The sequence below is a fragment of the Callospermophilus lateralis genome, chromosome Y (assembly GCF_048772815.1).
Source record: "Callospermophilus lateralis isolate mCalLat2 chromosome Y, mCalLat2.hap1, whole genome shotgun sequence".
Taxonomy (NCBI): Eukaryota; Metazoa; Chordata; class Mammalia; order Rodentia; family Sciuridae; genus Callospermophilus; species Callospermophilus lateralis.
In genome coordinates, this window is record NC_135326.1 from 10,853,646 (window position 1) to 10,925,504 (window position 71,859).

The window sequence follows — 71,859 nt, forward strand, 5'->3', positions numbered from 1 at the left end:
ACATTTGCCTCCCTATGGGCTACGCAGCACTCCCAACCCCGCATCCATTCCCTCCTGGATGCTCCCCTTCCTTCGCAGGACAGAAATATTAACAATTCAGGTTGCAGGACTGAGAAAGGCATGAGATAATTATAGACCACCCATCACTCAAATGGCCTTCCAGTCTATTACTTCTCAATCAGACTTTTATCATGGACCACTCCATAGACCCGATTTTTAAAGTTAGGTAGTCAGTGTAGTTAGGTAAATCGGGTCTAATATCGAGTGAAATCTAAAATGGAGGCCATGCTGAGAATGACTCAGGGAAAACACTGAACAACTCATGGAATGCTAATGAAGTCCTGAAAAGGCCCTAGGCCAAAGTCCATCCCAAAGAAGTGTTAATGAAGTCCTTCCTGCTCAGACTACTTCTTTGGCCCACCTGTGTCCCACCCCTTGGGCCTTCCCACCTACATTCCATCACTGAAAGAACTATAAAAAGGGGAGACAACTGCACTTCCACGGATTCCACCTCTTGGGTCCCCTTCTTCCTCCGGGAGAAGTCTTTTCTGCTGTCCTTTAATAAACTTATAATTTCTAAAAAAAAAAAAAAAAAAAAAAAAAAAATGGTCATCTTTTCTCTTGAGTCACCTCTTTGTCCTGTGTCTGTTTAGAGTCTTGTGTTTCATGTCTTCTTCCCTGGAGGCTTTTCAGCTGCTTCTGATCTGATTTCTGCTTTAGCTCTCATATTCTTTGAGCATACATGGGATTTCACTGGTGGTGCACTTGTAGGGGTGTGGTTTATGTCCTGTGCAGGTTGCTGTGACCCTGAGACCTCAGTGTGCTTCCCCTTCAGTTAAAGGCCCATGAAGCCCTCCTGCCTGCATCATTGTCCTGACAGAGTTGGGCTGATGTCTCTGACTGTAATTGTGGATTCTTCATTGTTCTGCATGTTTCTGTATGTTTTCAGTCCTTGAGTATGGTTCTGTGTCACTGGCAGGGACATTTTCTTTTTGCCTGTTTCATCACTGTGCAGACATCATAGCATGCTTACAGATGTGCATGTGGGATAGTTCAGAAATCTGGGCTACAAACTTTTGGCTTTACCACACTCTGGAAGAGCTTCTGCCTTAGGTTTGTTTGCAACAACTTTGCTACAGGCATGATGAATCTCTCTCACAACAGACAACCATTGCACATGTACTCCAACATTGATCAAAATGTTCTTGAGCAGAACATTGGTATGTGTCTCATGACTGTACCTTATGGTAGTGAACCAGCTGCTGTTAAGAAGAGTTTGACAATCATTGGACATTCATTGTTTCTATGAGACTTATACAAGTAGTGCCTGCTGTTTATTAAGAAGATTGTTTTGAGAGTAATAAAACTTGTAAGGCTGCTGTTTGGACAAGTTGACATTTTTGGGTCATTGAGTTATTTCTAAGACATGTGACATCTTTCACTTACTTTATTCTGGTTTTACAGTTACCACAGGAAATCATAAAATTGTTGTGTTTATTAATAACTAAATTAATCATATAGAGAACTCATGTTTGTTTTGGTCATTTAATACTAAGGTAGTTGACTGAATTTGTTCTGGAGTAAAGCACCTGCGAACTTCTAGTTGTTCTCAGTGTAAGCACACAGGATGAGCTCAATCTCCAGTTAACCTATAGTGACAACCTATGTGAAAGATTGACTAAATGTTATCTATGAAGAAATCTCCTAAGTGACCCCATGCCCAGACATTGTGGGTGGGGGCTGATTCTAGGCATTTTTTAAGTATGGAACAATAGACTTTCAGAGGAAACAAGACATTAGTAAATACAATTTTGTCTATATTAACGTTGTAGGTACAGGGAGCCATTGCAGTTGTCAGAATCTCTCTCAAATGCTTAATTTCATGATTCCTGCAATTTCCTACTCATCACCTTTCTTTTCTAAATATAAGCACTATCAGAATTGCTTATTTTAGCTCTGTACCACACAGGATGTTTCTAGGACATGTAATAGAATTGCAACCAAAAAAGAAGTTAGGAGTGGTATGGGAGCCTGTCTTACTTCCTCTGAACTGTCCAAAGAAAGGGTATAAATCACTATAATATTTGTCTTCTGAGGATCCAATTTCTAGTATTGGAATGGGTGTAAGAAATTGAGTGCATTAAAGGTTTGATGGACCAAATCATGGAATTAATCGAGAGGCCAGGGAATCATGTGAACATCATGTATGTTGAGTATAGATTTCTCATGCTGTCAATCTCTCCTGGCCTCCACTATTCATTTGGTGGGATATTTTAGATCTCAGTGACCTTTGAGGATGTGGCTGTGAACTTCACCCAGGAGGAGTGGGCTTTGCTGGATCCTTCCCAGAAGAACCTTTACAGAGATGTGATGCTGGAAGTCCTCAGAAACCTGGCTTCTATAGGTAATAATGATGTTTCTAAAATTAATCAAATAGAGAACTCATGTTTATTTTGTTCATTTATGTAGAAGGTGAAAAGGGAATCAGTTGGTGAATTGTTGCAGCATAAATGGCAACTACGATTTGACAAAGCATTTCTAGCTCCTAAATATTCATACAGATTGTTCTGTTCTTCTATTTAAGGAAACAAGTGGGAAGACAAGATCACTGAAGATCAGATTGAAAACTCTGGGAGCAATATAAGGTAACTGTACTCACAAGAGGAATTTGTGAAGGAATCTGAGAACTGTCATATAATATTTAAAGGAAATTGGGCTGGGGATGTGGCTCAAGCGGTAGCGTGCTCGCCTGGCATGCGTGCGGCCCAGGTTCGATCCTCAGCACCACATACAAAGATGTTGTGTCCGCCAATAACTAAAAAATAAACATTAAACTTCTCTCTCTCTCTCTCTCTCTCTCTCTCTCTCCCCCCCTCCCTCTCTCACTCTCCCTCCCTCTCTCACTCTCTCTAAAAATAAAAAATAAAAAAAAAAATAAAGGAAATCAACCAAAGAAGTATGCATAATTTGAGAAGTATGTATTTATTATAGTGTTTTTTTACCAGAAATATATTTAACTGTAACAGATATTCAGTCTTTTCAAAGTATTTGACAAGCAAAACGTACTATAAAATTGCATATGTGAATATCATTATTTGGATAATAGCCAAAGAGAAGGTGTGTTACAAAGGATTGTTTCCTTTCAATCTCTTTATTTTTAGGCATGTTGAGCAAGTCAGAAAACCTAGCCTTACCTGATGTTGGTTGTAATGTAAAGATCTATAAATATATAGCAAATTGTGAATGAATCAAGCATTGATTATGTGCTGGTCACTTCTTCTTCAAAAAAGTTATATGGTAAACTTCAAAGCACAAAATAGTGTGGGGAAACCTTCAAATCGATTCCAATTCTTAATTCAACAAAGAAAAATTTTAATAGAGTAAATCCATGTGACTTCATTATATTTGCAAAAGAGTTCGTATGTCCTTCATTCCTTAATAGGCACATCACATCTCACTCTGGACACGAATACTACAAGCACGAGGAATGTGAAGAGAAGCCATGTGAATTTAAAAAATATTGGAAATCTCTAGTTTCTCCCAAAAGTGTTCACACACAAATGTTAACACAAACTGGAGATGGACCATATGAAATTATAGTACATGGGAAATTCATCAATTGTTCCAGTGACATTCAAAGACATGAAGAAACTCATACTAGGTGGCAACCTGTTGAATGTCAGCAATGTGGTGAAGCCTCTTCTTTTCTCCCAGGTGTTCCAAGACACAGGAGGACACACAGTGAAGGTAAAGTTTTTCAATGTGAGGTATGTGGGAAAGCCTTTTATTTCTCCTCTTTATTTAGAAGGCATGAAAGAACTTATTCTGGAGAGAAACTCTGTGAATGTAAACACGGTAGTCGAGCCTTTATTTCACACACAAGTCTTCTAAGACACAAGATCACAAACATGGGGAATGCACCTTTCAAATGTAAGGTATGTGGGAAAGACTTTGCTTATCCCAGTTTACTAAGAATACATCAGAGAACACATACTGGAGAGAAACCCTATGAATGTACACAGTGTGGAAAAGCCTTTCCTAGATCCAGGTACCTTCACTCACATGAAAAAACTCATCCTGGAGAGAAGCCTTATAAATGTATGCAGGGTAGCAAAGCCTTTTCTATATCCTGTTACTTTTCGATTCAAGGAAAAATGAATACTGGAGAGAAGCCCTATGAATGTAAGCAGTGTGGCAAAACCTTTGCTACATCCCATCTGCTTTATAAACATGGAAGAATACATACCAGAGAAAAGCCCTATAAATGTCAACAATGTGGAAAAGCCTTCATTTCTGCCTCTTACCTTAAGATACACGAACGAACTCATACTGGAGAGAAGCCCAATAAATGTAAGCAGTGTGGGAAAGCCTTCACTCAGTCCTCTCACCTTCACTCACATGAACAAACTCATTCTGGAGAGAAGCCCTATGAATGTAAGCAGTGTGGCAAAGCCTTTGCTATGTCCAGTAACCTTCAGATTCATGGAAGAGTATATACTGGAGAGAAGCCCTATAAATGTAAGCAGTGTGGCAAAGCCTTCACTGAGTCCTCTAACCTTCACTCACATGAACAAATTCATACTGGACAGAAGCCCTATGCATGTAAACAGTGTGGCAAAGGCTTTGCTAGATCCAGTGACCTTCAAATACATGGAAGAACACATACTGGAGAGAAGCCCTATGAATGTAAGCAGTGTGGCAAAGCCTTTGCCACATCCCCTCAGCTTCACAGACATGAAAGAATACATACCAGAGAAAAGCCCTATGAATGTCAACAATGTGGAAAAGCCTTTGCCACACCCTGTCTGTTTCACACACGTGAAAGAACACATACTACAGAGAAATTGTATGCATGAAAACAATTGGTAAACTCTTCTGTTATTACTGTTTCACTAATATACATGTAGGAAGTTTACTGGAGAAAAACCCTTTGAATATGAAATTGAAAATCAATATTTCATGTGTCCTCAAACACAAGAAATGGCTCACACTTCTGAAAATGTGTGTGTGTGTGTGTGTGTGTGTGTGTGTGAGAGAGAGAGAGAGAGAGAGAGACACTAGGGATTTTCTGGTGGTGTTCTACCACTGAGCTATATTCCAGTTCTTTATTACTTTTTATTTTGAGTCAGGGACTTGCTGCATTTTTTAGGGTCTTCCTAAGGTGCTGAGGCTAGCCTCCAACATTGATCCTTCAGAATCAGCCTCTCAAGTCTCAGGAATTAAAGGCATACACCACCACATCGTACTGAATAACTCTTTAAATGTGAAAAATATCACAAATCATTCCATTTTTCCTATTGCCTTCAAAGCCATTTCACTCACATTGAAAAACAAACCCACTGAATGTGGGGATTTGCTACATCCTGTCAGCTTCCCATCCCAGCCCTGTTTTACTTCTCATATGTGAAAACATTCATGGAGAGAAGCCCTGTGAATGTGAGAAATGTGGTAAATCTTCTTGTTTTCTCAGATTTTTTCTAAGGGCTGGGAAGATTCTTTTGGAACAAAATGAATAAATCCTATGCAAGTAAGAAATATAAAGGGTTCAGATATTCTAGTTTTGTTCTGTTGTATGAAAAGATTGGTACTGTAGAAAATGCTGAGGATAAGCCATGTGGGACAATATTCAGCTTTCAGAGTTTTCTTGAAAGACATAAAGAATTCACATCTGGGAAGATCCTTTTTCTCTATTTAAAAATTGTAATAAGAATTTCAACTTTCCAGGTCTCTTTGAAAAGCATTTACAAAGTCACACTGGAGAAATACATTTTGTGTGGAAATGTGAAAGGATGTTTGCTTGTTTCAGATCCATTTGAACTTGTTCAGACTTGAAGAAATTTTCATTTTATTTCATTTTATTTATTTATTTTGAAAAATCCACTGTAGGCATGTGAAAAGGGTATGTGCCTTCATTTCTTTTTTCTTTTTCTTCTTCTTCTTTTTTTTTTTTTTTTTTTTTGTCTATTTAGGGGTAACAAAGAAAATACCCTGGGTTGGAGAGGGGCATTGCATCATCATGAAGATTTGAAAGCAACATGTTTTTCTGGGTTAAATCTCTCTTGTTGTTAGATCCCATTTTTCTGTATTTTAAGTCTTTTGTGTCTGATGTTTCATTACATATTGTGTATGTTAGCTTAGGCCTCTCCACTCCAGGAGTAAGTACAGATTGGTGAAATGTCTTCTGAACTCCTTTGTTCTTATTCTTTGTTCAGATTTCACCCAGGAGTGCTCCACCACTGAGTTTCTCCACAGACCTTTTAATTGTTATTTTTTGAGATGGGGTGAGGTTGGCAGCTGGGACCATAGGGATGTGTCTGTGTACCCTGAAGCTGGCCTCTTTCTTTTCCTTGATTGCTTTTTGAGCTGTTGATGACTCTGTGACCACCACTCTTGTGACTTGTGCTTGTTCTAAGTCTCATGTGTTGTGTTGTATATAGGCACAATAAAGAGCATTATAAAATAATGTCATTTGTGTATATTATTTGGACTGGCACTTTCTCAAAATATATTTTGCTTTATATTTGAGTTGCTTTCTCTTTTCTTTTTCTAGTTTTGGGGACCCAATCCTGCCTTGTGCATGCTAGGCAGGCATTCTAGCTCCGAGCACTCTTGTAGCTTAGGTGGTGAGTTTGCTGCTGCTGTGTGTGAAATCCACTGATGACCACAACAGCAGATTCAGCCCTGCAGGTGTCTCCTCCACATTTGCAGTGGTCTCTTCCTTCTTAAAGGTCTTTTATACCAGTGATTTTTTTTTTAAAAAAAACTACATCCAACTTAGCTTTTGTCCCCATGAATAATACTTAGGTGGAATATGCCAGAAAATGCAGGCTTGATTTCTTTCTGTGTTAGAGTTCCTCAGTAGCCCTGGGAAAATTGTGTGATGGGTTTCTTAATAAACACCACATGACCAAAGGCTTGGTAAGGAGGATCCCAATCTGATGTCCTAATATAGTGGCACTACCTTCTCCACCAAAGAATCTTAAATAAGCTTCTCAAGAGACCTTCACCATAATTTTCTTTCAACAGTATGTCAGGAAGAGATTTTGCAAAGATCTCAATGTGGGTTATGACACAGACTTCTACTTTTGTGGTAAAGCTTGGCAGACCTCTGACTAATCTTACAATTGGTACACAAAGCATTTTCTGTGAACTAATCAAAACAAAGGAAAACAAAAAACACCTTTATATGTACCCGTAAAAAAAATATAAACCTCCATCCCTGTCCCACTGGGTGTAAATAAAGATCAATGAAACTCCAAGCAGTGATTTAAAAAGAATTTAGATAATATACCTCAGAACCCTGCAGCTAATAAATCTGCTCCTGGAACATTACTTGGGTGTCTAGCCTCATGTGTGTTACATCACTAATGAAGCTGTAGCCTCCAATCAGGTGATATTGTGCAGTACATGCTGTGGAGAGAGCTGTTTCTGCTCAGGCTAAAGTATTCAATGACCTATCCTAAGGAATCAAAGCATTCTGAGCAACACCTCACCCAGAACCTATTCAGGAATCATGAATCTTGTGTGATCATTGATAAGAGTTCCTTACATAATTGTGTCCAAATATTTAAGATAGCCAACATGCCAAAGATGGGGTGATTGTTATTGCTATCTCTGTTGCCAGCCTTTTGCTGTATCTCGGTGTTCATTTGGAAAGGAAGGCCAAAAGAGTGTGCTGTGGCACTTCTGTTTTTTATAAATACAGCTTAAGTCATCCAGTAGCACTTCATGTTTAAAAGATAGTTTTGATCGCTCCCCAGAATTACTAAAAACTTTCCACCTAATGAGACAGTGTGGCAATTTCCTAGTTTTACATCTTTGATTCAGTAGAAATATTGCATAGTGTTGTGTGAGCACTTGATGCAGTCTGGACTAATTTGTAATAAATCCATTTGCCAAAGGCAGTAGTTGCAGGTTTGCTTCTGGGCAGTGTGAAGAACTTGAGTGAATGCAACTGTCCTGGGGTGTGGGTATTCTTTGTAGGAGTTCAGTCTTGGTGAGCACATCAGTGCTGGAATCAGACTCTTAGGAGGGCTACAGAATCTCCTGACAGGACTGCCTATCTCTTCTGGGCAATAGTGTTGGCATGTGAGCTGTCAGGTGGATGTCCACCTTCTGGTGGATCTGGGTGTGTAGCTGAGCAAGTAGGGAGAATGTACAATGATTAAGTGAGAAATTAAATATTCTTTGTCATACTGAAGACATGATTTGGGGGCAAACATGATAACAAGTAATTGATTGAACCTTGAATCACATTTCTTTCTTCATGTATGCATTTTCTCACAAACTTTTGTAGTGTGATGCTTATGTGGAACAAACTGAGATGAATATAGACAGATTTATTTTATCGTACACTGTACAAGAAGTTTCAAAGATTTGCAGCAGTCTTAAATTCCACTCTTGTTAAAATTTTATAAAAGACTGAATTCGCAAAATTCTTATGAATCCCCAGGTTCTGTGGTATACACCTGAAATTTCAGTTGCTCAAGATTCTTAGGCAGGAGGATTATGATTGCTTTCCCTTTTTTTTGAAAAAGTACTTTTTAGTTGTTGGTGGATATTTATTTATTTATTTATTTATTTATTTATTTATTCATTGTGCTGAGAATCAAACCCTGCCCCATACATGCTAGGCTCATGCTCAACCACTGAGCCACAACCTTAGCCCAAGGGTTGTGATTTGTAAGCTGGCCTTCCTGGAAGACAAGGAGGAAAGAACTCAGTGAGACCCGGTCTCTAAAAAACTAACTCAATTAATAAATAAAAAAGAATGCTGGGAGGTTGCTCAGTGATTGAGTGCCCCTGAGTTCAATTCCCAGTACCCCCAAGAAAAATACATTAGGAACCAAGTTTTAATAAACTGTATGATGGGTGGATGTTCTTGTCCATTATACTGTTTTCTTCTTTGGATCCTTGGGCATGATTTACCCATTCAGGAACTCTGTCAATTTAACCAATTTAATAAAGATCAAGTGTATGGTTTTAAAAAATAATAATATAGCAAGGTCTATGAGGGGCAGTAGGACCAAGAGTGTACAGCCAGCCCCAGCAAAGTCGAGCTGCTAAGCAACTCAGAGAGACCCTGGCTCTAATTAAAATACAAAATGAGGCTGGGGATGTGGCTCACTGATTGAGTGCACCTGGTTCAATCCCTGGCACCCCCATCTCCCCCCCACCCCCCACAAAAAAAGCCAACTGTTTCTTCTGATTGGCAGAATCCCAGTCTCTGGATAGTAGTCATTGTGTTGCTCCTTTGCTAGCAAACCATTTTTTTTTCCTGTAATCTCACAGCTGTGTCCTCATTATTTGGATTGGCACTGGGAAAAAAAAATGGAGCATTCATTAACACCTTAATGTCATGTGTCCATGTCTCACAGCTGTTCTGTCTCAATAAATTGTGCTTTTGAAACATTTTGCCTGATTTTGGAGAGGTAGTACAGGAGAGCTGACTCGTGGTGTCTGTTTTCATGGTGTAGGACTCACATCCTCTTATTTTCAGACTCTTTATCCATTTGTATCCCAGCAGTGACCCCTGCACATAGCACAGAATTGGAACTTGTTTTCATTCTGTCTGCTGATCTCTACCTTAGGATAGGATTGTTCAGTCAATTGCCATATAATGTCACTGTTGATATAGTTCGATTTATGTCTGTCCTTTTACACTCTCTATTTTCTTATGTCTTTTGCCCCTCTATTCTTCTTCAGGGTGTTGTTTTTAAACTGGCCATTAAGGCCAGGGGTGCTATAACACTGAGCTACATGCCCTGCCCCTTTGAAGGTTTATTTTGAGAGAAGATGAGGCTATGTTTCAGAGGCTGGCCTAGAATTTTTTTTTTAAAGAAGAGAGAGAGAGAGAGAGAGAGAGAGAGAGAGAATTTTTTTAACATTTATTTTTCAGTTCTCAGCAGACACAACATCTTTGTTTGTACGTGGTGCTGAGGATCGAACCCGGGCCGCACGCATGGCAGGCGAGCCCGCTACCGCTTGAGCCACATCCCCAGCCCCTGGCCTAGAATTTTTGACCCTCCTGGCATGGTTTGCACCACCATCCAAGGATACTGCTCTAGTTTTGTTGTTGTTGTTTTCTAAGAAAGAATTTATTCAATGATGGTTTTTTTTTTGTTTTTTTTTTTTTTTTATATATATATATTGGCTTAAAGATGTGTCATCATGGGGAAAAAATATGCTCTCTTGGCCAAACCCGAAGATGGCCTTTTTAGAGACCTGGCACTGTTAAACCACAACACAAGGAAAAGACCACAGACTACAAATTTGAATCAAACAAATTCAAAGTTATATTTATGTACCCAGGAGCTGCCCATGTCGTCTCTCCCGAAACCCCAGGCTAAAGATAGCCCAGCTCTCTCAGAACACATTTTTTTTTAAATCAAACAACCATTCTTTTTTTTTAGAGAGAGGGAGAGTGAGAGAGAGAGAGAGAGAGAGACAGAATTTTTTAATATTTATTTTTTACATTTCGGCAGACACAACATTTTTGTTTGTATGTGGTGCTGAGGATCATACCCGGGCCTCATGCATGCCAGGCGAGCGCGCTACTGCTTGAGCCACATCCCCAGCCCTCGGAACACATTTTTATAGCACAAAAGGTTGCAAAGAGGGGAGTCTTGAGAACTTACAGATACCAGGATTTGGACAAGCATAATACAAAGGCAGATAGTAGATTAATGAACTACATGGCTTAACATTTCAAGGTAGCAAATAAATTCAGATCCCAAAATCAGAATTTACGAGGTACCACTGAGGTTTCAGAGAGGGTTGTTATCTGGTCAGGGGGAGTCAGGTATGGGAGACTTCAAGGCATGGGCAGGCATTCCAAGCAAGTTTAAAGATTGCAGTAATTTCTACTAAAACAAAAATTAGTTTTCGTGAGTTTTGGATGAGATGGCTCCCAATCTTAAGGAAAAATTAGGCTGGGTTTCAGAGTTGTATTCTCAAACCCACTATATTTATGCTCCACCCACTTCTTTGTACCACAATAGAAAAATGACTGTGGATGGAGCTCAGGAGTTCTAAACCCCTGCCATGGATTCAATGCCCAGCATGGGGGTGGGGGAAGCACCTAGAGTTGAGTTTTCAGCCCTAGATGTGTATGTGGCCACTATTCCACACTTGAGGGAATATTACTGTTTATATATAAGCACCCCTCCCCATTGTCATTGGTAATGTTGGTAGGTAGACTGAATTTGGGCCAGTGCACAATATGTGAAAGACTTCACCAATTCCAGTTAAGAGTAAAAATAAAATTGTATTTACTTTGTGGGAAGGGGTAGATACTGAATCCAGAAATAGACATGCAGTCAGTACAGACAGGTAAATGGAGTCAGGTCTAATCAAGGAGGCCAATGTTGAGTGAGTCTGGCAAGTTGCAGACTGTCCCCTGAGGGATAGAAATGTTAATTCCTCCAGAGCCCTTGCTCCACCCTCATCAAGGACCTGTCCTTGCCCTTCCTGTTGCTAAGGTAGCCTGTTTCAGGAATTGCCCCTTGCTACAGGGGGCTATAAGGTTGTTATTGTGCCCTGGGCTGCTGCATCCTGCCCTCCCCCTTCAACCCTCTGTTTGTCACCTTTGTGCCATCTCACCAAGCATTCCTGGGCCTAGTCACCAAGACAGGAAGGAGAAAGATAAGGGGAAAAGGAATGGAGAACACAGGAAGCCTAGAACTCATAAAAAGGCTGACCACCTTGCTTCTGTGATGTCAGGATACCAGCTATGGCCCCCCTCTCCCTCCTGGGGAGAAGTCTATGTCACTCCTTTATAAATAAACCCTGCTTTGTGTGCTTGCCTGGGCTTGCTTCTCTAATGTTCAAACTTCAACATGTGAGGGGGCAGAACTCCTCCCAGTAACCAGCGGTATCAACACCACAGGCCATATGTGTCCTAGGTGGGGTTTTATATGCGGGCTTCATGGGCCCAGCTGAGCAGGGTTATTATTTCTTTCTGGTTTAACTGTCAATTGAAATCCAGAAGCTGAGAGCCCTGGGTCAGCATCTAGGGACATGGTGCTTACCAGGCAGGAGCAGGTGGGCTTGTGGCTTTTCTTGAAAATGTTGGTGCCTCTGAACTGTTGACATGGACAGAACACATGGGAGGGGAACCTTTCTGAGAGAACGATTCAGGTCAGCCTGTGCATTAAAAACCAGCCTCTACCTCAGAGCAAAGCCCATCCAAGGAAGGAGGTGTGACCCTTGTCCTTAGAAGGACCCACAGAGCACTCCTAGGCACATACCCACCCTGCTGAGTTGTTTATCTGCAAGTAATAGGAGAGATCTGCTGTGCTAGGTGTCCTTGACTTAGTCAGGCTAGGTGGGGACCCATAGAAACCCCTAGCAACCACCAATCAGCATGAGATAGGGCAAATATTTGGGATGCCTGATGACTGTCTCAGGAGTTTATGGAGCTAGATAACATTTTGGGAATCCCCATAGTTCAGCAGGAACACCCTTCTTGGTTAACCCAATCAGTTCAAAGAAATCCCTCTCTTACACTAGCCAATCAACCCTACCCAACTTGTTCCCACCAGCCAATGTGCTAATCATGTTTTAAGGTTTTTTTTTTTTTATGATTTTCCCATGGTGTGCGATGATTTGCTAAGAGTTGCTATGATGCATGTGAAGTCCCTGTCTTCCACAAAGAGTGTATAAAACTGCTGCAAACCCTGGGCTCGGGGCCTCTCAGCTTCACCAGTTGCTGTGTGCATGGAGGACCAAGCTAGCTTGAAATAAACACCTCTTTGCAGCTTACATGGACCTTGGCCTCTTGTGGTCTTTTGGGGGGTCCCAAATTCGAGCATAACATGCAATGGGGTGAAGTGTGTCAAGGGGGCACGTGACCATGAGCTCACAGACATTTTATGAGACTCACAGATGCCTGAAGCCACAGATGATGCCAAACGTACATACAGTGTGCCCTCTACACACATGCCTATGACTGATTGCCCTTTCTATAAAACCTGAGAGTCCTGGACAGCCCCTGAAGAGAGGGTGAAGGACATGGTGCCCTTGTCTTCCTGGTGTAGCTCCACTCATCAAAGTTTCTTTCCTGCTTTTCATCAAGAAATTTTCTCTTTGGTTTTGAGGTAAACAGCATGGGATCACCAGAGCCAGGTTACTTCCTAGAACTCCCCTAATAGTGGAATGTAGAACATGGACATTAAGCACAAAGCAGCCATTTAATTTCCAGTGCACATTGCTGCCTTAGAGGATTGACTCCCCTTCCCCATTTTCCCCTGTTCTTCTGGGGAAAGAACACTGGGCCGAATCACCAACATTAATTGCTTCTTTCTTAGCTCAGGCTATCTCCTCAAATGATCAGGGGGCAGAAGGTGATGAGAATTACAGAAATAATTGTCAAACTGTTTTTATTTTTAGATATCACAAATGTGTGATATATGTGTCATCTTTAAATATTATTTTCAAAAATTTGTGACTGTCTTGCTAAGTTGTCTGAGGTCACACCACCTGATACTGAAAGACCCACCGATTCCCTGTCCAAGAAAGACTCACGAGGCACTGGCTGCAAACGCAAGAGGTTTATTCAGACACAGACGCCTGCGGGTGCTCAGCAAAACCTCAGCCAGAGCTTTGGTGAACTGGCACCCTGGGCTTTGGGGTACAGATCTTTTATAGGATAATGGGGCAGGTTTCACGCGCGCGGGAAGTGACAGGTTTCTTATTGGTTATTTTGAACCCAACATATAGATTACCTAAAGGGCAAAGTTGTTTTTCACTTTATGTTCCTGGATAAACCTCATGACAGTTACATATTAACACTCTGGTTTTTCTGTTCCTGCTTATCATTATCAGTTCCTGTTTGTTCAGGCATGCCTTGGGATCTGCTTTTCTGTTCTTTCTCAACCATCCTGTCCTCTCACAATAGACTACCCTTAACTGATTAACAGATAGACCTCTCTGGTGTTTACGTGGGTTAGCAACACGCCCTGATGGTTTCACAATGGGGCCTGGGGTTTCTGGGCTGGGGTCTTTCAATACTATATATGTATATAGGTATCTTTTTTCTTTGAGGTACTGTGGTATGTTCCCTGTGTGGCTTGACCTCTGAGCTAGAACTCCAACCCTTTTATTTCATTTTCAGATAGGATTTCCCTGTTTGTGAAGCCAGATTTAAAGAGAAGAGTTTATGTAGCTAGGTTAATGTGGTCCAATAGAAACCATAAAGAAAATGGAGTCTAATCTGAGCCTGGGAAAACCAGAAAAGCACCTGAGAAATTGAAATATTAATGTCCCATTGTTGTAGGGACAAATGAGGCAAGGCACTGAAGATAGCAGGAAACAGTTTTACTTGGCTGCAGCCAGGTTCAGAGGGTGCAGACTTTGCTGTAATCAATCAATACCCTGAACCCAAGTTCAGGGAGTTTCAGAGTTTTATACCCAGCCTGTAAGGACAGGGGCTCAGAAATTCACAGAAGTTCACATAAAAGCAAGTTTTTCTTTCACTGTTCTGGGCAAGTTAACTCTTCAAGGACAGCACCTGAGAAGGGGAGAGTGTCTTCTCCCCTCTCTCTTCTCCCCCTGCTGGCTGTTACCATGGAGCCCAGTTGTAACTTATGTTAAAAATGTAGACATCTCTGTGAAGCCCAGCTCTGGGCCAGAAGCCTTGTTTGCACACTTCTTCAAAGTACTATACTATAAGGGGGTGTCTAGCACCTGGAGTGCTGGTATCTTCTCTGCCAGTGGTCAAGTAAACAGGGTGACATGAAAATAGGAAGTTTATCTACAATGGACTCTTTTGCTGACAGTCCTAAAATCAGCCATGGTAAAAAGGGCTTTTCTGTGGAGAAAGGAGGTGCCACTTCACCATGACCCTGGGCAGGTCCTAAATAAGGGTTAATGAAGTAGCTCCCAGTAAAATAGGGAGATGCTAATCAAACCACCCTAGGCTGTTCCTGCCCAGATCTCTGCTCCCAGCCCCACCAGTCCACCAGTTTCCCACCCTTTTTCCTTCCACCTTCAACCCCCATCACATGCACAATAAAGAGAAATAAAGGACAGGAATGTGGGAGGACAAAAGATGACCTTAGGTATAAAAGGGAGAAGACTTCTGTATTCCAAGGATTTCTCTTTTCCAGTCCCCTTCTTCCTAAGGGGTGGGGGCAAATCCTTTCTGCTCTCCCTTAATTAAGCCTTGCACTTTCCACTCTCCACGTGCTTCTCTCTGTTATACTTCAGCATTTGGGGAAGCAAGGACCCGTCACAGTAAACATGGATAACGCTGTAGATCCTGACCGGAACCTTGGGCTCCTCCTGCCTCAGACTCCCCGAGTAATTTTTTTTAAATGTTCTTTGTTTCTGTGGTGGAGTTCACACCCAGGACATCACCCATGCTGGGAAGGCAGTCTCCCAGAGCCAGAGCTCAATCCCATCCTTACCAAGTTCCAAGCAAAGGCTTCTAACTGGGATTTTTTTCCAGCCCAGCAAAGACACTCCACCTGAAAAGGGCTGGGACCAAGGATCTGTCACTCTAGGGAATTTTAGGAAGTGATTGGATACCATTAGCTGTCAGTCATAAGGCAGAGGCGTTCCTGGAGGCGGCCCATTAGGGTGGAACTGTCCAATCCGATTCCTGAACAGAGGGGAAGGGCGGGCTTTTGCAGTCTCTTGGGCTTTTCCTTTCTCACCAATTCCGCCCCTTCCTTTCCGGTCCCCACGTGCGCTACTCAGAAGGCTTAGGTTACTCTGATTCGCCTGTGTCCCCGAGATCTCTGGTGCCTGGACGTTCCTCGAGAACACCAGGTCCCCAAGGAAGACAAAAATGGTGAGTTTGTGACAAGCACTGAAGTTCAAGGTCGTCAGCACCTGCCTTGGGGCCCCCGCAAAGGGGTGAGCTGCAGAGCGTCAGGGAGTCGCCTCTGGAGGTTGCCCTGGGTCTCTGTCGCCTGGTCCTGGGGATTGGGTTGCACGGTAGAACCCTGAAGTCACCTCCTGGCAGCTGACCCTAAGCCTCTGTCCACTGATCCCTCTGGTGAGCTCGGTGTTGGGTGTTGGAAATTGGTGCAGAGGGTGCGGCCTAGTCCTCCATGGTGTTTGGCCCTGGGCTTCTGCTCCCTGGGCCTGAGAGATGGGCTGGTCCCTGAGGTCAGCTCAGAGCATGAGGCCCAATTCTCCCTGGCAGGTGGCCCTGGGCTCCATCCTGTGGCTTCCATTGTTCAATGGACTGCTCAGGTCCTCATGTTCCCCTCCCCTACCTGCTGGTGGCCCGCCCCCACTCTTCCAAATGTGCAGGAAGCAGGATCCCAAATCCACTTTCCTTTTCCCTGTTCAGAGTCTCTGAAGACTGCTGTAGGTGCTTCATTTGCAGTTGCCTGCTGCGTTCTAAAATGCCATGTTCCTCTCCACTTCCCATCACTCTCAAATGTCTGTTCCTCTTCCTGTGTTGTAAATGAACACAGTCTATTAAATTTCACTTTTCCTCTAGTGAAGTATTGCAAGGAATATTTTCTTTTTATATTGGGGATCAAAACTAGAGAAGCTTTATCAGTAAAATCCTCAGGAAACCCCCACACTTCCCCCCCCTTTTTTAAAAAAAAAAAAAAAGAGGTGTATACCACTTGTTTTGGACACTGTCCTCCAACTTATGATCACCCTGCCTCAGCCTCCTGAGTCTCTAGGATTACAGGCATGTGCCACTATCTCTGGCAAGCATAACACTTTTTTTTCGGTTTCTGAATATCATGCTTGAGGTGAAAGAATAGTCTCTTGGCACATTTTGTGTTCTGGTAAGATAGCTGCTCTAAGTGAAATAAGGCAGTGGATTATTGGTACTAGGGATATTGAATCTTAAGCTACATCCTCAGCCCTTTTTTGTTTGTTTGTTTGTTTTTGGCAGAAGTTATTTATTTTACTTGCCTTTTATTACTTCTACATGAGAGTAAAATGCATTTTGACACATCATACATAAATAGAGTGTAACTTCCCCTTTTTCTGATTGTTCCTAATGTCTGTTCACATTGGTCATGTAGTCAAAAAGGGTAATAATGTCTGATTTATTCTCTTGTCCTTTATCTCCAGCCCTTTAAAATTTTATTTTCAGACAGGATCTGGCTATGTTGTCTAGGCTCGCCTGGAACTTCTGATCCTCCTGCCTCAGCTTCTCAAGCTGTTGGAATTAAAGGCACTGGCCACCATACCTGAGGAAAATAGTTTATTTTGACCCAAATATTAATGTCCATCCTCAGGAACATGGATTCAACTTATCCTGAATGATGTATGTGTCCTACTCTGGAAGAAATTACATTTTTTTAATAACAGGGATTGAACCCGGAAGTACTTAATCATTGAGCCAGATCCGCAACCCATTTTATGTTTTATTTTGAGACATAATCTCACTAAGTTCCTTAGGGCCTCACTAAGTTGCTGAAGCTGGCTTTGAATTTAGCTGTCCTCCTGACGCAGTCTCTCAAGCTGCTGGGATTAGAGTTGTGCCCCAATGTGCATGTCTGACAAGAATGTTTGTAAAAGAAACTTATGCATGAATACATTAACCAAGTGCATTGGTCGGATCATCAGATGGGTGGCTACAGTAAAAAAAAAGTAAAATTTGTTTTGTAGGTCTGTTATTACATTGTTAGCTTTGGAAGATGGCGGTTATATGTCAGGTAAGGTTGGTAATATATACTGAGAAGTGCATTTGTTTGGAGAATTTAGGACTAACATAGAAATTAAGGTAATTGACTCTTAAAGGGCTTAAGATATCCCATGAGAATTTTTGCCATCCATCCAGAACCCCATTTTACTATCCTCATGGTGATCTAATTCCCCGAAATCAAGTGGTCTGAAGGTTCATTGATATAGAGCAAGTTCATAGAGAACTTCAGTTCATACCTGGGAAAATCCTGTGCTTCTCTTTTTATCTTTCTTAGGTATAGACAGCATATCAGATTTCTCTGGTGGGTTTTCTTTCATACCTCACAGAGTCTTATGTCCCCAGCCACTATCCTTTCCTGGGTTGCCACCATGTGCCCACAGCTGTCCTGTGCCCTGCATGGTACAAGGAATTTTAGGCCCTGGGTCAGCTCCTCTTAGAGGACAGCCTAAGTTGTGAGGTACAGCCTCTTGGGGGCTCAGCTGAGGTCTTGGGTCTAAGGAATGTCCCAGAACATGCCTCATCTAGACAGCTAACTTCTTGGGATCTTGTTTTCCCAAGCCCTGTTCCCATTCCTTGGATACAGTTGGACAGTCAGCCTGTGGATGTGGTGGTGAGAGGCCATGTCACCAGTGATTCCTGACCCTTGCATTCTCTCACAGTGTGAAAGAGCAAAAAGTGTCCCCAAGCATAAGGACCAGCCACCCCAGTGCAGTGCTGTGAAAATCTGAAAAGCTCGTAGGCTGGAGTCATGGTCTAGGTCTCACGGGAGAGTGATCATGGAGTGTTTCAGTGAGCATGCCCAGGTGTGAGGATGTCCCAGCTGGCAGGGGGACCTTCCCTGCCTCTTGAGCCTGATATCTTTGCTCCCTCAGCCCCAGCCATCTGTGGTTATCACTGCGAAATGATCTGCTCCTTTATCTGAGGCCCAAGTTGATTTATTCAGCACTAAATATGATGAAATATGATGAAAGAGTGAAAAAAGAAGTGGAAAAAAAAAGCCTACTTACATTTCCATTTAGTAAACATCCTAATTTATGGCAAGGTGCAGTGGTGCACAGTGGTACTCCTTACTTCTCCAGATGCTGAGGCAGGAGGATTTAAAGTTTGAGGACAGCTTTAACAACTTAGTGAGACCCTTTGCAACTTGGTGAGAGTTCAAAGACTTGGGGAAGTGGTTCAGTGGTCAACTGCCTATGGGTTCAATCCAAGGTATCCAAAAGAAAAAAAAAATGTGCCTTATCCTTGGGCCACCACTTTGGGAGCTGGACTGTTAGCTTATGAAATTTGGGAGTTACATGAATTCTCTCTGTCTACACTCACTGTGATCACTACAAGATTTTCAATCATCTTAAACATGGTCTCCTTTTTCCGTTATTAGAAGTAGGGTTTTTTTCTTTTTAAGTTCACCAAGAAGCACAGCACAAATATATATATATATTTGTGTGTGTGTGTGTTTGTGTGTGTGTTTGTGCCCTGCTTCAGATTGAACCCAGGGTCTTATGCATGCTTGGCTCTACTATTGAGCTATTTCCCAGCCCAAGAAAGTGGACTTTTATTGATTTATTTACTTTTGTATTAAGTGGTGGGATTTAAGCTGAGGACTTGCTCATGCTGTTGTCATTCAAAAAATACTTTCAAGTTTGTGAAAGCGTTTTTTGATAGTGGGTTTGTGTATCCCTAGGGATTTAACCCAGAGGCATTTGACCACTGAGCACATCTCCAGCATTTTTTATTTTTATTATTTTTAATTATTTTTAACTTTGTTATAGTTGTAAATAAACAGAATACCTTAATTGCATTGATTTTTTTTTTTTGTGGATCTAAGTTTCAAACCAAGTGCCTCAAACATGCTAGGAATGTGCTCTGTCATTGAGTGACAGCCTCTTTCCCTGATTGTAATTTTTGATTAAGACCAAGTCTGACTGTGTTTCTGATGGTTTTGCTCCATTGCTGAGACTGGCTTCAGTCTTGTCATCTTCCTGCCCTGACTTTCCTAGTTAGAAAAATTTTAAGGGGACTCCACCCAACCGGAGTTATAATGAGATAAGTCACCCCATTTCTCTCAAAATGTAAACAGTATTGAAAATCAGTTCCATTGCTTTTCTTCATAGTTTTGAAATTTGTATATATAACTCTTCCTTTTTCCTTTACTCTTGCATTATTATGGAAAAGGTATTGAGTATGTAACATTGTTTCTGATGTATACGGTTGTGAATCTTCCATGGTGTGATAGTTCATTCACATTGTTATTAAATTTATTTTTCAGAGTGATTGTAGTCTTATATATTACATTAGTCAGGGTTCTCCATTGGAGAATCAACAGGAAGAATAATTACAAAAAGAGGATTTTTTAGATTGTCTGAGATGACCAGAAGCTGGAGAGTCCTCTGTGGCAGTCTGCTGGCTGAGGAGCTGGAGAAGTAGTAGCTGTGCAGCCCAAGGTGCTGAAGCCTCTGAACAAGAGGGATCAAGGGTACTACCCTAGTCTGAGATCCAGTGCTTCTGGAAACACCCTGGAGAATCATTGGGAGAATCGGCTTTGGAAGAGTGAAAAAGGAAAAGTCTGATGTACTCAGGCAATCACAGCAGCAGTGGAAAACCCATCTATGTAGAATCGAGCTTGCATCTGCAGCTGCTACCATGGTGTTGCAACTTTTATTCCACGCAAGCCACCATCCTATTTGGATGACGTTACTCAGACTTGGGGAGGTTTTCCAGTTTGCTATCCTACATGCCAATAACTCTTAGACACAACCTCATGGACACACCGAAAGTGTGTCTCTTAATCCCATCAAGGTGACAATTCAAATGAACCATCACACATACTATCATACACCCTTTCTCTCTAGTTTATAGTCTCTACTCTTTTCAACGACTTGGACTTGGTAGGCAATTCTTTTTAATTATTTTTGCACTCAGTTAAGTAATGTTTGTGGAGGCATTTTACACTTATGATCATGAGAGTAATTCATAGCTTCCTCATTTTATCAATTTAATTTTGATAATATTGTAACATATGCCTCCAATGAAATTAGAAGGTGTTTCCTCTGCTTCTGGATTCTCAAGGAAATGTAGAAAGTTGGTAGCAGTTCTGGAGTGTCTAGTGGCAGCCTGTAGGATGTCTAAGAGCCCTACATTTCACTTTTTTGATGGTAATGAGTTATTGAGTCAGTTTCTTCAGTAGGCATGGGCTCATGTGCTTTGTGTATTTGGCCTTCTGTGTAAGTTGTAGGAGATGGTCTCTCTCAAAGTAGTGGGCCAGTTACTCTAAGTTATCTGATTTGTGTCAAGTGCATGTTCATGATATTGTTGAAGAGCCCATGGATGGTAATGGTGGCTATTTTAATTGTAATGAGTAGTTTCTGTGTCCTTGGTTTTCTTATTTGTTTAATGTTTAAGGTATTTTTCATACCTTTGTTCTATTTGTTTACATTGATGTGGTAGTAAGAATTGAACCCAAAATCTCACTGGTGCTAGGCAAGCTCTGTACACTGAGCCATAACCTCACTCCTATCCTCTGTTTTCTTAAACCAATATTAGTTTGTCAGTGATGCTGATATTCATGAAGAACTTGATTTGCAGACTGCTGATTTCTTGATTGGGGTTTCACCAACACCCTCTGTTACCCGCCTGACACTTACTTTACCCTTTCTCTGCTTTCCTTAAATGCCAATTTTAGTGATTTTTTTTTCTCTTCTTTTCTGGAATGTGATTTGGATGCTTTAGAGACCCCCAATGCACCATTTGTGTGGCATTCCCATGTTGGACTTGTACATTTTATTTTTCTCACCATGGTCAAGTTTTCCCTTGAATTACCTCTTCTTCCTGGGTCTGTTTAGAGCCCTGTGTTGCATCTCCCATTGCTTAGAGGTTTTCCAGCTGCTTCTGATCTGATTTCGGCTTTAACTCCCATGTTCTTTGAGCCTATTTGGGATTTCACTGACATTGTACACTTGTTGAGGTGAGGTTTATAGCTCAGAATGTGGCCTGTTCTGGGGAGTTTTACTGTGATTCTGAGAAGGCTGTGTGTTTCACTATTAACTAATGACCATGGAAGTCCTCCTGCCTGTTGCTCTGTTATATGGTCACAGACCAACCGAGTTGCGGTGATGTCCCCAAATTGAGCTATGTATTATTCATTGTCCTGGGAAGTTTTGTATGCCTCTGCCTGATGTATTTTGACTTTGTTTCAGGTGCATGCATACTAACAATTTAAGACAGTTAATGAAAGTTTAGCCTAGGGCCACCACAGTGCCACATCTCTTTGATCTCAGCACCTCAGGACTTTTAGGCAGGAGGATCCCAAGTTCAAAGGTAGCCTCAACAATATACATGCTGAACTACTTAGAGAATTCCTCTGTCAAAATAGAAATAATTAAAAATGAAAAAAGTGCAGTCAATGTGGCTTATTTGTTAAGCAACCCTTGGTTCAATCCTTGGTACAAAATATAAGCAAACACACAAGTAAATGAATAGAAAGAACGTTTATCCTAGGGATTCTGGAGTCTTATCTTACTCAAGGATAGTCAATTCCATATGTTTTATTTTCCATTCATGAGTTATGTTTTTCTGTTCGTCAGTATTCTTTGTATGATTTTTTAAAAGTGAAATGAAAATGTGTTTCTTGGGGCTGGGGTGGTGGCTCAATGGTAGAGCATTTGCCTAGCATGCAAGAGGCACTGGGTTTGATTCTCAACACCATATACAAAAAATAAAGTTCCTTTAACAATAAAAAAATGTGTTTCTTTCTTTTCTCCTATAATGTGGCTCCTGTTTTTTGAAGGCTTCATGCCTTTAGCTAGAGACCATGTGTATGAGCTATGTTTAACAAATTATTTTGTGTTCAGCTCTTTTGAAAGATTTCCCTGAATGCTAGGGTCATTGGACAGAATGGAAACTTTAACAGTTTTAGAGGTGACAGGCTCTGGATTTGCAGACTGACACCCAGCAGCTAATGTGTCTGAGCTGAGTCTTTAGGCCATTGGCAAACTTATTTTCATATATATTTTTTAATAAATATATGAAAATAAGCTTGCCCCAACTCCCTTGCCTGGATGTCCTCCAGTTGTTTATGTATAAAAGTAAAAGCCCTGCTGTGCACTGTGTTCAGGGCTCAGGCTTTGGAAATTATTTTTCTGGTCTGTGGTGCCACCAATAAACTGTTGCCACCAGATCTCAGTGTCCCCTGGCCTCATTTCTCCATACACCAGAAACTAGAGAAGAAGAGTAGAAACAGCAAAACCTCACTTGTCTGGTTTTTGTGGGTAGTTGTGCTGGGGCCTCTGCTTTAACACACAGTGGTGCTATTTAAAGCTCTGCTGTCCCTTTGCTCTGCAGAACCCAGCCTGTGCGCAACCACTGCTGAGCATGAGTGTCATAGGCCTCTCTGAATGGTTTCCTCCTGGACTGTGTGAGCTTCCTTCTTTCCTCAGAAATCTCCGTGGTTTTATTTGGGGGAGCATACTGTGCAGTGAACCCTCAGGTGCTTAACCACTGAACCAAATCCTCAGCATCTTCCCCCTAAACTTTTAAATTTATTAACTTTGATTCAGGCTTTTGCCAACTTTCTAAGGGCCTAACTAAGGTGCTAAGGCTGGCATTGAACATGGAAGCCTCCTGCCTCAGCCTTTTGAAGGTGGGTGTATTTGAAACCTGATTTCCAAAAGAAACTCTGAAGCATTCTTGGTCAAATTTTAGGTGATGGTTGAGTGGGTAGACAATAATTTGCTGCTCTTGCCATATGCTTGAATACTTCTAAGGAATTCCTGCTGATTTTTCACGTAATCATTTCTGAAATAGAAGAGTGGGAGTTTGTGTTAGACATTAAAATATTTCCATGGTGATTTTAGTAGGAATTGCCTAAATTTGGATAAGATGTGCTGTGTGTAGTCTGGAGCCAATGACCAGGCTATCACAGTGAGCAACCAGGCCAGTGTCCTGCACCACAGAAGGTCAGACTAACAGGTTAGTGAAGGTCACACCATGCTTGGTGCTCTGCACTCTTTCTTATGATTGCTTCATGGAGCTGTTGTGAACCTTTCAGGACTTTGGGGCATGATGACATTGTTTTTCTGTTGGTTTGGCTTGTGTTTCCACTTCTGTTCTATTTCATGGCAGTACAGAGATGGTTCCAGGCTCCCTGTTGTGTCATTTTGCTATGAGTGTTGAATTTTTTCTTTATTCTCATCAGTATAGAAATGTATAACTTGTTCTTTTGCAAAACTAAATTTCCACACGTGCAATGGTGCATGACTGAATTCTCCTTAGCTGGGGAGGCTGAGGCAGGAGAAACATAAATTTCAATGCTGGCCTCAGCCTCTCACACGGCCCTGAGCAAGTTTTTTGAGTACTGTGCCAAAATGGCATATGTGGTGGGGATGTGGCTCAGTCATTAAGTGCCCTATGTTCAATCCCTGCTTTTTTTTTCTAAATGTTTCTACCAAAAATAAGTAAATAACATAAAATTTATTGTGAGCTCATTAAAAGTATTTTAGTGTTTCACATTTGAACATATACTAAATGGATTTTGTCTACAGAATTGAGGATGTAGTGCATTTGGCCACCTGGATTCCAGTTTGCCTGGACCATCATGTGATCCATATCCAAGACATCTACTGTCACTCACCTTTCCCTCCTGTGAAGGCTGGCCCACTGAAGGCTTTTTCTTGGTCTCTTGCTCACCTCTGCTGATACTGTGCTGCGCAGAATGTGACATGTTTTAAGTCCTTGAGTATGGTTGGGTGTCAGTGGCAGGGGCACCTTCTGGTAGGTGATCTTTTTGGCTGCTCCATCACAGTGCAGACATCGAGTATTATTATGGTTGTACATGCAGTGACCTGTTTCCCACCCGAATTGTGTTAGATAGGTGAGGATTCTGGGTTGCAACCTTGCTTCTTTACCACCCTGCAAATGCTTCTGTCTTAGGTTTGCACCACCATCCTTACAGGCAGGAGGAAACTCTTTCACAACAGACATCCAGTGCACACGTGGCCCAATCTTGATCAAAGTGTCTTGAGCAGAACATGGCTATGGGCCACATGAACTTATCGTAGTGAAGTGACTGCTTTTCACTAGAGTTTTATAGTTGATGTACATTCATTGTTGCTATGAGATTTAGAAATTAGTGTCTGTAGTTCATTAATAAAATTGTGTTGAGAATTATAAAACTTTGCAAGGTTCTTGTTTGGATAAGGTGACATTTTTGGGTCATTGACTTATATCTAAGTCATGTTCCAACTTTTCATCTTAATACATTCTGCATTGACAGTAATCATGAGAAATCATCAAATTTTTGTGTTTATTAATCATGGTGCTTGTTTACTATTTGACTATTTTTTTTCTGGAGAATAGCATGTGTAAACATATAGTTAGTTGTTCTGTTGGGGTAATCACAAAAGATGAACTCAATTCCCAGTTCACAAATTGTGACAACCTGAGTGAAAAGTTGTCTAAATGCAGTCTGTAGGGGAAGCTTCTCAGTGATCCATTTTTGGAAGTTGAGGGTGGGGTGTTCTAGACATTTCTTTAAAGATGGAACAATAGACTTTGAGAATTAATCAAGAGATCGGTCAATGCCATGTTGTTTATATTAACTTTGTAGGCACAATGAGCCATTGGGGTTGGCAGAATCTCTCTTAAAGGCTGAGTTTTGTTATTCCAGCAATTTTCTTCTCAGTCAGCTTTCTTTTTTAAGGGTAAGTACTATCAGAGTTGCTAATATTACCTCTGCACTGCACAGAAAGTTGTTAGGATTGTAATAGGAGTGCAATGAAGAAAGAAGTTAGGAGTGACCCAGGAGCCTATCTTACTTTCTGTGAACTCAACAAAGAAAGGAAGTAAAACATTAAGTTGCTTGACTTTTGAGTGGCCCAATTCTAGTGTTGGAATGTCTGTGAAAATTTGAGTGCAGGATGCATTTGATGGACCACATCATACAATTAATCAGGGACTCAGAGATTCATGTGGACATCAAGCATGTTGACTATACATTTCTTCTGCTGTCAATCTCTCCTGACCTCCAGTATACATTTGTGGGATATTTTAGATCTCAGTGACCTTTGAGGATGTAGCTGTGAACTTCACCCAGGAGGAATTGGGTTTGCTGGATCCTTCCCAGAAGAACCTTTACAGAGATGTGATGCTGGAAGTCCTCAGAAACCTGGCTTTTATAGGTAATAATATTTTTTTTTTCAAAATCTACTAGAGAACTCATGTTTATTTTGGTCATTTATATAGAACACTAAAAGGGAATTAGTGGTTGAATTATTGGAGCATAAAAGGCACCTGCAATTTGGCAAAGCATTCTGTCTCCTAAAACTTCATAAAGATTGTTCTGGTTTCTCATTTTAGGAAACAAATGTGATGAAAAGAAAATTGAAGATGAGATCAAAAATTTTGAGAGCATTCTAAGGTAATTGTACTCACAAAAGAAGTTCATGAGAGAATCTGAGAAGGTCATATAATTTTTAAAACAGACCAACCCAAGAAGTATACACAATTTGCAATGTATTTATTTTTAAAGGATTTTTTCACCAGAAATATACACTTACCTGTGACAGATATTCAGTTTTTTCAAAGTACTAGGCATGCATAAAGTAATGTAATTGAATGTGAATATCACTATTTGAATAATCTCAATAGAGCGGCTGCATTGCAAAGGATTGTTTCCTTTCAATCTCTTGATTTTCAAGAAATTTGAACAAATCAGAAAACCTAGCCTTTACCTGATGTTGGTAGTATTGTAAGCCTAGGACCTATAAATAAGAATAAAATCATGAATGAATCCAGCATTGATAATGTGCTGGTCATTCTTCAAAGAAGCCATATAGTAAACTTAAAAGGCCAAGAAGATAGTGTGGAGAAACTTTCAATGAGATTCCAGTTCTTAACTGGACAAAGGATAATTTTAATAGAGTAAGTCCATGTGGTTGTTATATGTGTGCCAAGGACTTCATATGCCCTTCATTCCTTCATAGGCAGATCACATCTCACTCTGGACACAAATGCCACAAGCATGAGGAATGTGAAGAGAAGCCATGTGAATTTAAACAGCACAGGCAATCCCTGCTTTTGCTGAAAAGTGTTCACACACAAATGCTAACACAAACTGGAGATGGACCCTATGAAAGCACAGTATGTGGGAAAGTCGCCAGTTGTTCCAGTGACATTCAAAGGCATGAAGATACTCATACTGGGTGGGAACCGTACGAATATCAACAATGTGCTGAAGCCTCTTCTTCTCTCCCAGATGTCCAAAGACACACGAGAACACACAGTGGAGGTCAACCATTTCAATGTGAGGTATCTGGGAAAGCCTTTAATTTCTCCTCCTTATTTAGAAGACATAAAATAATTCATTCTGGAGAGAAACTCTATCAACGTAAACAAGGTGGTCAAACCTTTATTTCACACACAAGTCTTCAAAGGCACAGGATCACACACACGGGGAATGCACGTTTCAAATGTAAGGTATGTGGGAAAGACTTTGCTTATCCCAGTTCACTTAGAATACATCACAAAACACACACTGGAGAGAACCTGTATGAATGTAAGCAGTGTCGCAAAGCCTTTGCTACATCCAGTAACCTTCAGATTCATGGAAGAACGCATACTGGAAACAAGCCCTATGAGTGTAAGCTGTGTGGAAAAGCCTTTGCTACATTTAGTAATCTTCAATCACATGAAATAACTCATACTGGAGCAAAGCCCTATGAATGTAAGCAGTGTGGCAAAGCCATTGCTACATCTCATCAGCTTCATATACATGGAAGAATACATACCAGAGAAAAGCTCTATGAATGTCAACAATGTGGAAAAGCCTTTACTACTGCCTCTGGCCTTCAGATACATGAACGAACTCATACTGGAGAGAAGCCCTATGAATGTAAGCAGTGTGGCAAAGCCTTTGCTAGATCCACTAATCTTCACAGACATGGAAGAACACATATTGGAGAGAAGCCCTATGAATGTAACCAGTGTGGCAAAGCCTTTTCTACATCCAGTTCTCTTCAGATTCATGAAAGAATGCATACTGGAGAAAAGCCCTATGAATGTAAGCAGTGTGGCAAAGCCTTTGCTACATTCAGTTACCTTCAGTCACATGAACGAACTCATACTGGAGAGAAGCCATATGAATGTAAGCAGTGTGGGAAAGCCTTCTCTCAGTCCTCCAACCTTCACTCACATGAAAAAACTCATACTGGAGAGAAGCCCTATGCATGTGAGCAGTGTGGCAAAGCCTTTGCTACATCCAGTTACCTTCAGTCACATGAAAAAACTCATAGTAGAGTGAAGCCCTATGAATGTAAGCAGTGCGGCAAAGCCTTTGCTACATCCAGGTACCTCCAGTCACATGAAAAAACTCATACTGGGGAGAAGCTGTATAAATGTGAGCAGTGTGGAAAAGCCTTTTCTACATCTAGTTACCTGCAGATTCATGGAAGAACACATACTAGAGAGAAATGCTCTGAGTGTCAACAATGTGGAAAAGTCTTCACTACTGCCTCTGGCCTTCAGAAACATGAACGAACTCATACTGGAGAGAAGCCCTATGAATGTAAGCAGTGTGGGAAAGCCTTCACTCAGTCCTCTAACCTTCACTCACATGAAAAAACTCATAGTGGATTGAAGCCATATGATTGTAAGCAGTGTGGCAAAGCCTTTGCTACATCTAGTTACCTTCAGATTCATGGAAGAATGCATACTGGAGAGAAGCCCTATGAATGTAAGCAGTGTGGCAAAGCCTTTGCTACATTCCCTACATTTCACAGACATGGAAGAATACATACCAGAGAAAAGCACTATGAATAACAACAATGTGGAAAAGCTTTTGCCACATCCTTTCTGCTTCACACACGTTAAAGAACAGATACTGCAGAGAAATCGTATGCATGAAAACAATTGGTAAACTTTTCTGTTATTACTGTTTCACTCATATACATGTAGGAAGATACTGGAGAAAAATCCTTTGAATGTAAAACCTGGTAAATCAATATTTTATGTCATCCTCAAAGACAAGGAAGGACTCACACTGGCGAAAATGTGTGGTGTGTGTGTGTGTGTGTGTGTGAGAGAGAGAGAGAGAGAGAGAGAGAGAGAGAGAGAGAGAGAGACACTGGGGATTTAGTCTGGTTGTGCTCTACCACTTAGCTACATTCCAGTTACTTTTTATTTTGAGACAGGGACTTGGTGCATTTTTTAGGGTCCTCCTAAGGTGCTGAGGCTAGCCTCCAACATTGATCCTTCAGAATCAGCCTCTCAAGTCTCAGGAATTAAAGGCATACACCACCACTTCCAACTGAGTAACTCTTTAAATGTATGAAATTATCACAAATCATTCCATTTTCCCTATTGCCTTCCAAGCCATTTCATTCACATTGAAAAACACACCCTCTGAATGTAAGCAGTGTGGCAACACCTTTGCTACATCCCATCAGCTTCATAAACATGGAAGAATACATACCAGAGAAAAGCCCTGGAACACATACCAGAGTACATACTAGAGAAAAGCTACATCCTGTCAGCTTCCCCTTCAGCCCTGTTCTTCTTCTCATATATGAAAACACAGAGAGAAGCCCTGTGAGTGTGAGAAATGTGGGGAATCTAGTTTTCTCAGTCTTTTCCTAAGGCCTCAGAAGATTCTTTTGGAATAAAAAGAATAAATCCTATGCAAAAAAGACATATAAGTTGTTGAGCTGTTATAGTTTTGTTCCATTGTATGAAAGGACTCATACTGTAGAAAATGCTGAGCATAAGCCATGTGAGGCAGTATTCAGCTTTCAGAGTTTTCTTCAAAGACATAAAGAATTCACATCTGGGAAGATCCTTTTTCTCTCTTTCAAAATTGTTGTAAGACTTTCAACTTTCCAGGTCCCTTAGAACAGCATTTAAGAAACCACACTGGAGAAAAGCCCTGTATGTAGAAATGTGGTGAGACCTTTGCTTGTTTCAGATCCATTTGATCTTGTTCAGACTTGAGGATATTTTTATTTTATTTCATTTTATTTATTTATTTTGAGAAAAAAACTGTAGGTGTGTGAAAAGGTTTGTGCCTTCATTTATTTTTTTTTCTATTCAGAGGTAACAAAAATGCACCCTGGGTTGGAGAGGAGCATTGCATCAGCATGAAGATTTTAAAACAACATGTTTTTCTGGGTTAAATCTCATTTATTGTTAGATTCCATTTTTCTGTATGTTAGTTTAGGCCTCTCCACACCAAAGTACAGATTGGTGAAATGTCTACATGACCAAAGGCTTGGTAAGGAGTGTCCCAGTCTGATGTGCTAATATATTGGCACTCCTTTCTCCACCAAAGAATCTTAAATTCGCTTCTCCTGAGACCTTCACCAAAATTTTCTTTCAACAGAATGTCAGGTAAAGATTTTGTAAAGATCTCAATGTGGGTTATGACACAGACTTCTGCTTTTGTGGTAAAGCTTGGAAGACCTCTGAGTAATCTTACAGTTGGTACACAAAGCACTTTCTGTGAACTAAAAAAAAAGAAAATATAAACCTCTATCCCTGTTCCACTGGGGTAAATGAAGATCAATGAAATTCCAAGCAGTGAACCAAAAAATTTGAGGTGATACATCTCAGAACCCTGCAGCTAATAAATCTAATCCTGGAACATCCTTGGGTGTCTAGGCTCATGTGCCCTACATCATTGATGCAGCTACAGCCTCCCATCAGGTGACATTCTGCAGTACATGCTGTGGAGACAGCTGTTTCTTCTCAGGCTAAAGGATTAAAGTGAGGTTACAGAACAACTCCAAAGCTGTGGACACACATTTTCTATCATGTCCAACTACAGCATGAAAATTAAACGTTTCCCTTGCTCATCAGAATGAGAGGATCTGGGAAAGGGCTGTCAGGGATGAGGGATGGGGACATGTGCTCTTTTCATAACCTTACTTTGATTTCAGGAAGAGGCTCCCAGTTTTCCTATCTTATCAGAGCTGGAGGGACTCATTGTAGCTACTTAGGCCCCAGATTCACCTGCTGCTGAGGAAGAGGGTGACCTGACCTTGTGTGAGGAGCTTTTTCCACTGACAGGGCTTTGACCTGCAGGCCAGGAGACTGCAAGGGAGGCTGGGTATTCAAAGGGCCTTCCTCAGAACCATCAGCCAGTCTCCTCACCCCCATGCCTCATTTTGCTCCAGCTGTCATCATTCAACAGTGACCACATGTGACCCTGTCCTGTGGAAAAAGGTCCCAAGCATCACCAACATGCAAGTGGAAGAGGCCACAAATCATTTAACTTGGGAAACCAGGAGGCCTGAGACTGAAGCCATCCAAGCCTCTCTGACCAAGCCCAAGGTAGGAGACAACCATGGGCAGAGCATAGTTTTGGTGTCCTCAGCCAGAGCAGCATATCAACAAGTGTGGCCACCTCCTCCTCTGACCACCCTTCACCAGAAGGAAACCAAGCCTCTGGTGAGACACACCTATCACAGGGACCAGGGATGGAGCCAGGACCCCTGTTCAGGGGTATGACTCCTGGAACCCACGTGTAGCCTGAGTTTTCCCCAGAACAAGGCAGAACTCCCACACCCAGTATCTTTAATTTTCCCTTTAAAACTAGGAAAAGGGGGCTGAGAGGATTCCTCGGGGTGCTTTCTGGCCAGGCATCTAGTGTGGATGGGCTGGCACTGGGGTGGGCAGCAGAGTCTCAGTCCTCTCCTCCCACTCCAAATCCCCCTCCAGGGAAACCCTTGTGTCTCGGCTGTTGTGCTGCCCTTGCTGCCAGAGGACAGCCCCACCTCAACCCCCAAGCCCTCTGTGGCTGTCCTGACCATGGGAAAGCTGGTCATCCCTCAAGGCTGTTTGACACATCTCTGGGTCTCATGTTCCTACTCGATTCTTTGAATTGCCCAGAGCTCAAGGCTGTACGCACCAAAGTAGCCAGAACTGAGATCTGGGGCAGAGTTGGGTCCAGTTCTCACCATATTTCTTGTTCTGGGTCCCAAGGGCTGATGAAACATGGGGATGAGGGACTTAGGCAAGCCTGGGATTGTCACTGTCCTGGAAATGGGTCTGTGAGAGGTCTGTGCAGAACCCCAGATCACATCAGCAACCCACGTGGCCTGGGACCTGATCCCCACTTTAAGATCTGCCCTGAGCAGGAGCAGCCTCCAGAACTCAGCCTTCACATGGGAGGAAAATGGCATGTCTGTCGTTCTGTCATTGCTTCCCTACTCATTGTCTTCGTGGCACATGACTCTTCTGTTAGACATGAAGTCCTTTTTCAGGTATCAAAATCAGCTTGGATTTTCAGCTGACCCTGAAATGGTTCATATTGGTAGGAACATGAAAGGAGCTGACAGGTTGCCTTTATGTCCCAGGGAGGCCACAAGGTTGGATCACCTAACATTGTGTGAACTCTACAGGCTCTTGTGTCTCCTGGAATGTACTTTGGGTTTCTGCAATAGCAAACCCAAACAAACACAGAATAACCAAATTCTAGACTCTAATTGACATCACTCTAAGGACTTTCCATCTCATTAATGAAATATTTTGCTTTGTGCCAGGTGTGGTGGTGATGCCTCAATCCCAGCCCCTAGGGAGGCTGAGGCAGGAGGATCAAGAGTGTACAGCCAGCCCCAGCAAAGTTGAGCTGCTAAGCAACTCAGAGACCCTGGCTCTAAATAAAATACAAAATGAGGCTGGGGATGTGGCTCACTGATTGAGTGCACCTGGTTCAATCCCTGGCACCCCCATCTCCCTCCCCCGAAAAATGCCAACTGTTTCTTCTGATTGGCAGAATCCCGGTCTCCAGACAGTAGTCATTGTGCTGCTCCTTTGGTAGCAAACCATTTTTCCCCTGTAATCTCACAGCTGTGTCCTTATTATTGGATTGGCATTGGGAAAGAGGATGGAGCATTCAGGAACACCTTAATCTCGTGTGTCCATGTCTCACAGCTGTTCTGTCTCAATTAATTGTGGCTTTGAAACATTTTGCCTGATTTTGGAAAGATAGTACAGGAGAGCTGACTCATGGTGTCTGTTTCATAGTGTAGGAGTCATATCCTCTATTTTCAGACTCTTTATCCATTTTTATCCCAGCAGTGACCCCTGCAAGTAGCACAGAATTGGACCTTGTTTTCATTCTGTCTGCTGATCTCTACCTTAGAATAGGATTGTTCAGTCAATTGCCATATAATGTCACTGTTGATGTAGTTCGATTGATGTCTGCCCTTTTACACTCTTCTATTTTCTTATGTCTTTTTCCCCTCTATTTCTCTTCAGGATGTTATTGCCTTTAAACTCGCCATTAAACCCAGGGTTGCTGTAACACTGAGCCACATGCCCTGACCCTTTTAGGTTGTATTTTGAGAGAGAGTGAGGCTACATTTCAGAAGTTGGGCTAGAATTTTTGACCCTCATGGCATGGTTTGCACCACTATCCCAGGATACTGCTCCAGTTTTGTCGTTGTTATTGTTGTTTTCTAAGAAAAAATTTATTCAATGATTTTTTTTATCAGTTTTTTAGTGTATTGGCTTAAAGATGTGTCATCATGTGTAAAAAACATGCTCCATTGGCCAAACCCAAAGATGGCCTTTTTAGAGACCCGGCACTGTTAAACCACAACACAAGGAAAAGAATACAGATTCCAATTTTGAATCAAACTAAATCAAAATTATATTTATGTACCCAGGAGCTGGCCATGTCTGTCTCTCCTCAAACCCCAGGCTAAAGATACTCCAGCTCTCTCGGAACACATTTGTTTTAAATCAAACAACAACTCTGTTTTTAGAGAGAGGGAGAGTGAGAGGGAGAGAGAGAATTTTTTAATATCTATTTTTCATTTTCGGCAGACACAACATTTTTGTTTGTATGTGGTGCTGAGCATGATACATGTGACTCAGGCACACCAGGTGAGCGAGCTACTGCATGAGCCACATCCTTAGCCCTCAGAACACATTTTTGTAGCACAAAAGTTTGCAAAGAGGGGTGTCTTGAGAACTTACAGATACCAGAATTTGGACAAGCATAATACAAAGGCAGGTAGTAGGTTAATGAACTACATGGCTTAAAATTTCAAGGTAGGGAATAAATTCAGATCTCAACATTGAAAGGGTAAAGTTTCTAAGCTGCAAAGCCTGAGTTAAAATGTAAAGGACCAGGCATTGTAAACCTGTTTCTAAACTGCAAAGCATGGGTTAAATTCCTGAGGAAGTTAGGACAAGTCCCTACTGGCCATTTAGTTGAATTATGGCCTGGGGTCCTGTGCAATTCCTCACGTAGATATTCAGGGTCTGAACCAATCAGATTAAATGTAACCCCCCCCCCCTTAGGAAAGACCTATCACTCCAGCCAGCCCTGTTCCCACCAAAGAATGTACTAATCAAGTCTAAGAATTATTGTTTGATTTTCCCCTGGTGTATGGTGATTTGTCAAAGGAGACAATCATGTATGCAAAGCCCCAGCCCTCCCCAAAAGGTGTACTTAAGCATTGTTCAACCCCTGCTCTGGGCTCTGGGCTGCTGTCACTTCTTGAGTGAAGCTAGAGTCTCAGCACGCTGAATCGGGATCCTCAATAAAAACCCCATCTGCTTATTGCATGAAGCCAGTCTCTTGTGGTCACTTCCTCAGACGTTTCGCCAGTCCCTTACAACATCAGAATTTATGAGGTACCACTGAGGTTGCAGAGAGGGTTGTTATCTGGTCAGGGGGAGCCAAGTATGGGTGACTTCAAGGCATGGGCAGGCATTCCAAGCAAATTTAAAGATTGCAGTAATTTATACTAAAACAAAAATTAGTTTTCATGAGTTTTGGATGAGATGGCTCCCAATCTTAAGAAGGAATTAGGCAGGGTTTCAGAGTTTTATTCTCAAACCCTCTATATTTATGCTCCCACCCACTTCTTTGTACCACAATATAAAAAGGGCTGGGGATGGAGCTCGGGGATTCTATACCCCTGTCATGGATTCAATGCCCAGCAAGTGGGAGGGGGACCTAGAGTTGAGTTCTCAGTCCTAGACAAGTATGTGGCCACTATTTCACACTTGAGGGAATATGACTGTTTATATATAAGCCCCCCTCCCCATTGTCATTGGGAATGTTGGTAGGTAGACTGAATTTGGGCCAGTGCATAAGATGTGAAAGACTTCACCAATTCAAGTTAAGAATAAAAATAAAGTTCCCACTTTCTGGGAAGGGACAGTGTAAAGGTGAAATTTTTAAGCTAATTCTAAGCTGCAGAGCCTGAGTTAAAATGTAAAACACTGGACATTGTAAAGTTTCTAAACTGCAGGGCTTGGGTTAAAAAGTAAAAGACCAAGTATTGTTAAATTCCTCTGCTACCCCCAAAACCTGTAATCCCTGTAGCTGCTAGGACAATACCCGAACTGACCAGTAAATATTCTCACTGACTCCTCTGGTTGTCTAATAACCTGGGGTTCTGTGAAGCTGGCATGCAGGCATCTCAGGACCTAAAACCAATCAGTTTAAATGTGCACCCCGCTTAGAAGTGGCCAATCACCCTCGTCCAATCTGTTCCCGCCAATGAATGTACTAATCAGGTCTCAGAGCTGTTGTTCAATTTTCCCATGCCTCATGATGATTTGTTCTGATGGATGCAAAGCCCCCACCCCCTCCAAAAAGTGTACTTAAGCTCTGCTTAACCTCTGCTCTGGGCTCTGGGCTGCTCTATCTTCCTGAGTGAGCCTGGAGCCTCAGCATGCTGAATCAATAAAACCCCTTCTGTCAATTGCATGGAGCCGGTCTCTTGTGGTCTCTCCATCCAACGCTTCGCTGGACCCTTACAACAGATACTGAAGCCAGAAATAGACATGCAGTCAATACAGACAGGTAAATGGAGTCAGGTCTGATCTAGGAGGCCAATGTTGAGGAGTCTGGCAAGTTGCAGACTGTCCCCTGAGGGATAGAAATGTTAATTCCTTCAGAGCCCTTGCTCCACCCTCATCAAGGACCTGTCCTTGCTCCTTCCTGTTGCTAAGGTAGCCTGTCCCAGGATTGCCCCTCCCTACAGGCAGTTTTTAGAGTGTTAATGTGTCCTTAGCTGCTGCATCCTGCCCTTCCCTCTTCATCCTGCTTGTTTTGTCTCCTTTGTGCCATCTCATCAAGCATTTCTGGGCTTAGTCACCAAGACAGGAAGGAGAAAGATGAGGGGAAAGGGATGGAGAACAAAAGAAGCCTAGGACTCATAGAAAGGCTGAATACCTCCCTTCTGGGGATACCAGGATACCAGCTATGGCCCCCTTCTCCCTCCTGGGGAGAAGTCTATGTTACTCATTTTAAAATAAACCTTACTTTGTGTGGTTGCCTGCGCTTGCTTCTCTAATGTTCAAACTTCAACATGTGAGGGGGCAGAACTCCTCACCAGTAACCAGCGGTATCAACACCACAGGCCATATGTGCCCCAAGTGGGGTTTTATATGCAGGCTTTATGGGCTGAGCTGAGCAGGGTTATTATTTCTTTCTGGTTTAACGATCAGTTGAAACCCAGGAAGCTGAGAGCCCTGGGTCTGTATCTAGGGATATGTTGCTTACCAGGCAGGAGCAGGTGGGCTTGTGGCTTTTCTTGAAAATGTTGGTGCCTCTGAACCACTGACATGAAACTAACACAAGAGAGGGGGGCCCTTCCTGAGAGGTCAATTCCGGTCAGCCTGTACAATGGGGTGAAGTGTGTCAAGGGGGCACTTGACCATGAGCTCACAGACATTTTATGAGACCCACAGATGCCTGAAGCCACAGATGATACCTAACCTACATACCTTGTGCCCTCTACACTCATGCCTATGACTGACTACCTTTTCTATAAAACCTGAGAGTCCTGGAAAGCCCCTGAAGAGAGGGTGAAGGACATGGTGCCCTTGTCTTCCTGGTGTAGCTTCACTGATCAAAGTTCCTTTCCTGCTTTTCATCATGACCTTTTCTGTTTGGATTTGGGGTAAACAGGTGACCTGATGTGTGGGATCACTAGAGTCAGGTCGCTTCCAACAACTCCCTAATAGTGGAATGTAGAACATGAACATTGCTAAGAGCCACAGCCAATTAATATGATGCATGGCATTTTTGATTGAAAGGTGATGCCAGCTAGCCATTGAGATGATATGATTATGTTAAAAATTACATTCATATGGATACCGGACTCCTGCTGTTTACCTTGGCCTGCTGCGGGACTCCTGGAGAGTTCCCATTGGTTGGGAAAGTGCAGTAGGAGGGAATTCCGGGGGAAGAGTTTGCGCTGGGGTTCCAGGAGGAGACCGGCGGAACGCCGCGTGGTGTGGATCGGGAATCTCCCCGAGCACGAACGTGGTATTGGCGGTTATTTCAAAAATAAAGTTTGTTCCTGTTTGAGTGGCTCATGATCTTGTGCCCAGCCAGACTACGGCAGAACATTAAGCAAAAGGTGCTCATTTTATTTCAACCCCACATTGTTGCCTTAGGGAATTGCCTCCCACACCTCCTTCCCCTCCATTCTGCTGGGGAGAGAACACTGAGCCAAATCACCAATACCAATTGCTTCCATTCGTAGCTCAGGCTGTTTCCTCAAAAGATCAGTGTCCAGGAGGTGATGAGAATTATTGAAATAATTGTCAAACTGTTTTTATTTTTACGTATCAAATATGAGATTTTAAAATATTGTTTCAACAATTGTTTGTCTTGCTAAGTTGCCTGAGGTCACACCAGCTGATACTATATATGCATATAGGTATCTTTTTCTTTGAGGTTCTGTGGGATAATTTCTGTGGGCTCAACCTCTGAGCTAGATACCCAACTCTCTTTATTTTAAGCTAGGATCTCCCTGTTTGTGAAGCCAGATTGAAAGATAGTATTTTGTGTAGCTAGGTAAGTGGGGTCTAATATCAGGTCCAATATGAAAAAAAAAAAAAATGCAATCTGATCTTAGCCTGGGAAACCAAAAAAACACCTGAGGAGTGAAATTTACAAGTCCCCTTGGCCTTGAGCAAGTCCTACATAATTGCTAATGAAGTAGCTCCCAGTAAAACAGGGAGATGCTAATCAAACCACCCTAAGCTGTTCCTGCCCAGGTTTCTGCTCCCTGCCCCACCAGTCCATGGGTCTCCCACCCTTTGTCTTTCCCACCCATATTCTCTACCATGTGCACAATAAAGGGAAACAAAGGACAGGAATGTGGGAGACAAAACATGACCTTAGGTATAAAAGGGAGAAAACCTCCCCCTTCCAGGGATTCTGCCTTTTGGGTCCCCTTCTTCCTGGGGTGGGGCGAGTCTTTTGTGCTTTCTCTTATTAAAGCCTTCCACTTTCCACTCTGCGCCTGCTTCTCTGGTGTTATACTGCAGGATTCGGGGAAGCGAGGACTCCTCACGGTAAACAGCATTAACATTTGTAGATGCTCACCTGACCTTGGGCTCCTCCTGCCTTAGACTCCTTAAGTAACTGTTTTTCTTGATTTTTTAAAATTGTTGTTTGTTTCTGTGGTGAGTTAAAACCCTGGGCATCACCAGTGCTGGGAAAGGAGTCTCCATCAGCTAGAGCTCAATCCCAGATGTTTACCATTTGTACCAAGTTCAAGCAAAGGCTTCCCACCTGGATTAGTTCCCAGCCCAGGAAAAAAGCTCCACCTGAAAAGGGCTGGGGCCAAGGATCTGCCACTCTAGGCAATTGTGGTTAGTGATTGGATAACCTTAGCTGTCAGTCACAATGCAGAGGCCTGACTGGAGGTGGCCCATTAGGGAAGCTGGGGTGGAACTGTCCAATCAGGTTCCAAAACAGAGGGGAAGGGCGGGCTTCTGCAATGTCGCGGGCTTTTCTTCCTCACCAACTTCGCTCCTCCCTTTCCGGGCCCCAAGTGCTCTGCCAGAAAGGCCTAGGTGACTCTGAGCAGCCTGTGTCCCCGAGATCTCGGGTTTCTGGAGGTTCTCGAGCGAACAGAGTCCCCAAGGAAGACAAAGATGGTGAGTTTGTGTCCAGGGCTGAAGGTACACGGTCAGCTCCTCCCTTGGGGCCCCGCAAACGGGTGAGCTGCAGAGCCTGGCCGAGCAGCGTCTGGAGGGTGCCCTGGGTCTCTGTCCCCTGGTCCTGGGGGTTGGGCTGGATGGTAGGAAGCAAGGCCACAAACCCACTTTCCTTCCCCCAGTTTTGTTTCTCCGAAGGCTGCTGTAGGTGCTTCATTTGCAGTTGCCTGCTGCGTTCTAAAATGCCATCCTCCTCTCCACTTCCCATCACTCTCAAATGTCTGGTCTTCGTCGTGTGTTTCAAATGGACACATTCCATTATTTTCACTTTTTCTCTACTGATATATTGCAAGGAATATTTTGTTTTTGTATTGGGGATAAAAACTAGAGAAGCTGTATCAGTGAAATACTCAGGCACAGCCGCCCCCAATTAAAAAACAACAACAAACAAACAAACAAAAACATGAGATATATCGGTTGCTTTGACACTGTCATCCCACTTGTGATCTTCCTGCCTCAGCCTCCTGAGTACAGGCCTGTTCTACTGTCCCTGGAAAGAATAACACTTCTGTTTTCTGTTTCTGAGTCTTATACTTGAGGGAAAACAATAGTCACTTGACACATCCTGTGTTCAGGCAAAATAGCTGCTTTAAATAAGGCAGTTGGTTATTGGTACTATGGATATTGAAGCTTGGTTTACATCCCCAGTCCTTTTTTACTTGTTTGTTTGTTTTTGGCAGAAGTTATTTATTTATTTTACTTGGTTTTCATTACTTATACATGATTGTAAAATGCATTTTGACACATCATACAGAAATAGACTGTAGCTTCTCTTTTTTTTTATTTTTTTGATTGAACCTAATGTCCATTCACACTGGTCATGTAGCACATAAGCAAATAGGATAATAATGTCTGATTTATTCTCTTGTCGTTCATCCCCAGCCCTTTTAAATTATATTTTCAGACAGGATCTGGCCATGTTGTCCAGCCTCACCTGGAACTTCTGATCCTCCTGCCTCAGCTTCTCAAGCTGTTGGAATTAAAGGCACTGGCCACCATACCTGAGGAAAATAGTTTATTTTGACCCAAATATTAATGACCATCCTCAGGAACGTGGATTCAACTTATCCTGAATGATGTATGTGTCCCATTGTTGAAGATATTACATGTTTTTTTTTAGTACCAGGGATTGAACCCAGGGGTACTGAAACACTGAGCCAGATCTGAAGCTCTTTTTTTTTATTTTGAGACAGGATCTCACTAAGTTCCTTAGGGCCTCACTAAGTTGCTGAGGCTGGCTTTGAATTTAGCAGTCCTCCTGACCCAGTCTCTCAACCTGCTAGGATTACTGTTGTGCCCCACTGTGCATGACTCACAAGAACATTTGTAAAAGAAACTTATGCATGAATGCATTAACCAAGTGCATCCCTAGGATCATCAGATGGGTGGCTACAGTAAAAAAGGGGAAATTTCTTCTGTAGGTTCCTTATTACATTGTTAGCTTTGGAACATGGTGATTATATGTCGGGTAAGATTGGTAATATATTCTGAGGTCATTTGTTTGGAGAATTTTGGACTAATACAGAAATTAAGGTAATTGGCTTTGAAAGAGCTTGAGAGAGCCCAAGATAATTCTTGCCAACCATACAGAACCCTGTCTTATACCCTCATGGTGGTTTAGTTCCCCCAAATCAGGTGGTCTGAAGGTTGATTGATACAGAGCAAGTTCATAGAGAACTTTAGTTAACACCTGCAAAAATTCTGGGTTCTTTTTTATCTTTCTTAGGTGTAGACATCAAATCTGATTTTCTCCGCCAGGTTTTCTTTGGACACCTCAGATAGTCCTATGTTCTCAGCCACTATCCATTCCTGGGGCTGCCAGCATGTGCCCACAGCTGTCCTGTGCCCTGCATGGTACAAGGAATTTTATGCCCTGGGTCAGCTCCTCTTAGAGGACAGCCTAGGTTGTGAGGTACAGCCTCTTGGGGGATCAGCTGAGTTCTTGGGGCCAAGGAATGTCCTGGAACAAGCCTCATCTAGTCAACTAACTTCTTGGGACCTTGATTTCCCCAAGCCCTGTTCCCATTCCTTGGAGACAGGTGGCCAGTCAGCCTGTGGATGCTGGTGCTGCGGGGCCAGGTCAGCAGTGACTCCTGCCCTTTGAGTCTCTCACAGTGTGAAGGAGCCCAACCTCTCCCAGAGCATAAGGACCACCCACCCCAGTGCACAGCTGTGCAAACCTGAAAAGCCTCATAGACTGGAGTCATGGTCCAGGTCCCTGGGAGGGTTATCCTGGAGGCTTTCAGTGAGCAAGACCTGGAGGGAGCATGTCCCAGCTGTCAGGGACCTTCCCTTCCCCTTGAGCCTGACACATGTGTGCTCCCTCAGCACCAAAGCTTTCTGTGTATCACTTTGAAATGATGTGCTCACTTATCTGAGGGTCAGGATTATTTATTCAGAGCCAAATCGGATGGACTATTGTTAAAGAGGCAAGAAAGAATTGGATTTTAAAGTCTAGTTATATTTTCATTGTCAAAATTCCCAACTTACAGCCAGGCTGCTCCAGGGGCTGAGACAGGAGTGTTGCAAATTTGAGGACAGCCTTAGCAACTTAGCTGGGCCTTATGCAACCTGGTGAGACTGGGGATGTGGATCAGTAGTAAAATATCTCTGTGTTTAATTTCAGGGGTACAAAAAAAAAAAAAAAGAACACACCTAATTACTTAATTTACAATTTGCTACCCCTAAGATTATATAGAATGTTTGTAAGATTCAATCTTGTCCTTTCCGTGATTTCAAATTAAAATCCAGTCCTAGATTCCAAAATCCCACATAAGATACAGAGAAACTCTGTCTTGCATTATTGCTGCAGATTTTGAGTCCAATTCTACAAAAATCATGGTGGATAAATTTATGAATGTGGTTTCATGAAAACTAGTATGTGTCCTTCATAAGGTGATGAATTGGACAAAGGATGACAGTTTTTCAACTGTTGTTGTCTGGCCTTGGCAGGTTTATGGTTTTTTTGGTATCGGGAATGGAGCCCAGAGTGGCTTAACCACCAGCCCCTTTTAGATTCTTGTTTTGGTACAGAGTCTTGCTACATCGCCTAGTGCCTCAGACTCCTGAACCTCTGAGATACAGGTGTGCACCATCACTCCCATCTTCAATGTAATTTTTTTAAAATTTATTTTTTAGTTTTCGGTTTATATAACATCTTTATTTTATTTTTATGTGGTCCTGAGGCTCGAACCCAGCGCCCTGCACATGCGAGGCGACTGCACTACTGCTTGAGCCACATCCCCAGCCCCATTAATTATAAATTTTAATGACAATTTTGGCAATACCTGAAATACCCAACTATGATCATTTAACCACTGAATATCAGTGAAATAGTAAATGACACTTGTTTTCTGGAAAGGAGAAATACATGCACCTAAATAAGGGTGATGATCCCCTCAAGAGCACTCCCACTATGTCACCTAATTCCTGTTCCCTCCTAAGTGCCACCTCCTAGGGCCACCCCTTTGGGAGCTGGCCTTTTACCTTATGAAATTTGGGTGCAACATAAATGCTCTCTCTAATCTCTATGTTCTGTACAAAATTTTGGCTTGTCTTGGATACAGTCTACTATTTTCATTTTTTTTAGAAAATTTTTAAAATACATATTTTTTTTTTTTTTGGTTTTTGGCAGACACAACATCTTTGTATGTGGTGCTGAGGATAGAACCCAGGCTGCACGCATGCCAGGCGAGCACGCTACCACTTGAGCCACATCCCCAGCCCAGCTATTTTCAATTTTTTGAAAAGTATTTTTTGTTATTTGCTGTAGGTGGACACAATACCTATTTATTTATTTTTATGTGGAGCTGAGGATCAAACCTAGGGCCTCTCATGTGCTAGGTAAGCATTCTACTGCTGAGCAAGAACCCCAACCCTACTATTTCCATTTTTAGATGTAGTTTTCCGTATGTTTACCTCAAAATACAGTACACCATGCCCTAAATTTCACAGAATTTCCTGAAATGCTCCATGTTTTAGAGAGTTTTGATCATGCTAACATTCAATCTCCTTTGTGAGAAATTGTGTTCTTTCCATTGATTTTGTTGTATTCTATGCCTCTAATTGTGTACCTTTTGTGTTATAATCATTTTTATGTATTTTAGGGTTTTTTTTTTCTGTGTGTGTGTGTGTGTGTGTGTGTGTGGACTGCTGTAGATTGATCCGATGTCGGGCCACATACATGCTTGGGAAGTTTTCTACAACTGAGCTACTCTCCAGCGCAAGAGAATTAGTATTGTAGACTGTTGTTTATGTATTTGCTTACTTATTGAGTGCTGAAGATTGATGCCATGGCCTTGCTCATGCTTAGTTCTCCTCCAGAAATGATTTTCAATTTGTGAGCAGTGTTCTGGAGGTGGGCAGGTATTTTACTGGGAAATAAACTTGACCACAAAGCATATTCTCTGCCCTTCTTCTCATTTATTTATTTATTATTTCTTGTTCTTTTATATATATATTTTTTTATTTTTTTGTATACTTGTAGATGGACAGAATACATTTATTTTGTTTGTTTATTTTTCTGTGGTGCTGAGGATCATATCCAGTTCCGCAAACATGTTAGCAAGTGCTCTGACACTCAGATACAATTGTAGTACACTTTTTTATTTTTGACGAAGACCAGTCTCACTAAATTTCTGAGTGTTTTGCTAAGTTGCTGAGACTGGCCTCCAACTTGCCATTTCCCTGCCTTGACCTCCCTAGTGGCTGGAATTATAGGAACACAACACCACACCAGCAGTTGAATGACTTTTGAAGGCTTAGCATCCAATTTCTTTCCAGATGAAAATAGTATTCAAAATCAGTTTCTTTGCTTTTGTCAATACTTTTGAAATTTGTAATTATGACTCTTCCTCTTTGCTTTATTTTTGCATTATTATGAAAAAGTTATTTAGCATACAATATTGTTTCTTATGTATATATTTGTAAAACTTCATGGCTTGATAGTTTATTCACTTCTTTATTATATAAACTTTATTTTATGAGCAGTTTTAGGCTTACGTAATTTATTAGTCAGCGTTCTCTAGAGGAACAGAATCAAGAGGAAGTATGATTATAAAAGGGGAAGTTTTAGATTGGCCTACTTGACCAGAAGCTGGATGTCCACAGTGGCCATCTGCAGCTGGAGAGCATGAGAAGTAGTAGCTACAGAGTCCAACAGGCTGAAGCCTCAGAACAAGAGGGATCAATGGTGCTGCCCTAGTCCAGACCAAAGGTTCTGGAAACTTCCTGGAGAATCACTGGCAGAGTCCACGTTGGGAGAGTGAAGAAGGCAGAGTCTGATATCCTCAGAACACTGCAGCAGCGATCAAGAACCCATTGAGTAGAAAAAAGCTTGCTCTGCTGCTACTTTCTTCTTCTTCCAACTTTTGTGCCTCCCAAGACACCATCCTATTGGATGGTGCTGCCTAGCTTAAAGAGGTTCTCCAGTTTGATTCTCTGTTCCACATGCCAATCATTTGTAGACACACCCTCATGGACACACCCCAAAGCTTATTAATCACTGTGTCTTAATCCAATCAAGGTGACAATGAAATGTGCCATTACTCAAGAAATGTGCCATTACTCATAATATCGAATACCCCTTATGTCCAGCCAATAGTCTCCACTGTTTTCAACATATTGCATTGGTGTAGGATGTTTGTTAGTTACTAAACCAGGGTTGAACTTTTGATAAAGAGAATGGATGAAGCAAAACATTATCATAAGCCAAAGTTCATCATTTACCTTAGGTTCCTCCTCTCTGTGATGTGATTGTGTGTGTCACGTAGTATACAAGAAAATGTACAGAAGAGTTTCATGGCTCTGGGAATTCTGTGTTCCACCTGTTCATCACTCCTCTCATTCCTTCCTCTCTCTGTGCTCCCTGAGTCCCTGGCACCCATCAGTTCTGCTAGTGCATCTATAATGTTGTTCATTCCAGAATGTTCTTGACTTGGAATCTTACTGCACTTGGCCATTTCAAACTGGCTTCTCTCACTTACCAGTCTGCTTTAAGGGTGCTGTATCTTTTCAGGCTGAAGAGCTCATTTTCTGGGTGATGTTCTTTGAGGTGGCCAAACTGCAGCTTCTCCATTCAGTATTGAAAGATGCATCTTCCTTGCATCCAGCTTTGGGCAGTTCTGTATATGGATGCTGTAGTCACTGCAGTGAGGGTTCCTGTGCCCATGATTTTCACATCATTTTTATAGACACCTGGAGTGTGATGACGTAATCGTACAGTTTTTTGCATTAATGATTGAATTTTGCATTTGTGATTATGAGCATCATTCATAGTTTTCTATTTAATACATTTCTTTATCCATTTAATTTGGACAATATGATAACTTATGCCTCAGAAAGAATTAGAAGGTTTTTAACTGAGCTTCTATGTTCTGGAAAAAATGTAGAAAATTGGTGGCAGTTTTTATGTGTCTCATGGAATCCTGTTTGTGATGTTAGAGCCTTGCCTTGCCTTTTTTAGTAGTAATTAGTTATTGAGTCTATTTTTTTCAGCAGCCATAAGCTCATCTATTTTGTGTATTTCCCCTTGTGTGTAAAAATAAAAAAAAAAGTCTCTCTCAACAAAATGGTCCAGTTTTTGCAAGTTGTCTAATTTGTGTCAAGCATGTTTATGATAATCTTGAAGTCCCAATGCATTGTTGTCGATGACAATTTTAAATCTGTTAGTAGGTTTTCAGTCCTCTATGCTTTTTTCTTTAATGTTATTGTATAATTTACACTTTTCTTTCTTTCTTTTTATGTGTCAGTGAACATTGAACCCAGTTTTTCCCAAGCACTAGGCAAGCCCTCTTCCACTAAGCCACACCTCCAGTCCCTGTCCTCTGTATTCTTAGCCTTATGTCAGTTTATCAGTGATGCTTATGTTCATGAAGAATTTGATTTTGCGGACTGTGGATTTCCTGATTGTGGTTTCATCAACCCCTTCACTGTTACCTTCCTGTGGTTAATTTAGGTTTTCCTTGCTCTTCTTTCACTGTTGTTTTGAAGTGGCAGTTTCAATAATTGCTTTTAGCTCCTTTTCTGAAATGTGTGTTGGATGACTTAGATACCAATACAGCACCACCTCTAGTATTTTCTATGAATTTCCTGTGATGGACTTTTACATTTTTCTCCTTCAAAATGGTCACATTTTTCTCTTGAGTCACCACTTTGTCCTGTGTCTGTTTAGAGTCTTATTTCATGTCCCCTTCCCTGGAGGCTTTTCAGCTGCTCCTGATCTGATTTCTGCTTTTGCTCTCATGATCTTTGAGCATACATGGGATTTCACTGGTGGTGCACTTGTAGGGGTGTGGTTTATGTCCTGTGCAGTGTTTCTGTGACCCAGAGTCCTCAGTGTGCTCCCCAAGGTTTGAAGGTCCATGAAGCCCTCCTGCCTGCATCATTGTCCTGACAGAGTTGGGCTGATGTCTCTGAGTGTAATTGTGTATTCTTCATTGTTTTGGGTGGTTCTGTATGTTTTCAGTCCTTGAGTGTGGTTCTGTGTCAGTGGCAGGGACATTTTCTTTTTGCCTGTTCCATCACTGTGCAGACATCATAGCATGCTTACAGATGTGAGTGGTGGCCTGTTTCACACCCAGACTGTGTGTTATAGTTCAGGAATCTGGGCTACAAACTTGTTGCTTTACCACACTCTGGAAGATCTTCTCCCTTAGGTTTGTTTGCACCACCATTGCTTCAGGCACGATGAATCTCTTTCACAACAGACAACCATTGCACATGAAGCCCAACATTGATCAACATGTCCTTGAGCAGAACATTGGTATGTGTCTCATGACTACATTATGGTAGTGAACCGGCTGCTGTTAAGAAGAGTTTGACAATCATTGAACATGCCTTGTTGCTATGAGACTTAGAAATATAGTGCCTTCTGTTTATTAAGAAGATTGTTTTGAGAGTTATAAAATTTTGTAAGGCTGTTGTTTGGACAAGGTGACATTTTTGGGTCATTGAGATATTTCTAAGACATGTGCCATCTTTCACTTCCCCCATTCTGGTTTGACAGTAACCACAGGAAATTATAAAATTGTTTTGTTTATTAATAAATAAATTAATCAAATAGAAACTCATGTTTGTTTTGGCCATTTAATAGTAAGCTAGTTAACTAAATTTGTTCTGGAGTAAAGTACCTGAAAACTTCTAGTTCTTCTCAGTGTAATCACACAGGATGAGCTCAATCTCCAGCTAATGCATTGTGACAACCTGTGTGAAAGTTTGTCTAAATGTTGTCTGTGAAGGTATCTTTTTAGTGACCCCATGCCCAGAGGGTGTGTGTGTGGGCTGGTTCTAGGCATTTCTTTAAGTATGGAACTATAGACTTTCAGAGGAAACACAACATCAGTAAATACCATGTTTTCTACATTAACTTTGTAGGAGCCACTGTAATTGGCAGAATCTCTTAGTTTCATGATTCCTGCAATTTCCTACTCATCACCTTTGTTTTCTAAACATAAGTACTATCAAAAGTGCTTATATTAGCTCTGTACCACACAGGACGATTCTAGGACATGTAATAGAGGTGCAACCAATAAAGAAGTAAGGAGTAATCTGTGAGCCTGTCGTACTTCCTGTGAACTCACCAAAGAAAGGTATAAATCACTATGATGTTTGCCTTCTGAGTAGCCAATTTCTAGTGCTGGAATGGCTGGAAGTGGTTGAGTACAGTAAAGATTTGATGGACCAAATTGTGTAATTAATCGAGAGGCCAGGGAATCATGTGAACATCATGCATGTTGAGTATAGATTTCTCATGCTGTCAATCTCTCCTGGCCTCCACTATACATTTGGTGGGATATTTTAGATCTCAGTGACCTTTGAGGATGTGGCTGTGAACTTCACCAAGGCGGAGTGGGCTTTGCTGGATCCTTCCCAGAAGAAACTTTACAGAGATGTGATGCTGGAAGTCCTCAGAAACCTGGCTTCTATAGGTAATAATGATGTTTCTAAAATTAATCAAATAGAGAACTCATGTTTATTTTGGTCATTTATGCAGAAGCTGAAAAGGGAATCAATTGGTGAATTATTGCAGCATAAATGGCACCTAGGATTTGGCAAAGCATTTCTAGCTCCTAAATACTCATAAAGATTGTTCTGTTCTCATTTTAGGTAAGAAATGGGAAGACAAGATCACTGAAGACCATATTGAAAACTCTGGGAGCAATGTAAGGTAACTGTATCACACGAGGAGTCCTCGAGGGGGTCTGAGAACTGTCATATAATTTTTAAATCAAACCAACCAGAGAAGTATGCATAATTTGAGAAGTATTTATTCTAATAGTGTTTTTTACCAGAAATACATACTTAGCTGTAACAGATATTCAGTCTTTTCAAAGTATTTGACATTCAAAAAGTACTATGAAATTGCATATGTGAATACCACTATTTGGAAAATAGCCATAGAGACGGTGTGTTGAAAAGGATTGTTTGCTTTCAATCTCCTTATTTTTAGGCAAGTTGAACAAGTCAGAAAACCTAGCCTTTACCTGATGTTGGTAGTAATGTAAAGATCTATAAATACATAGAAAATTGTGAATGAATCAAGCATTGATTATGTGCTGGTAACTTCTTCTTCCTTAAAGAAAACATATGGAAAACTCAAAGGCACAAAATAGTGTGGGAAAACCTTCAAATTGATTCCAATTCTTAATTGAACAAAGAAATATTTTAATAGTGTAAATCCGTGTGACTTCATTATGTGTGCAAAAGACTTCATATGACCTTCATTCCTTCATAGGCAGATCACATCTCACTCTGGACACAAATACTACAAGCCTGAGGAATGTGAAGAGAAGCCATGTGGATTGAAACAATATAAGAAATCTCTGGTTTCTCCCCAAAATATTCACACACAAATGTTAATACAAACTGGAGATGGACTTTATGAATCTACAGTACACGGGAAAGTCATCCATCATTCCAGTGACATTCAAAGGCACGGAGATACTCATACTGGGTGTCAACCCTATGAACATCAGCAATGTGGTGAGGCCTCGTCTCCTCCCACAGGTGTTCCAAGACACATGAGAACACACAGTGAACGTAAACGTTTTCAATGTGAGGTATGTGGGAAAGCCTTTTGTTTCTCCTCTTTATTAAGAAGACATGAAAGAACTCATGCTGGAGAGAAAGTGTATGAATGTAAACGAGGTGGTCAGACCTGTATTTCATACACAAGTCTTCAAAGGCACAGGATCACACACATGGGGAATGAATGTTTCAAATGTAAGGTATGTGGGAAAGACTTTTCTTATCCCAGTTTACTTAGATTACATCAGAGAATGCATACTGGAGAGAAGCCCTATGGATGTAAGCAGTGTGGAAAAGCCTTCACTCAGTCCTCTGGCCTTCAGAAACATGAACGAACTCATACTGGAGAGAAGCCCTATGAATGTAAGCAGTGTGGCAAAGCCTTTGCTACATCTCATCAGCTTCATATACATGGAAGAATACATACCAGAGAAAACCTCTATGAATGTCAACAATGTGGAAAAGCCTTTACTACTGCCTCTGGCCTTCAGAAACATGAACGAACTCATACTGGAGAGAAGCCATATGAATGTAAGCAGTGTGGGAAAGCCTTCACTCGGTCCTCTAACCTTCACTCACATGAAAAAACTCATACTGGAGAGAAGCCCTATGCATGTAAGCAATGTGGCAAAGCATTTGCTACATCCACTAAGCTTCACAGACATGGAAGAACACATACTGGAGAGAAGCCCTATGAATGTAAGCAGTGTGGCAAAGCCTTTGCTACATTCAGTTACCTCCAGTCACATGAAAAAACTCATACTGGGGAGAAGCCGTATAAATGTGAGCACTGTGGAAAAGCCTTTTCTACATCTAGTTACCTTCAGATCCATGGAAGAACACATACTAGAGAGAAATGCTCTGAGTGTCAACAATGTGGAAAAGTCTTCACTACTGCCTCTGGCCTTCAGAAACATGAACGAACTCATACTGGAGAGAAGCCCTATAAATGTAAGCAGTGTGGGAAAGCCTTCACTCAGTCCTCTAACCTTCACTCACATGAAAAAACTCATAGTGGATTGAAGCCCTATGATTGTAAGCAGTGTGGCAAAGCCTTTGCTATGTTGAGTTATCTTCAGATTCATGGAAGAATGCACACTGGAGAGAAGCCCTATGAATGTAAGCAGTGTGGCAAAGCCTTTGCTACATCCTCTACGCTTCACAGACATGGAAGAATACATACCAGAGAAAAGCACTATGAATAACAACAATGTGGAAAAGCTTTTGCCACATCCTATCTGCTTCACACACATTAAAGAACAGATACTGCTTAGAAATTGTATGCATGAAAACAATTGGTAAACTTTTCTGTTATTATTGTTTCAGTCATATACATGTAGGAAAATACTGGAGAAAAATCCTTTGAATGTAAAACGTGGTAAATCAATATTTTATGTCATCCTCAAAGACAAGGAAGGACTCACACTGGTGAAAATATGTGTGGTGTGTGTGTGTGTGTGTGTGTTTGTCTGTGTGTGAGTGAGAGAGAGAGAGAGAGAGATACACTGGGGATTTAGTCTGGTTGTGCTCTATCACTTAGCTACATTCCAGTTACTTTTTATTTTGAGACAGGGACTTGCTGCATTTCTTAGGGTCTTCCTAAGGTTCTGAGGCTAGCCTCCAACATTGATCCTTCAGAATCATCCTTTCAAGTCTCAGGAATTAAAGGCATACACCACCACTTCCAACTGAGTAACTCTTTAAATGTATAAAATTATCACAAATCATTCCATTTTCCCTATTGCCTTCCAAGCCATTTCATTCAATTGAAAAACAAACCCTCTGAATGTAAGCAGTGTGGCAACACCTTTGCTACATCCCATCAGCTTCAAAAACATGGAAGAATACATACCAGAGAAAAGCCCTGGAATACATACCAGAATACCTACTAGAGAAAAGCTACATCCTGTCAGCTACCCCTCCAGCCCTGTTCTTCTTTTCATATATGAAAACACAGAGAGAAGCCCTGTGAGTGTGAGAAATGTGGGAAATCTAGTTTTCTCAGTCTTTTACTGAGGACTCAGAAGATTCTTTTGGAATAAAAAGAATAAATCCTATGGAAAAAAGAAATATAAGTTGTTGAGCTGTTCTAGTTTTGTTCAGTTGTATGAAAGGAATCATACTGTAGAAAATGCTGAGGATAAGCCATGTGAGTTAGTATTCACCTTTCAGAGATTTCTTCAAAGACATAAAGAATGCACATCTGGAAAGATTCTTTTTCTCTCTTTCAAAATTGTAGTAAGACTTTCAACTTTCCAGGTTCCTTAGAACAGCATGTAAGAAACCACACTGGAGAAAAGCCCTGTATGTAGAAATGTGGTAGGATCTTTGCTTGTTTCAGATCCATTTGAACTTGTTCAGACTTGAGGAAATTTTTATTTAATTTCATTTCATTTATTTATTTTGAGAAAACCACTGTAGGTGTGTGAAAAATTGTGTGCCTTCGTTTCTTTTTGTTATCTATTCAGAGGTAACAAAATTGGAGAGGAGCATTGCATCCGCATGAAGATTTGAAAGCAACATGTTTTTCTGGGTTAAATCTCGTTTATTGTTAGATTCCATTTCCCTGTATTTTAAGACTTTTGTGTCTAATGTTTCATTACATATTCTGTATGTTAGTTTCGGACTCTCCACTCCAACCTTTGGTAAAGATTGGTGAAATGTCTCTTCTGAATTTCTTTCCTCCCTTTCTTTGTCACATTTCATCCAGGAGTGCTCTACCACTGAGTTTCTCCAGTCTTTTTAATTGTTATTTTTTGAGATGGGGTGAGGCTGGCTGCTGGGACCATAGGGATGTGTCTGTGTATCCTGCAGCTGGCCTCTTTCTTGTCCTTGATTGCTTATTAATCTCTTGATGACTCTGGGACCCCACTCTTGTCACTTGTGGTTGTTCTAAGTCTCATGTGTTGCATTGTATGTAGACTCATTAAAGAGCATTGAAAAATAATGTCCTTTGTGTATATTATTTGTAGAGGCACTTTCTCAAAATATATTTTGCCCTATATTTGAGTTGCTTTCTCTTCTTTTCCCAGTTCTGGGGATACAATCCTGCCTTGTGCATTCTAGGTTGGCATTCTAGCACTGAGCACTCCCATAGCTCAGGTAGTGAGTTGGCTGCTGCTGTGTGTGTGGACCCACTGATGACCAAATCAGCAGATGCAGCTCTGCAGGTGTTTCCTCCACAATTGCAGATGGTCTCTTCCTTCTTAAAGGTCTTTGGTACCGGTGAATTTTTTTAAAAAACTACATCCAAGTTAGCTTTTCTCCTCATGAATAATATCTAGGTGGAAAATTCCAGAAAACCCTGGCTTTTTTTTCTCTCTGTGTTAGAGTTCCTCAGTAGCCCTGGGAAAATTGTGTGATGGGTTTTTTTATACACACTACATGACCAAAGGCTTGGTAAGGAGCATCCCAGTCTGCTGTCCTAATATAATGGCACTCCCTTCTCCACCAAAGAATCTTAAATTAGCTTCTCAAGAGACCTTCACCATAATCTTCTTTCAACAGAATGTCAGGAAAAGATTTTGCAAAGATCTCAATGTGGGTTATAACACAGACTTCTGTTTTTGTGTTAAAGCTTAGAAGACCTCTGACCAATCTTACAATTTGTACACAAAGCACTTTCTGTGAACTAAACAAAAGAAAACAAAACAAAAAAACACCTTTATGTATACCCCTGCAAAAAATATAAACCTCCATCCCTGTCACACTGGGTGTAAATGAAGATCAATGAAATTCCAAGCAGTGATCTAAAGTTTTAGGTGATACCCCTTAGAACCCTACATCTAATAGTCTGCTGCTGGAACATTCCTTGGGTGTCTAGCCTCATGTGCCCTACATCACTAAAGAACCTACAGCTTCCAGCTTCTAACCAGGTGATGTTGTGCAGCACATGATGTGGAGAGGGCTATTTCTGCCTAGGCTAAAGAATTCAGTGACCTGTCCTAAAGATTCAAACCATCCTGAGCAAAACCTCACCCACAACCTATTCAGGAATCATGGATTTTGTATGAGCAGTGCTAAGAGTTTCTTATATACTTGTGTAGCCAACATGCCAAAGATGGGGTGATTGTCACTGCTATCTCTTTTGCTGGCCTTCTGCTGTGTTTCAGTGTTCATTTGGAAAGGAAGGCCAAAAGAGTGTGCTGTGGCACTTCTGTTTTTCATAAATACAGCTTAAGCCATCCCGGATAACTGGAAACTTTCTTTCCACCTAATGAGACAGTGTGGCAATTTCCTAGTTTTACATCTTTGATTTAGTAGAATTATTGCATACTGGTGTATGAGTACTTGATGCAGTCTGGACTTCTTTGTAATAAATTCATTTTCCAAAGGCAGTAGTTGCAGGCTTGCTCCTGGGCAGTGTGAGGAACTGGAGTGAATGCAACTGTCCTAGGGTGCTGGCATTATTTGTAGAAATTCAGTCTTGGTGAGTACATCAGTGCAGGAATCAGACTCCTAGGAGGGCTACAGAATAATCTGATAGGATCTGCCTACCGCTTTTGGTCAATAGTGTTGGCATTGTGGGCTGGCATGTGGAATGCCACCTTCTTATGGATTTGGGTTTTTAGGTGAGCAAGTAGTGAGAATATATAATGATTAAATGACAATTAAAATATTCTGTGTCATATTGAAGACATGATTTGGGGGCCAAACATGATAACAGTAACCTCTTGGACCTTGAATCACATATTTTCCATTCATATATGCATTTTGTCACAAACTTTTGTAGTGTGATGCTTATGTGAAACAACCTGAGATGAATATGGTAAGGTTTATTTAATGGTACAGTTTACTGGAAGTTTTAAAGACTTGCAGCAGACTTAAATTCCAGTCTTGTTAAAATTTTATGAAAGACTGTGAAATTCTCAAAACTCTTGTGAATTCCCTGGTGCTGTAGTATAAACCTGAAATCCCAGTTGCTCAAGATTCTTAGGCGGGAGGATTATGATTTCTTTTCATTTTTTTTAAAGAGAGAGAGAATTTTTATTATTTGTTTTTTAGTTTTCGGTGGGCACAACATCTTTAGTTTATTTTTATGTTGTGCTGAGGATCAAGCCCAGTGCCCCACGCATGCCAGGCGAGCACGCTGCAATTTGAGCTACATCCCTAGCCCAATGTTGTCAACTACTGAACCACAACCTTAGCTGAAGTGTTGTGATTTGTAAGGTGACTTACCAGGATTACAAAGAGTAAAGAACTCAGTGAGACCCTGTCTCTAAAAAACTAACTCAAATAATAAATATAAAAGAAGGCTGGGAGGTGTCTCAGTCATTGAGTCCCCTGAGTTCAACTCCCAGTACCTCCAAGAAAAATACAATAGGAACCAAGTTTTAATAAACTGTATGATGGGTTGATGGGCTTGTCCATTTTACTGTTTTCTTCTTCGGATTCTCAGGCATGGTTTACTTATTCAGGAACTCTGTAAAATTTACCAATTCAATAAAAAGCAAGTGTATGGTTTTAAAAAATAATAATATATCAAGGTCCATAACGGGCAGCTTCCTGCTCTGGGAACACTCACTAATTGGTAGTCATCACAAGTGGCCATACTGTCCTTATCATAAAGAGTTTGTGGAAGCTTCTGTTGTGCAGGAGTTTCTGAAGGTGCTAAAAGTTCCTGTCTTTTCAGAGCCTTTTGGTGGAGGAATTCCATATGGAGGTCTCTGATTTATACATGATGTCATTGGGGAGCTCATGTGAAATTGATAAGTGAAGAACACGTTGCCACATGGTCCAGTGCAGTCAGAGGTGTCAGATATTCTTGTATTTAAGGAGTGTGTCAAAAAAACTTGAAGGTGGAAGTCAGCAATTTAGGATGTGCTCTTGCAAAAACATGATGCTGTAAGTCTCTGCTCAGGTCATTTGTGAAAAGCTGATGAGTAGTCTGAAAATTTATTTGGTGCTGTTAGTGAGAAGGAAAATTTGCATTAGAATTCCATTGAAATAGAGAAAACAGAAGATATTCGCCAAATCTGAGGCCAAAATATATACCAGTTGTTAATTAGATAGGATTAGTAATTTTCATTATATTTGGTATTGAGCATGGATACTTAGAGGTAGAGCCACATCAAATTAGCAGCAATCTTCCCAAGGCAAAAGTTGAGATAGAGAATATCTGTTTTTCTGTAATTGGAATTTCATTGATTCTCTGTGATTATCAGTGACTGTGTTTAAAGATTTCAGGATGCCTAGATATAATTCTGATTTTTCCATATTTAACAAATTGGAAAATTTTGGACTATTAAATATTCTGAGAAGCACATCACATTTTATTGGAAATGTTAGTTTCCATACATTTTGTTTTAACGTATCAAAAAACATATGAGGTAATTTAATTGGAGATTGATGATGTTTACTTTATTTATTTATTTTTGTTACTGGGTATTGCTGCCACCAGTGTGGTCAAAGTTGCAGGTTCTGGCAAGGCTGATGGGAGATTGGAAGAAATAAAGAGTAACACATGCAGAACTTGAAGATAGAACAGCTGGGATCGGGTGGAGCGCTGCTCTCTGATGGAGCAGCAGGTTTAAAGAATTACACCAGCAATCTTTATTATATATATATATATATATATATATATATATATATATATATATATATATAATTAATCAGATTAAAGACTATGCAAGCATTATTCTTTGTATTCATGAAAGTTACACAGTTATCAACAGTATGCAGCTATTTCCTCAGTTACATTCTACAGTTGCAATGCACAATGTTATGAGCACTGTTCAGCTCTCAAGAAAGTCCATCCTTTAAAGTTACTAATTTCTGGGTAGATCCAGGAGCAGAAGAACTGGTGAAACACTGGGGTTATCTTAGCCAGGAAGTTCCTTTATTCCCAGGAGCTGTGTGCCTGAGAATAAGGTCAAAGCCAAGAAGGCTGTCACAACAGAGTTACCCCCATGGAGAGCATTGCCATAGCAACCAGGCATCCTATACTTTTGCATAGAAACCTTCCCAGTCACTGAGCATGGGACTGCCATGAAGTCATCAGAGACCCCAATCTCAGACACTTGTCTCCCAATCTCTGTCACTGGTCTCCACAGGGGTTTGATCCCAAGACTGCTTTACCACTGAGCTACACCCTCAGCAAGTTTCCCCCCGTTTTTTCCTTGAGAAAGTGGTGGACTCTGTTGCCCAAGCTGACCTCACACTCATCTAAAACCGGAGCAATGGGGTCTCTGAACCTTTACCCCAATGGCAGTCACATTTGCAGGAAACTCAGTTGAAGTGATTAAGTTAAAGTAATGACAGTTTGGAATTCTTTAAGTTGTGACTACTGTTTCCAAACCCATTCTACAAGACCTGGTAGAAATTTTCAAGTCACTTTTTTATGTCTCTAGATCATAAGAAAAAAATTTTTTTTTCAAATTTTCACAGAAGTACCAATATCACATAGTCCCTAGGAACTTGGTAATGAGTGTGGAGTCCATGAGAAACTTGTTGGAATTGTGTGGATATAACCTGCGTTCTGATTTGTCTTTCTATTTTCTCTCTATCACTCTCTTTTTATTACAAGGAGTTCTTTTTAAAAAAGAAATATATATATAGAGAGAATTTTTAATATTTATTTTTTAGTTTTCAGTGGACAAAACATCTTTATTTTTAAATTTTTTTATGTGGTGCTGAGGATAGAACTCAGCACCCCACGCATGCCAAGTGTGCATTCTGCTGCTTGAGACACATCTGCAGCCCAGACAAGGGGTTCTTAATCACTAGGCCACATCCCCAGATGCACCGTTATATTTCATTTAGAGACAGAGTCTTGCTTGTTGCTTAGGCCATCGCTAAATTCCTGAGACTGTATTTGAACCCATAATCCTCCTGTCTAAGCCTCTTGAGCCAGTGGAATTACAGATACATTCCACTGCACCTGGTGCTTTTTCTTTTTTGAGACAGGGTTTCACTAAATTTCTGAGGCTGACCTCAAACCAAAGATCTTCCTGACTAAGGCACCTGAGTCTCTAGCATTATAGATGTGAGCCACAACAACTGCCTTTTTAATGCATCTGTTTATTTGTTGCAGTACTGGGGATTGGGTGCATTACCACTGAGTTGCATCCTCTCTCAGCCTTGCTACCTGTTTCAAGGTAAGCATTGTTATTTTTACTTTTGTTGACAAAGGACTGAGTCCACATCAGATTGTAGATAGACATGAACTGAGGGCACTCCTTCCTTTTCACTTCTTGGAGGCCTCACTTCACGTGGACTCACATTCAGTCCTCAGCTTGATGAATGTTTATTTCTCACTGAATTATCAGTGCTCAAGACTAGGGAGAGTTAGGATGAAGCAATATGTTTCCAGTGAAGTGGTAAGAGCATCACTGCTCAGTCTTTTTTCTTAAATCTTATTATATATAATGGATATTTTGGGATAAGAAATCATCAATTCAATGAATTGTAAAAGCTATGAACATGTTTGTAAAAGACTTTAAAAAACTTCCTGATGCATTTAAATTGAAATTGTTTTAGATTTTCTTATTTCAAACATTTTCCCAATGACAATGACACTTCTGATAAGGCACACCGAATCTTAGTGGCACTGGGGCACACACTCTAATTCTAGCTGCTCAAGAGGCTGAGGCAGGAGAATCATTAGTCAAAGGTCAGACTGGAAAAGTGAGCAAGGTTCTATGTCAAGATCAGTACAAGGGACTGAATGGTAGAGTGCTTTCCCAGCATGTGTGACACACTGGGTGTGACCTCAGCCTAGGTTGGGGTGACATGCAGAATGTCCGCTAATTAGGTACACTTTAGTCTTTGTGTGTGTGTGTGTGTGTGTGTGTGTGTTTTGAGTTTCAGGATACTTAAAAATATTTCAATTTTTAAAAAGCTTTTTACATTTTGCACCACAAAATTTCATTCCTATATTGTATATATATAAAACTTTTTATGTGTTCATGAATATTATACATATTATACAAAACATATGTTTATGTAATGATACATGTCCTAAACAATAATTGGGGACACTATCATTTTAGAGGAATCTAGATGAAATGTGGCAGCAGTTTTCCCTTTTTTTGTGTCTTAAACTTGAATTACCCTCAGCATTGAAATAACATAATATGATTAAATATGGATACATGTATCCCAGGCAGGGAGCATGAGGCAATAACTATAGAGTGATTCAGCTAACCAGAATCAGGTGTTTTAGTGTTAGATGTACTCGAAACAGACTGGAGGGGACTATCATTATTAGTGGGGCCCAAGCATAGGAAAGCCTCCTTGTTCAGTGCAGGCTCAAGAAAACATCAGTGGGATCATTTTGAGGTTAATTCACAGTTGTCATTAGGTGTTCCTCCTCTTGTTTTCTAAGAGAAAACATATCTTGTTACCCAGGTTATGAATGTGTGGACACTTAGCCACTGAGTATTTTTTATATTTTATTTAGAGACAAGGTCTTTCTGAGTTGCTTAGGGTCTCTACAAGTTGCTGAGCCTTGCTTTGAACTTGCATTTTGACACATCATCTATAGATGGAATATAACTTCTCATTCTTCTGGTTGCACATGGTGTAGAGTTACACCAATCCTGCCATCATATATGTACAGAGGGTAATAGTGTCTGATTTATGCTACTCTCAGTCCTACCCCTGTGACCCTCCCCTCCTCCAACTCGCCTCTGTCTAATACACAGTACCTCTATTCTTCCCCAGCCCACCCTCTGTGCCTTCTTCTGAATTTGCATCTGCACATCAGAGAAAATATTTGGCCTTTGATTTTTGGGAATGGCATCTTTTGTGCAGCATGATATTCTCCATTTGCATCTATTTACTAGCAAAAGCTATCATTTTATTTTTTATGAACTGAGTAATATTCCTGTGTGTGTGTTTGTGTGTGTGCCAATTTTCTTTATCCATTCATCTGTCAATAGCACCTAGATTTGTTCTTTTTTAAAAAATGCCATTGATTCAATGATTGATTATTGTAATAATACTCAAGAAGGCTCACATTTTGTTAAATCTTCATGACTTAAATAATTGTTTTGTAAAAGCAAAATAAAGATACATGAATAGATTTTTAAATTTGAAAAAAGAAAACTGTATGCCACAAATTGATCTAAAAGTTCTGTGTAGTCTCCACACTGGAGAGAAATTGACAAGCTCCCAATATTCCACACACATTTGTGTAAAAAAATCATATTGTGAACCACTCTTTAAAATATATGAGAAAACTCTGTGGTTTAATGATGAACCAAATGAAATTTCATTCCTTTTAAGATTGGGAGTCATCTCATGAAAACCTTAAGAAAAGTTCATTTCTGTTTTGCTTAAAATACTAAGATTTCTATTTGATCTGACAAGGTGTTGTTTAAACTTGTGTGAAATTCCTGCCTGGGCGTTGAACTCACCCATGCCTGGCTGTTTTTGACAAGGTAACAACCCTCCCTAAAACCCCAGGAGCACCTCATAAATTCTGATGTTGGAATCTTAATTTACTCCCTACCTTGAAATATTAAGCCATGTAGATTATTAACCTACTATCTGCTTCCCTATTATGCTTGCCAGAATTCTATTACCTGTAAATTCCCAAGGCACTCCTCCACTATTGTAAATTTTGGAGCAATAAAACCTTTCACCTGAAGAGCTGGGTGCTGATCTGTAGCCTAGCTTTGTGAGAGACAGCCTCTGGTGGACAGCTTTTGTGTACACAATACAAGCTTGCTTTAGTTTGATTTAAAATGGAGTTGGTGATCTTTTCATTGGTTCGTGGTTCAACATTAACACAGTGAGATCAATGTTCACTAAAAAGTACAGTGATGAAGCCATGAAGCTGGAGCATGAGAACAGATTCCTATAAACAAATGGAAAGATTTGAAGAATGAACACATTTGTGAGTAATTCTCTTTAGCAAACAGATTGAAACCATCAATGAGGAAAGAGTTTTCTAAAATGATTCTAGGAAAGATGAATGTTCATCTGCAATAGGATGAACCTGGAGCCTAGCACCAGTCACACATTAAACACACAGTCATCTATGATCAACAAATATGTGAATAAAAGTTTGCCATCTCTAGGAATTGGAGAAATACAAGTGAAAACTACACTGAGATTCTATCTCCCTCCAGTCAGGATGACAATTATCAGGAATAAAAGTAAATATAAATAAGGATGTGGAGGAAACGGCAAACTCACAAATTGTTGGTCAGACTGAAAATTGGTGCAACCACTCTGCAAAGCAGTAGGGAGATTCCCTAGAAAACTTGGAGTGGAACCACCATTTGGCCCAGTTATCCCACTCCTCAGCTTATATGCAAAGGAATTATAATCAGCATAGTTCAGTGATGCAAGCACATCAATGTTTATAGCAGCTGAATTCACAATACCTAAAGTATGGAATCAGCCTAGATGCCCTTGAAGGAGACACACCCATCAGAGAGGCCAGTGATGAAGCCGGGTTCCCTGTCCCACTGTCTTTGAGTGTTCAAGCCCATGTGTATTCTGAGCTTCCCCTGACCAGGGCTGCCCTCCCTCCAGTCCCTGTCCCTTTCACTTTAAAACTTGAAAAAGTGAGAGGGGGCCTGACATGATTCATCAGGGTGCTGGTCTGGCCAGGTGTCCAGTATGGATGGGATTCATTTGGTGTGGTCAGCAGAGTCTCAGTCTGCTCCTTCCATTTTGAATCCCCCTCAGGGAAATCCTTGTGTTTCAGATGTTGTGCTGCCTTTGCTGCCAGAGGACAGGCCCACATCCACCCCCAAGCCCTCTGTGGCTGTACTTACCATGGGAAAGCTGGTCATCCAGCTTGGCTACCTGACACCTCTCTGGATCTCACCTTCCTACTCAGCTCTTCAAGAGGCCAGAGCCCAGCTGCATGCACCCAAGCAGCCAGGAAGGACTTCTGGGGATGACAAGGTCCAATTCTCAACACATTTCTTGTTCTGAGACCCATGTCCTGATGAAATATGGGGATGAGGGACTTAGGCAGGCCTGGGATTGTCACTGTTTGGGAAATGGGTCTTTCAGAGGTTTGTGCAGAGCTCCAGATCACGTCTGCAATCCAGGTGACCTGGGGCCTGATCTTCAGTCCAAGAGCTTTGTGTGTCCCTCCCCTTTGTTAGCTGCCTCCAATACTCAGCCTTCACACAGGAGGAAGATGTGGCACGTCTGTCATTCTGTCATTGCTTCCCCCCTATTGTCCTCATGGCACCCCACTCTTCTGTTGACATGAGATTCTCTTTCAGGTGCCAAAGTCAGCTTGCATTTTCAGTTGACCCTGGAATCCTTCATATTGGTAAGGACATAAAGGAGGTGATAGGATGCTTTCATATCCCGGGGAGGCCATGAGAGTGGATGATCTAACATTGTGTGGACTCTACTGGCTTTTGTGTCTACTGGACTATGTTTTAGGATTCTGCAATTGCAAACCCATACAGTCACAGAATAATAAAATTTTAAACTCTAATTGACTTTAAACTAAAGACTTTTCACCCCGATAATAAAATATTTTGCTTTGTGCCAGGTGTGGTGATGATGCCTTAATCCCAGCCACTAGGGAGGCTGAGGCGGGAGGATTAAAAGTGCACAGCCAGATTCAGCAAAGGCGAGGTGCTAAGCAACTCAGTGAGATGCTGGCTCTCAATAAAATACAAAATGGGGCTGAGGATGTGGCTCAGTGGTCGAGTGCTCCTGAGTTCAATCCCTGAAACCCCGTCTCTGCAAAAACATCAAGCATTTCTCCTATTGAGGAGAATCACAGCCACTTGGGTAGGAGTCACTGTGCTGCTCCTTTGCTAGCAAACCATTTTTTTTCTGTAATGTCAAAGTTGTGTTCTTATTATTGGATTGGCATTGGGAAAGAAGATGGAGCATTCAGTAACACCTTAACCTCATCTGTCCATGTCTCACAGCTGTCATCTCTCAATAAAATTTTAGTTTTGAGGGCTGGGGTTGTGGCTCAAGTGGTAGCACGCTTTCTGGGCATGTGTGCGGCCCGGGTTCAGATCCTCAGCACCACATACAAACAAAGATGTTGTGTCTGCCGAAAACTAAAAAATAAATATTAAAATTCTCTCTCTCTCTCTCTCTCTCTCTCTTTAAAAAAAAATTAGTTTTGAAATATTTTTCCTGATGTTAGGAGAGGTAGTATAGTATAGTTTACTCATGGTGTCTGCTTTCATGGTGTAGGACTCACATCATTTTATTTTCAAACTGTTTATACATTTGCATGGATGCAGTGACTACTGCACATAGCACAGAATTGGACCTTGTTTTCATTCTGTCTGCTGATCTCTACCTTAGGAGGATTCTCCAGTCAATTGCCATATAATATCACTGTTGATGTAGTTCAATTTATGTCTGCCCTTTTACACTCTTCTATTTTCTTATGTCTTTTTTATTCCTCAATCCATCTTCAAGATGTTGTTGTTGTTGTTTCTAAACTGACCATTTTTTCCAGGGTGCTGTAACACTGAACTACATGCCCTGTCCCTTTTAAGTTGTATTTTGAGAGAGCATGAGGCTAAGTTGCCAAGGCTGGCACAGAATTTTTGACCTTCCTGGCATGGTTTGCACCACATTTCAGGATACTGCTCTATTTTTGTTTTGTTTTGTTTTGCTAAAAAAAATAATTTATTCAATGATTTTTTTTTCAGTTTTTTAATATCTTGGCCTAGAATATAAAGGAGGTTATAGGATGCTTTCATATTCTCACTTGGCCAGACTCAAAGTTGACCTTATTAGAGACCTGGCAGTGTTAAACCACAAGACAAAGAAAAGACCACAGACTCCAATTTTGAAGCAAATTGAAACAATCTTATATTTGTGTACACAGGAGCTGGTCTCTCCAAAAACCTTGACTAGAGATACCCCAGCTCTCTAGGAACACAGTTTTATTGGCCAAAATTTGCAAAGTGGGGTGTCTTGAGAATTTACAGATAAAAGGATTTTGGCAAGTGTAATACAAAGGCAGATAGTAGGTTAATGAACTACATGGCTCAACATTTAAAGATAGGGAATAAATTCAAATCCCTACATCAAAATTTATGAGGCACCACTGAGGTTTTCAAGAGGGTTGTTATTTGGTCAGGGGGAGCCAGGATTTATGAGGCACCACAAAGGTTTTAGAGAGGATTTTTGTCTGGTCAGGGAAAGCCAGGCATAGGTGAGTACAAGCCCCGGGCAGGGATTCCCAGCAAGGCTGGAAATTGCAGTAATTTATAGTAAAACCAAAATTAACTTTTCATGATTTTATGATGAGATGGCTCCTAATATTAAGATTGAATTAGGCTGGGTTCATCAGAGATTTATACTCAAATCCATTGCATTTATGCTCCTACCCACCTTCTTTGTACAACAATAAAAACGAGTATGGGGACATAGCTCAGGCCTATTGTGGCCCTGCCATGGATTCAATGCCCAGCACAGAGTGGAGAAAAAAGCCCCTGCAGTTGAGTTCTCATCCCCCAACTGGTATGTGGCCAGAATCCCACACTTTTGGGAATATGACTGTGCATATGTTAGCCCCCTGCCCAGTGTCCATGGGTAATATTGGTAGGTGGAATGACTTTGGGTTACTGTGCAGGATGTGAAAGACTTAACCAAGTCAAGTTAAGAGTAAAGAATACAATTGTATTTACTTTCCAGGAAGGGGTGTTATGCTCGAATTCGGGAACCCCAAAAGAACACCAGAGACCCAAGATCAATGTAAGCAGCAAAGAGGTGTTTGTTGCGAGCTAGCTCAGTCCTCGGCACACACACACAGCAACTGGTGATGCTAAGAGGCCCCGAGCCCAGGGTTTGCAGCAGTTTTATACATTCTTTGGAGAGGGCAGGGACTTCACATGCATCACAGCATCCCTTAGCAAATCATCACACACCGCGGGAAAATCAAATAACAACTCTAAAACATGATTAGCACATTCACTGGCGGGAACAAATTGGGTAGGGGTGATTGGTCAATAGAAAAGGGGTATTCATTTGAACTGATTGGTTTAAGCCAAGAGGGGTGTACTTGCTGAACTACATGGTTTCCCAACACCATAAACTACTGGGAGGGTCATCTGGCATCCCAGGTATTTCCCTGTCTCATGCTGACTGGTGGCTGTTAGGGGGCTGCTATGGATCCCCACCTAGCCTGACTGAGTCAGGGACACCTGGCACAGCAGATCTCTCCTGTTATTTGTAGATAAACAACTTAGCAGGGTGGGAATGTGCTTAGGAATGCTCTTTCCCTTTCTTGGACAGGCTTTGCTCTTAGGCAGAGGCGGGTTTTTCAGGGGTAGATACTGAAGCCAGAATGAGACAGGCAGTCAGTATAGACAGGAAAATGGAGTCAATTTTGAGTGAGTCTGGGAAGTTGGAGACTGTCCCCTGAGGGACAGAAATATTAATTCCTTCAGAGCACTCCTTGCTCCACCCTTGTCAAGAACCTGCCCTTGCTCCTTCCTGTTGCTAAGGTAGCCTGTCCCAGGAATTGCCCCTTTCTACGGAGAGCTATAAGGTTGTTAATGTGTCCATGTCTGCTCTATCCTGCCCTTCCCCCTTCAGCCCCCCTGTTTGTCACCTTTGTGCCATCTCACCAAGCATTCCTGGGCCTAGTCACCAAGGCAGGAAGGAGAAAGATAAGGGGGAAAGGAATGGAGAACAAAGGAAGCCTAGGACTCACAAAAAAAAAAAAGGTTGAACCCCTTGCTTCTGGGAATACCAGGATACCAGGATGGCTCCCTTCTTCCTCCTGGGGAGAAGTCCATGTTCCTCATTTTTGAATAAACCCTGCTTTGTGTGCTTGCCTGGGCTTGCTTCTCTAATGTTCAAACTTCAACATGTGAGGGGGCAGAACTCCTCTCCAGTAACCAGCGGTATCAACACCACAGGCCACATGTGCCCCAAGTGGGGTTTCATATGCAGGCTTCATGGGCCCAGCTGAGCAGGGTTGTTGTTTCTTTCTGGTGTAACTATCAGTTGAAACCCAGGAAGTGAGAGCCCTGGGTCAGCATCTAGGGATATGGTGCTTACCAGGCAGGAGCAGGTGGGCTTGTGGCTTTTCTTGAAAATGTTGGTGCCTCTGAACCACTGATAAGGAAAGAACACAAGGGAGGGGATCCTACCTGAGAGGTCAATTCAGGTCAGTCTGTGCATGAAAAACCAGCCTCTACCTCAGAGCAAAGTCTGTCCAAGGAAGGGGGGGCTGGGGGGTGACCCTTGTTCTTACAAATACCCACAGAGCACTCCTAGGCACATACCAACCCTCCCACCCTGCTGAGTTGTTTATCTACAAATAACAGGAGAGATCTGCTGTGCTAGGTGTCCCAGACTTAGTCGGGCTAGGTGGGGACCCATAGCAACCTCCTAGCAGCCACCTATTAGCATGAGACAGGGAAAATATCTGGGATGCTGGATGATCCTCCCAGTAGTGTATGGAGGTTCATAACATTTTGGGAAACCCCATAGTTCATCAGAAACACCCTTCTTGGCTTAAACCAGTCAGTTCAAAGGAATCCCCCTCTTGTACTAGCCAATCACCCCTACCCAATTGTTCCCACCAGTGAATGTGCTAATCACGTTTTAGAGTTGTTTCATGATTTTCCCGTGGTGTGCGATGATTTGGTAAGAGATGCTATGATGCATGTGAAGTCCCTTGCTTCCCCAAAGAATGTATAAAAGGGCTGCAAACCCTGAGTTCCATGCCTCTCAGCTTCACCAGTTGCTGTGTGCACATGGAGGACTTAGCTAGTTCACAATAAATACCTCTTTGCTGCTTACAGGGATCTTACACTCTGTGGTCTTTTGGGGGTCCTGAATTTGAGCATAACATGCAATCAATGGGGTGAAGTGTGTCAAGGGGGCACATGACCATGAGCTCACAGACATTTTATGAGACCCACAGATGCCTGAAGCCACTGATGACACCAAACCTACATACAGTGTGCCCTCTACACACATGCCAATGACTGATTACCCTTTCTATAAACATGAGAGTCCTAGACAGCCCCTGAAGAGAGGGTGAAGGACACGGTGCCCTTGTCTTCCTGGTGTAGCTTCACTGATCAAAGTTCCTTTCCTGCTTTTCATCATGAAATTTTCTGTTTGGTTTTGAGGTAAACAGCATGGGATCACAAGAGTCAGGTCACTTCCTAAAACTCCCCTAATAGTGGAATGTAGAACATGGACATTAAGCACAAGGCAGCCATTTTATTTCCAGTGCACATTGCTGCCTTAGAGGATTGACTCCCCTTCCCCATTTTCCCCTGTTCTTCTGGGGAGAGAACACTGGGCCAAATCACCAACACCGATTGCTTTCTTTCTTAGCTCAGGCTATCTCCTCAAATGATCAGGGGGCAGAAGGTGATGAGAATTACAGAAATAATTGTCAAACTGTTTTTATGTTTAGATATCACACATGTGTGATATATGTGACATCTTTAAATATTGTTTTAAAAATTTTGTGACTGGTCTTGCTAAGTTGTCTGAGGTCACACCAGGTGATACTATATATGTACATAGGTATCTTTTTCTTTGAGGTTCTGTTGTATATTCCCTGTGGGGCTCGATCCCTGAGCTAGATCTCCAACCCTTTTATTTTATTTTCAGATAGGATTACACTGTTTGTGAAGCCAGATTTAAAGAGAAGAGTCTATGTAGGTAGGGTAATGTGGTCCAATAGAAACCATAAAGAAAATGGAGTCTAATCTGAGCCTGGGAAAACCAGAAAGACACCTGAGATATTGAAATATTAATGTCCCATTGTTGTAGAGACAAATGAGGCAAAGCACCAAAGATAGCAGGAAACAGTTTTATTTTGATGCAGCCAGGTTCAGAGGTTACAGCCTTTGCTGTAATCAATCAATCCCCTGAACCTGAGTTCAGGGAGTTTCAGAGTTTTATACCCAGCCTGTAAGGACAGTGGCTCAGAAATTCACAGAACTTCACATAAAAGCAGCTTTTTCTCTCACTGTTCTGGGCAAGTTAACTCTTCAAGGACAACACCTGAGAAGGGGAGAGCTGCTTCTCCCCTTTCTTCCCTCCCCCTGCCAGCTGTTACCATGGAGCCCAGTTGTAACTTATCTTAAAAATGTAGACATCTCTGTGAAGCCCAGCTCAAGGCCAGAGGCCTTGTTTGCACACTTCTTCAAAGTACTATACTGGATGCATTTGTGATAACTAGTAAGGGGGTGTCAGCACCTCCAGTGCTGGTATCTTCTCTGCCAGTGGCCAAGTAAACAGGGTGACATAAAAATAGAAAATTTATCTACAATGGACTCTTTTGGTGACAGTCCTAAAATCAGCCATGGGGAAGAGGGCTTTTCTGTCGAGAAAGAGGGTGCCACTTCACCATGACCCTGGGCAGGTCCTAAATAAGGGTTAATGAAGTAGCTCCCAGTGAAACAGGGAGATGCTAATCAAACCACCCTAGGCTGTTCCTGCCCTGGTTTCTGCTCCCTGCCCCATCAGTCCACCAGTTTCCCACCCTTTGTTCTTCCACCTTCAACCCCATCACATGCACAATAAAGAGAAATAAAGGACAGGAATATGGGAGGACAAAAGATGACCTTAGATATAAAAGAGAGAAGACCTCTGTTTTCCAAGAATTTCTCCTTTGGAGTCCCCTTCTTCCTGGGGGGTGGGGTGAATCTTTTCTGCTCTCCCTTTTTTTTTTTTTTTTTTTTTTAAAGAGAGAGTGAGAGATGAAGGGAGGGAGGGAGAGAGAGATATAGAGAATTTTAATATTTATTTTTCAGTTCTTGGCGGACACAACATCTTTGTCTGTATGTGGTGCTGAGGACCGAACCCGGGCCGCACGCATGCCAGGCGAGCGCGCTACCGCTTGAGCCACATCCCCAGCCCCATCTGCTCTCCCTTAATTAAGCCTTGCACTTTGCACTCTCCACGTGCTTCTCTGGTGTTATACTTCAGCATTTGGGGAAGCAAGGACCCTTCACAGTAAATACGGGTAACACTGTAGATCCTGACCTGAACCTTGGGCTCCTCCTGCCTCAGCCTCCTTAAATAACTTTTTAAAAAATTGTTCTTTGTTTCTGTGGTGGAGTTCACACCCAGGACATCACCCATGCTGGGAAGGCAGTCTCCCAGAGCCATAGCTCAATCCCATCCTTACCAAGTTCCAAGCAAAGGCTTCTAACTGGGATTTTTTTCCAGCCCAGCAGAGACACTCCACCTGAAATGGGCTGGGACCAAGGATCTGTCACTCTAGGGAATTTTAGGAAGTGATTGGATACCATTAGCTGTCAGTCATAAGGCAGAGGCGTTCCTGGAGGCGGCCCATTAGGGTGGAACTGTCCAATCCGATTCCTGAACAGAGGGGAAGGGCGGGCTTTTGCAGTCTCTTGGGCTTTTCCTTTCTCACCAATTCCGCCCCTTCCTTTCCGGTCCCCACGTGCGCTACTCAGAAGGCTTAGGTTACTCTGATTCGCCTGTGTCCCCGAGATCTCTGGTGCCTGGAGGTTCCTCGAGAACACCAGGTCCCCAAGGAAGACAAAAATGGTGAGTTTGTGACAAGGACTGAAGTTTCCAGGCCGTCAGCACCTGCCTTAGGGCCCCGCAGACGGGTGAGCTGCAGAGCGTGGGGGAGTCGCCTCTGGAGGTTGCCCTGGGTCTTTGTCCTTTGGTCCTGGGGGTTGGGCTGGAAGGTAGAACCTTGAAGTCACCTCCTGGCGGCTGACCCTAAGCCTCTGTCCACTGGTCCCGCGGGTGAGCTGGGTGTTGCTTCAGAGGGTGCGGCCTAGTCCTCCATGGTGTTTGGCCCTGGGCTTCTGCTCCCTGGGCCTGAGGGGTGGGCTGGTCCCTGAGGTCAGCTCAGAGCAGGAGGCCCAATTCTCGCTGGCAGGTGGCCCTGGGCTCCATCCTGTGGCTTCCATTGTTGAATGGGCTGCTCAGTTCTCCAGCTTCCCTTCCCCTCCCCTCCCTGCTGGTGGCCCGCCCCCATTCTTCCAAATGTGCAGGAAGCAGGATCCCAAATCCACTTTCCTTTTCCCTGTTCAGAGTCTCTGAAGGCTGCTGTAGGTGCTTCATTTGCAGTTGCCTGCTGCCTTCTAAAATGCCATGTTCCTCTCCACTTCCCATCACTCTCAAATGTCTGTACCTCTTCCTGTGTTGTAAATGAACAGTCTATTAAATTTCACTTTTCCTCTAGTGAAGTATTGCAAGGAATATTTTCTTTTTATATGGGGGATCAAAACTAGAGAAGCTTTGTCAGTAAAATCCTCAGGAACCCCCCCCACCCCACCCCCTTTTTTAAACAAAGAGGTGTCTACCACTTGTTTTGGACATTTTCCTCCAACTTATGATCATCCTGCCTCAGCCTCCTGAGTCTCTAGGATTACAGGCATGTGCCACTATCTCTAGCAAGCATAACACTTTTTTTCTGTTTCTGAATATCATACTTGAGGGGAAAGAATAGTCACTTGGCACATTTTGTGTTCTGGTAAGATAGCTGCTCTAAGTGAAATAAGGCAGTGGATTATTGGTACTAGGGATATTGAATCTTAAGCTACATCCTCAGCCCTTTTTTGTTTGTTTGTTTTTGGCAGAAGGTATTTGTTTTACTTGCCTTTTATTGCTTCTACATGAGAGTAAAATGCATTTTGACACATCATACATAAATAGAGTGTAACTTCCCCTTTTTCTGATTTTTCCTAATGTCTGTTCACATGGTCATGTAGTCAAATAGGATAATAATGTCTGATTTATTCTCTTGTCCTTCATCTCCAGCCCTTTAAAATTTTATTTTCAGACAGGACCTGGCTATGTTGTCTATTCTCGCCTGGAACTTCTGATTCTCCTGCCTCAGCTTCTCAAGCTGTTGGAATTAAAGGCACTGGCCACCATACCTGAGGGAAATAGCTTATTTTGACCCAAATATTAATGACCATCCTCAGGAACATGGATTCAATTTATCCTGAATGATATATGTGTCCCATTCTGGAAGAAATTACATTTTTTTAATAACAGGGATTGAACCCAGAAGTACTTAATCATTGAGCCAGATCCGCAACCCATATTATGTTTTACTTTGAGACATGATCTCTCTACATTCCTTAGGACCTCACTAAGTTGCTGAGGCTGGGTTTGAATTTAGCAATCCTCCTGACTCAGTCTCTCAATCTGCTGGGATTAAAGTTGTGCCTCACTGTGCATGACTGACAAGAACATTTTTAAAAGAAAGTTATGCATGAATACATGAACCAAGTGCATTGGTCGGATCATCAGATGGGTGGCTACAGTAAAAAAGGGGAAATTTCTTCTGGCGGTCCCTTATTACATTGTTAGCTTTGGAAAATGGTGGTTATATGTCGGGTAAGGTTGGTAATATATTCTGAGAAATTCATTTGTTTGGAGAATTTTTGAATAATACAGAAATTAAGGTAATTGGCTTTGAAAGACCCTTAGAGAGCCCAAGATAATTGTTGCCAACCATACAGAACCCTGTCTTATACCCTCATGGTGGTCTAGTTCCCCGAAGTCAGGTGGTCTGAAGGTTCATTGATATAGTGCAAGTTCATAGAGAACTTCAGTTCACACCTGTAAAAATTCTGGTTTCATTTTTATCTTTCTTAGGTGTAGACACCAAATCTGATTTTCTCAGCCAGGTTTTCTTTGGACACCTCAGAGAGTCCTATGTTCTCAGCCACTATCCTTTCTTGGGGCTGCCACCATGTGCCCACAGCTGTCCTGTGCCCTGCATGGTACAAGGAATTTTAGGCCCTAGGTCAGCTCCTCTTAGAGGACAGCCAATGTTTTGAGGTACAGCCTCTTGGGGGATCAGCTGAGGTCTTGGCACTAAGGAATCTCCTGAAACAAGCTTCATCTAGACAGCTAACTTCTTGGGACCTTGTTTTCCCCAAGCCCTATTCCAATTCCTTGGAGAAAGTTGGACAGTCAGCCTGTGGATGCTGGTGCTGAGGGGCCAGGTCAGCAGTGACTCCTGCGCTTTCATTCTCTCACAGTGTGAAAGAGCAAAGCCTCTCCCAGAGCATAAGGACCACCCACCCCAGTGCAGAGCTGTGCAAACCTGAAAAGCCTCATAGACTCGAATCATGGTCCAGGTCCCTGGGAGGGTGATCCTGGAGGCTTTCAGTGAGCAAGACCAGGAGGGAGCATGTCCCGGCTCTCAGGGACCTTCCCTGCCCCTTGAGCCTGACACATGTGTGCTCCCTCAGCACCAAAGCTTTCTGTGTATCACTTTGAAATGATGTGCTCACTTTTCTGATGCCCAGGTTTATTTATTCAGAGCCAAATGGGAAGGGCCTGGGAATGTGGCTCAAGCGGTAGCGCACTCGCCTGGCATGTGTGCGGCCCGGGTTCGATCCTCAGCACCACATACAAACAGAGCCAAATGGGATGGACTATTATTAAGGAAGCAAGAAAGAAGTGGATTTTAAAGTCTAGTTATATATCCAGTGTTAAAATCCACAACTTACAGCCAGGTACACTGGGGCACAAATGTGATCTTTCCTGCTCCAGAGGCTGAGACAGGAGTGTTGCAAATTTGACGACAGCCTTAGCAACTTAGCTGGGCCTTACACAACCTGATGAGACTGCATCTCAAAATAACATATAAAAATGACTGGGGATGTGGCTTAGTAGTAAAATATCCCTGGGTTTAATCTCAGGGGAACCAAACCAAAAAAAAAAAAAAGAAAGAAAGAAAAGAAAACTCCTAATTACCTAATTTATCTTTTGCTATTCCTGAGTGTGCATAGAAAGTTTGTAAAGATTCAATCTTGTCTTTCAAATTGAAATCCAACTCTAGATTCCAAAATGCCACATAAGATACAGAGAAACTTTGTCTCGCATTATTGCTGAAAAATAGTGGTGGATAAATTTATGAATGTGATTTCATAAAAACTAATACCTGTCCTTCACAAGGTGATAAATTTGACAATGGATGCCAGTTTTTCACTGTTGTTGTCTGGACTTGACAGGTTCCTGTCAACTGTGTGGTTTTTTGGTATCAGGAATGGAGCCCAGAAGTGCTTAAACACCAGCCCCTTTTTTGATTCTTTGTTTTGAGACAGAGTCTTGCTACATAGCCAAGGGTCTCAGACTCCTGAACTGCTGGGGTTACAGCTGTGCACCATCACTCCCATCTTCATTGTAAATTTTAAGGACAATTTTGGCAATACCTGAAATACAAAATTATGATCATTTAATCACTGAATATCAGTGAAATAGTAAATGGCACTTTTTTCTGGAAAGGAGCGATACATCTGTCTAAATAAGGGTGCTGATCCCCTCAGGGTGCTGATCCCCTCAAGAGCACTCCCACTATGTCACCTGAT

General features: G+C 41.8%; 3 protein-coding genes across 3 annotated transcripts; all 3 read left to right on the forward strand.

The window, feature by feature from the left end:
• The first annotated feature begins 3,819 nt into the window (after nucleotides 1-3,819).
• Nucleotides 3,820-5,951, forward strand: LOC143639757 (uncharacterized). Its single transcript, XM_077107812.1, has one exon. The coding sequence runs from the start codon at nucleotides 3,909-3,911 to the stop codon at nucleotides 4,854-4,856; it is 948 nt and encodes a 315-aa protein (XP_076963927.1). The 5' UTR covers nucleotides 3,820-3,908; the 3' UTR covers nucleotides 4,857-5,951.
• Nucleotides 5,952-15,718: 9,767 nt separating this feature from the next.
• LOC143639730 (uncharacterized) lies at nucleotides 15,719-32,932 on the forward strand. Its single transcript, XM_077107771.1, has 7 exons — nucleotides 15,719-15,793; nucleotides 25,668-25,794; nucleotides 25,973-26,033; nucleotides 26,599-28,419; nucleotides 29,010-29,113; nucleotides 30,798-30,937; nucleotides 32,867-32,932. Exons 1-7 carry the CDS (start codon nucleotides 15,791-15,793, stop codon nucleotides 32,930-32,932), a joined length of 2,322 nt encoding a protein of 773 aa, XP_076963886.1. The 5' UTR covers nucleotides 15,719-15,790.
• Nucleotides 32,933-48,606: 15,674 nt separating this feature from the next.
• LOC143639778 (uncharacterized) lies at nucleotides 48,607-49,818 on the forward strand. The gene is made up of 2 exons (XM_077107843.1): nucleotides 48,607-48,645; nucleotides 48,814-49,818. The coding sequence occupies exons 1-2, from the start codon at nucleotides 48,607-48,609 to the stop codon at nucleotides 49,816-49,818; spliced, it is 1,044 nt and encodes a 347-aa protein (XP_076963958.1).
• The last annotated feature ends 22,041 nt before the right edge of the window (nucleotides 49,819-71,859 follow it).

Bases quoted from the DNA above. Each gene is read 5' to 3' on its own strand.
- LOC143639757 (XM_077107812.1), top strand. From the start codon at position 3,909: ATGGGGAATGCACCTTTCAAATGTAAGGTATGTGGGAAAGACTTTGCT.
- LOC143639730 (XM_077107771.1), top strand. The intron at 25,795-25,972 runs GTAATAATATTT...TTCTCATTTTAG, and splicing joins CAGAAACCTGGCTTTTATAG to GAAACAAATGTGATGAAAAG. The intron at 30,938-32,866 runs GTAGGAGACAAC...ATTTCTCTTCAG, and splicing joins CCTCTCTGACCAAGCCCAAG to GATGTTATTGCCTTTAAACT.
- LOC143639778 (XM_077107843.1), top strand. From the start codon at position 48,607: ATGAGAACACACAGTGAACGTAAACGTTTTCAATGTGAG. The intron at 48,646-48,813 runs GTATGTGGGAAA...TTCAAATGTAAG, and splicing joins GTAAACGTTTTCAATGTGAG to GTATGTGGGAAAGACTTTTC.